The sequence below is a fragment of the Amia ocellicauda genome, chromosome 11 (genome assembly GCF_036373705.1).
Source record: "Amia ocellicauda isolate fAmiCal2 chromosome 11, fAmiCal2.hap1, whole genome shotgun sequence".
In the NCBI taxonomy this organism is placed as follows: Eukaryota; Metazoa; Chordata; class Actinopteri; order Amiiformes; family Amiidae; genus Amia; species Amia ocellicauda.
Window position 1 is genome coordinate 23,111,213 of NC_089860.1, and position 53,328 is coordinate 23,164,540.

Consider the following 53,328-nt stretch of genomic DNA (forward strand, 5'->3'; position numbering starts at 1 on the left):
ATGAAATAATATCATCTTTTCTCCTCTCTCTCCCTCTGCACTCATCTCCTCTGTGCAGGAGGTGGGCAGCGCTCCAGTGAGAGTGTGACATGGCTGATGGCCTTGTATGTTTTGTGTTTCTCCAGCAGGAGACTTTACCTCCGCAGACCCCCTGCTTTTAGATCAGTACGTGGCTGTCACGGACTACGAGAAACAGGAGAGCTCCGAGATCAGCTTACATGTGGGACAGGTGGTGGAGGTCATCGAGAAGAACGAGTCTGGTGAGGACGCGCTTCTGTCTACCACTCAGGGTGTCACGTGGGAGAATTGGTGGGGTTTGTCAGGGAAAATCTTCAGTGTAATGAAATTGTTTTAAAGCAAATCATAAGTTAATATAACTACAAGATGTTTTATTGTCCTAGCTTTACTTTTTAGTAACAGCAGGGTACATCGACCTGGGTAACTGTATTGTGGCGCTGAAAGTGGGTTTACTTGGAGGGGGAGGCAGAGAGCCGCAACTTCCAGTGCATTGCCGTGTCAGCCCTCGGCACATCCAACGCAACCTTTGGTGTTTTCATGAATTTCACGATGGACCACCCCTCGTTCGGTCTCCCTAACCCTGCTTTTGAAGGGATGGTTGCCCCTTTTCTCAGTGCTGTCTCTGCTCTGCCCAGGCTGGTGGTTTGTCAGCTCCGATGACGCACAGGGTTGGGTCCCAGCGACCTGTCTGGAAGCGCAGGACGACCCTGATGACTTCTCCCTTCCAGCTGAGGAAGGTAGGACTCCAGGCTGCCTGCCTGCACTTCACATGGCAGGATGTGTCCGGGTCACCTCATGTTGTCATGTATTTGTATTTGAGATGACAAACCTAAAATAATTATATTGACTACAAAACAAATGTTTTTAAATGTTATTAAATGCTTTAACATATAGTACTTATTTGTATATTAGTAAAAAAAATTCTATATAGGATTTGTTTGTCTGGTTTTGTCTGTTTTAAATGTTTCACTGTACATGATTCTCAGACTGCTGTAAAATCCAGAAGTTACTTGTTAGAAAGGAAGACAAGGTTGTAATATTCCTGTACCTTCCCTCATATCCTACAACACTCTCATGTAAGAAAAAAGTTTTTATTAATGAAACATAAATCTTACAATGGCACAAAAAAAATTGGCAGGGAGGGTACTAGGTGATGGATGATACATTATTTTCCATTTCTTTATGCGGATTATCGCCTTTTCCTGTCAGCAAATAATTAGATTCTGACTTCCTGTCTGCTTGCTTCCTGCTGCCCACTGTGCCGACAGTCTCTCGGAGATATTGGTCTTTACCGAGGCACGTGGGCCGCCGGCGGACGTTAGGGGATCTGTTCAGCACAGTCTATGGGCAAGGTGGAGAGTGTATTGTTACTGATTTATTGTGTGTCTGTATGCTGTGCTTGCAGTACCATGTGGCATGCAGTGATTGTTTGACTGTGACGCATGTAGGGCATGTTTTGTCATGAGATCAATGTCTTGGGCCATAATGGCAATACATTCAATCTTGAGCATCCAGATACTAACGCATGTTGTCAAGCATGAAGTCCTACCCCTGATGTATCAATTTTTTCAATTTGGTTAAGCGCCCTTTACAAGGTAGCCACAGAGCGCTTTCCAGATTGAAACAATTAATGCAAGGTGTGGAAATAAACCATTAGGCACATGAATAGGAAAATTATAGGATGACCGATTGTTACAGGAGAAAATAAATCTCTGGGGGTCCGTGGCTTAAGACCTCAGCCTAATGGTTGTCTTATGCTTACAAAAAAGTATATAATTTTAATGAAACAGTTCTGTGAAATCAGAATCAAAATATTCGTATATGATGTAAAGGAAGAAATAAGTAGCTTGTTTGTTTAATCTAAACATCCATTAGAAAGCTGATGCATTTCAATTTATATTGTACAAAGTAAGGTGTCTGCTTTCATTTGTGCGTACTAAAGGGTTTTCCCAACTTAACTGTTTAACTGTTTAGAAAGGTTTTTGTTAGTCAGCTGTTGCATGTTTGTTTCACAATTTCCAGCTCCACACAGCTCTGCCCAGATTCAAAATAATTATAATTACAAAACCCATTCCAAAATGGTAAATTAGGGAGGGGACACACACTGGCTAGAAACCAGTGATGGTAGATCGGAGGGACGGCACATGTTGTTAATCATCATATTGAGGAATTGAGACTCCCTCTTGCCAAACTCCACACCCATATATATTGAGGTGGAGGGGCCTGATCGCCTTTGGCAGTGTCGTTCCAGACGAGCTGAGAGACTATCCTCCAGTGCTGTTTGGGGATTTTGAGACCAACCTTCTCTTTATTTTCGGTTTCCATTGTCTAATAACCGCAATCAAGGGCCAAGAGAGTAATGGGATGTTTCTGCCACAAGATCAATGTACCGTACAGTATTTTGTATTTGTTGGATATTAGACTAATTATCAGGAAAGGGAAAGAAGGAGCAGTGGAAAGCTGACTGTTGAGAGAGAATAGACAACCACACCTCGTTGCCTCCTCACTCTAAATGTGGGTGGACAGTGATGGGATTTAAAGAATAAATAATTGATTTGAACTTCACTTCATCAAATTCCGTTTCGCGGGCTCCTAAAATAGGAGGACCATCTGAAAAAACAGTTGTACAACAAGTGGGAGAAGAGGCCCAGTTTGCCGAGTTGTACGTTTACCTTGTCAATCATTCGTTGCAGTTTATGTTCCACTGTGATTAATCTATGGAAATTAGAAGTCATCATACATGGAAATGAAGAAAAGTTAGGTCAGAAAATTTAAAGGAGCCATTCTTTACAAAAGCTGTCTATAGCTGGAGTCAGCTCAACTTGGTTCCTTTGATAAGTGTCTGGCTTTGTTAAAATCTTCCTCTTGTTTAAAACCTCTTGTTTTTCATGAAATGTATAGGGTAGGTCTTGGCAATATTTAACGTTTGATCTTAGTCATTTTTAAACACCATCTCCTGAAATACTCCTGTTATTTATTTAGGTTATTTTCATTATCCGTGCTTTTAGATTTTATTACATAATTACAATAAAGGTTCTGTTAATTGTTTACCTTAAGGTTTTAGATGTTGTTCTGAACATCCACCTTTTTCATAATTCAATTATTTTGTATTCTTTTACTGGAATGTTTAAACTATGATTATAAAAAAATAAATACTAAGGAAGCTTCTTATTCTTCTCCTTGGCTTTTTATATTTGTCTGCCCTCAGAGGAGAAGTACACAGTCATCTACCCCTACGCAGCCAGGGATAAAGATGAGATCAGTTTGGAGAGGGGCGGGACGGTCGAGGTCATCCAGAAGAACCTGGAGGGCTGGTGGAAAATCAGGTAAAACTCCTACAAAGTTGCCCTCTGCTTCTGAGCTCTGTTTTCTTAGCCTCCATGGAGCTTTCCCAATCTCCTGGCATCCACTGAATGTTAACATTGCAGGTACCAAGGACAGGAAGGCTGGGCCCCTGCGTCGTACCTGAAGAAGGCTGATATTTTGTCTCAGAAACTGGCTGCCGGGGCAGCGGGCCACTCCAGCTCCACAGATCTCGATGGCTTCTCCAAACAGCAGAACGCAGCCAAGGAGAGTCGCTTCTCGCCCTTCCCGGACACGAAGCGCAGTAAGTGCACCGCTTTCTGGAGCTAGTGCTCCCTCTGAGGTTTATTTTATTTTGTGTTATTGGGGGAGCTGGAATGAAAGGCAGATGCCATGTTCTTGTTTTCCCAGAGAGCGTTCACTTACTAAAATTGTTGCCATCTTGGTGTTTGGCAGCCCTATTGAGACTTCTTCTGAGGAAAGTTAAACAGGGTCCTTACAATGTGCCAAATAGCACTGCTTGGGCTGAACGTTCATAATAAGTTATGTCAGTAGTTCCTACTAGTGATTCTTTTTTTTCTCTCTTGTCTCAATGCAGAGTCTTCTGATATGAGGCAGAGGCCCCCCCCACGCCGAGACCTCACCATCGTAAGTTCATCCTAGTTGTATACCGACGTTTTTTGTCACCCTCAGTGAATTTCAGTAGATCAATCAGGCTTCTCATTGCCTTCATATCACCCACTGTGTCTTCGTCTTGCACTTGTTTGCCCCCTACTGTATATATCCCGAACTCCACCTTCAGAAAAATTAAAACGAAAGGCACCTCCTGACTTCTGTGCTTGTTTTTGTTTTCTCTCGTCTTATCTTGCACATTCTTTGCCATCCAATCCCAGCCCCGGGGACTGAACCTGCCCAAGCCACCTACTCCCCCTCAAGTGGAAGAGGAGTACTACACCATCGCCGATTTCCAGACCACCATCCCCGATGGCATCAGCTTCCAGGCTGGGATGAAAGTGGAGGTGAGAGAGTGTCACACAGGGAAGTGGACCTGCTGCTGCTACAACATGCATGTCCAAAAGAACATAGAGAAGCAATCAATCTTTTGTGCTGCTCCAGGGGTTTCACATTGCCCTGATCTTAGTGTTATTGTTATTATTATTAATAATTAAATCTACCAAAGAAAAAATATAGTGGTGATTTATTCCAACATTTTTAAAGAACCGCTTTCACAAGCTTCAGCTAAATTAACTACAGTGCCCATGAAGGGCATTCCATAGTGATCAGATAATAAGTTTGTTTTGTTTGTTTGCTCAGGTGATCGAGAAGAACTCCAGTGGTTGGTGGTACATTCAGATAGACGAGAAAGAAGGCTGGGCTCCAGTCACATTCATAGACAAATACAAGAAAACCAGCAGTGCATCCAGGCCAAACTTTTTGGCACCTCTGCCTCATGAAATGGCCCAGCTCAGGATGGAAGATGGTGCCACGGGCAGTTCGGGCCCGGAAGATGCCCCTCGGCCCCCCAGACCTCTGCCGGATGAGCCTCCCACGAGTAGCGACACTGCGGCTCGGCCCAAGCTGAAGGACTGGAAGGTGAAGGACGCAGGGAAGAACATCTCCTTTGACAATAAGGCCTTTGTCCCGAACTCCTTTTCAGGGCCTCTACCTCCTGAACCATCTTGCCCCTCCGCTGAAGAAAAGCCTGCTTTGCCACCGAGGAGAGAATCCATTAACAAGAGCTTAGAGACCGATACTTCAGAGAAACCAAGGCTCGACATGTCCAAAGGCCTGCCTCCAAAGCCGCCCGCCCCCGGGGTGATTCTGCCCCTCATCCCACCCAAGGCAGCTCCCTTCAAGCCAGACAAGAGCCCTGAGCCGAAAAAAGAGGAGAAGAACAAAGTTCTACACCTCCGGAACGAGATGGGCCTGGAGTGCGGACACAAGATCTCCGCCAAAGAGGTGAAAAAGTTCAACCTGAAGCCCATTGCTAAGCCTGGCAAGGTCAAGCCAGAGCCCAGCGAAGACAAACCTGAAGCTGCCAGTCAGGGGCTGTTTGTTAAGCCCAAACCTCTGGTTCGACCCAAACCCACCCCTGCACCCAGAGTCGAGGCCCAGAGTGAAAGCAAGGTCGACATCACCAATCTGAGGAGCCGGCTGCGCCCGTCCAAAGCAGGAGACAATGGTGTGGCAAACGAAGGATTTCAGCATGAGGCCCTGAACAATGGCAAGGGCAGCGAGGATCAGAGAGTGCCACCCAAGCAGCAAAATGGCCACGGCCAGTGTGAAGCAGAGAATGCGAAACCTCCCGCGTCTGCTCCGAAAGATTCCCCACTGAGGCCCGCTGTGCCACCGAGAAGACCTCCCCCTCCGAAAAAGGGCTCCGGTCCTTCCAGCCCAACAGAAACTAAAGCCCCGCTGAAGGAGCTGCCAGAGCATAAACCCCCCCCTCTACAGAACCGGCCCGTTCCCCCCAAACCCAAGGCTCTGGTGCCGCCGCCTGCCAAGGAGGAACCCAAACCCAAAGCAGCTCCAGGACCAAAGCCCTTCAACAAGATGGAGAAACCTGAGCCGCCCAAAGAGAAGCTGCCCCCTCTGATCAAGGACGGCGTGTCCAAGCAGGAGTTTTATATCGCCATCGCAGACTTCGAAGGGGACGACCAGACCGCGGGGTTTAAAGAGGGGGCCGTGTTTGAGGTGCTGGAGAAGAACAGCAGTGGCTGGTGGTTTTGTAAGGATGTTAACAACGGTCCGATGCCAGAGGGCTGGATCCCTTCCAATTATTTGGCGAAGAAACAATAGATATCGAACACAAGGCTATTTTACTTTATATTTAATTAGCTTTTTTAATTTAAAGGTGGTACCTTAATAGTGGCATTTTATTACATTCCATTTGTTTCAAGTTTGCAGGAAACCGCATGTGTTAGCAAAAGTGCAAAGAAACAGCCCTATAAGCAGGCTTTATTGGATCCTGTTTTCTGTAAATAAGTGTTACTTAGAACTGGAGAAGTTATTCCAGTTGCCGTATACAACCCGTGGTCCTATCAAAACAATTAAAGCTCTTGTTTTTCACCTTTTGTGCCATACATTACTCAAGGCTATTACGTAATTTTTTAATATGTAGTAACAAGCTAAATTAGATATATATACGTATATATACGTCTGTCGTCTCATGTCGTCCAAGCTATCTCCTCTCAGATTAACGTTCAAATGCTCTGAGCTCAAATATATGCATAGAAGCAAAGTTATCCACATAAGTGTATACTAGTTTTAAATAATACCAAATGGTGGGTAGAGATTTGACAGCCGAGTGGAACACAAAGCTGTAAAGCAAGGCAATGAGAGGGACTTTACAACCGGCACTGCCAACTCAGTGCAGAGGCTGTGCAATAGAGCAGTATTTTTCAACCAGTGTGCCACGGCACATTGGTGTCCCATCGGGCAGGCATGCCACAGTATTTTTGGACACGCGAAAGTCACACGTAAGAAAAACTAAATTAATAATATAATAAACGTTATGCAAGAATTTTAACGTTTGTACCAGAAACAAATGAGTTTGTGTTGAAGACAAGCTGAGGTTTCTCACTGAAATGTGGGTTTTATTTTCAAGGGGAGAGTGGGCAGGAGGGGCTGGTGTGCCACGCAAAATTGTATTAAGTAGGTGTGCCTTGAGCTGTCAGGGGTTGGGAAACGCTGCACCATTGTGCACTTTTCAATGCATCTGTCAACAGTTCAGGGTTCATTCACTGTGACCTTCTCTTAAGATGTGAAGTATGCTATTAAACAGTATACTGTATTTAGCTGTAACAACAAGTTGTTTAACTGCTATTTTGCAAGGCTAGTTTGCAGTGAGACCTCTTTAAAATAACTAAACAAAAACCTCTTTTAACTCTATGGATAATTACATGCATACTTGATTTTTTTTTCTTCCATTCTTCAGTTATATAGCCTCCTTCCCTTTGATCAGTCACGTGTTGATATTAATGAGAAAATTGCTGTTTAACAAATCTACCCTGCTCTAATCGTCATCTTCTGTGTGATAGAAAATAGAAACAGGATATTTTTGCATTTGGTTTATTAATTGCATCCCAGTGCCATCTGTGTTAGCTGCAATTAAAGATAATCCCCCACATTATATTGTAGATATGTGTCTTAACCATCTATGTGTATAACACTAAAAAGTCAGTAAGTACACTGTTTGTTAACAAGGTGCTTTAATCTTCTTTGTATGATGCAATATTTTAATGTTTCTATTTGTTTCGGGTTTTTGTAACACTAATATTGCTTGACTGGTTTCAAGCATTCGATTTAGTAAACACTTCGTTTATTTTTCTTTTTTATTTACATTTTTTCTTTAAAATAACTAATTTAGTTGTTTTCTTTAGATTCGTTCATCCTATTACCTCAAGTTGAGCCGTAATATTGGGAAGGAAGGTATTCATTTTGCAGAAAAATAGACCGGTAAAAGCCTCTGTTTAAAGAAAGACAAGGAGACAATGGTATTAGATGTTATAGACGCTGTAATATGACATTCACTGACAAGGCCAGGAGCCCAGTGGCTGATGAGTTTCACGAGTATTCAAACACATGGTTTCCACTGGCTGCTTCTGCTCACAAAGGAACAGTTCTCTTTCAGCGGCTCGATCATTTCATTGCATTGCAAGTGCTTCGTTGTCTTTGAAAATGCTGTACTGAATATCCACCCTGTACACCAGCTGGGTTCGCCACAGAGATTTGTTCAGGAGTTCCTAATTGGTATTATGTAGTAAAATCCAGCTTTTTCCTTTGATTTTACTGCAAAAAAATAAAAAAAGAAAATATTTCAGATCATATTTTAGGACTTAAAACAACCCTTCTTTTTAGGGTCTCTTTATCTGGTATGAAATCAATCAAAAATCAATAATGGGGAGACTTTTTTTTCCCTTTTAGTATGATTGTTAACTGCTTAAACCAAAATAAGTGCTGGTTTACCAGCTGATTTCAAAGAAAAGTTACTGCATTCAAAAGATGATGATGATGATGATAATACATCTTCATTTAGCATGTTATAGGTGTAACCACTATCTGATTGGATATAGTACTCCACACTGTGTAACAGAGGCTCTAATTAAATCTTGAATCTGCTGAAACCTCAATGGCTCTCTGAATGCAGAGGCCCGTGGCACTGGATTTCCAATGCAAGATGCATTTCTATAAGGTTTTACCATTTCATGTCATGTTTCAAGCTGGACAGTCCTGTATTTTCTGTTTTGAAGTCACTGAATGGAATTAAGTCCACGATTTGCTGGTATTTTAGGGCATTCGAAATGGATTGGTAAAAGGTCTGTGGAAATGAATGCAACTGCTTTTACTTCTAGAAAACGGCTGTAATGGATAACTAGTGAATGGTAGGGATGTGAGCCAGGAAAATAACAAATTCTATCTTCTAATGTTGTGTAGAAAAAGCTTACGTGATGCTACAGAGTTTTTGGTTTGCTACAAGAGAAGAAGCACGGATCATAGCTGGGATCTCCAGTTCCGTACTGAGCCTACAGTCACCTGAATACTCTCACAGGTCGTCAGCGCCACGTACACACTGGTTTAGACCAAAGAGCTACGCAATTGAAATCGTACTCGCTTTTTAGTATTTATTTGAATGAATAAATACACAAGTTCAAAGTGTATGTTGTGGCGAGATGAGATGCTGATAACTGAGCTTATTCCTTAGTTATGCAAAAGATGCTGCATACTTTTCGGAGATGCTGTATATCAAACTCGCTACAGGATGTCTTCGTGTAAATGAGCATATATATGCAAATCTGTGTAATGCAATAGAAGTAATTATATGTTTGTCGGAATACCTCCTGCTCTGCAGTTAGAGCAAAGTACAGATAATAAGACGGTTACATTTTTAGCATTGTTAGATTCCCAATGAAACAGTACAGTGTGTCCTATTATAATGAATGTTTCACTTTATTCAGTGAATTAATTACACATTCCTAGTTACTTTGCCTTCACACAAATGCCTTACTAGAAAAGCCATTTATCTCAAATGATTGAATTTTAAGTGCTGTGCCTTCAAAGCATTGTGTGCTAATAATTGAAGCTGGTTTTGTTTTGTGATTTTATTCCCCCTCCCCCCTGATGTGTAGTACTGTAACTGAAGTCATTTATTGTTCAGACTATGATTTCACCTTACACCTGCTCTTTTTTGTGGCTATTTTTTTTGTTTTGTTTTGTTTTATACAAATTTAATAAACATTTCTCATAGCTCAAACTTGTCTTTGTCTGTAATTGGTGGCGTCACATCTGCCAAGAAGCAGCATCGAATAAATGCATGTGTAGGTTTTGGGATACTTTCCGGTTTTCATTTCAGTAGGACTCGGGGTGATGGTTTTAAACACTGCCGTCTAATAAAAGCATTTGTATTGAAATTCAGGACGGGTGCTGCTGGTAGGAGTAGAACTGAATATTTGCAAAACTGGATAATAAAACTTCAGACCAGAGTGTTTGCTTATTTGTTTGATGTAGAGATTTTGGTATATAAAAGTTATATGCTACAGTATGTATGAGGCCCCCTTGTGGCCTTCTATAGTAATACAATCTCCCTTTTAGGGCATAAATTACAACTACTAGAAAGATGTATGGAGCATTTAAAGGGTCAAAATTATTTTTAAATTCTTAAATTGATTAGTCAATTCATTAAATAAATCCTCAATTAATAAATTAATTCTGTAATATATTTTGCTGTTTGCAAAGTGGTCTTTCAATTTCATTAGACCGAACTTTAAGGGCTGTCAATCTATTGAGGGGGTGAGTTTTAACCTTCATGAGGCACCAGTTTTTACCCAAATCACTTGTAGGAGGTGCTGTAATATACATCTATTTATATACATATCTAAACATACATGTATACATACCCATACATACATATATACATTGATTCTCAAACTTAAATATGCATATATGGTACTTTTTGCACTTATGTTGTAAGTCGCCCTGGATAAGGGCGTCTGCCAAGAAATAAAAATAATAATAATAATAATAATATACATATATATAACACAAATACATTTATACACTTACATAGATAAATATATACATATTTAAACGTGTGTGTGTGTATATGTGTGTGTGTATATATATAAATTGCAGTGGTCTCAATTTTTTCCAGAGCTGTGTGTGTGTGTGTAATATATATATATATATATATATATATATATATATATATATATACACACACACACACACATACAGCTCTGGAAAAAATTAAGAGACCACTGCAAGTTTTTCTTAAATCAGCATCTCTACATGTATGGCAACCATTCCATTCCATTCATATATTTATTTGGAATTTGGGAGAAATGTTGTCAGTAGTTTATAGAATAAAACAGAAATGTTCAATTTACCCAAACACATACCTATACATAGTAAAACCAGAGAAACTGATCATTTTGCAGTGGTCTCTTAATTTTTGTGCCAGTGCTGTATACAAACACACACACACATATATATAAATACACACACAGTGGCAAGAAAAAATATGTGAACCCTTTGAAATTAACTGGATTTCTACATAAATTGGTCATAAAATATTATCTGATCTTCATCTAAGTCACAACAATAGACAAACACAGTTTGCTTAAAATAATAACACAAATCATTGTATTTTTCTTGTCTATATTGAATACATCATTTAAACATTCACATTGCAGGGTGGAGTTAGTATGTGAACCCCTAAGCTAATGACTTCTCCAAAAGCTAATTGGAGTCAGGAGTCAGCTAACCTGGAGTCCGATCAATGAAACGAGATTGGAGGTGTTGGTTAGAGCTCCCTGCCCTATAAACAACACTCACACATATTGAGTTTGCTACTCTCAAGAAACACTGCCTGATATGAACCATGCCTCGAACAAAAGGGATCTTAAGGAAGGGATCAGGAAAGCAAAGAGGGAAATAGAAAGAAACATAGCTCTTAGAGCTAAAACCAATGCAAAGAGCTTTTTTCAGCTTTTTTTGACAGCAAGAGGTCAATAAAGGAGGAAGTGAAACAGATAAACGGCAAAAATTGAAGTATCTTGGAAAACTAACAAGATGTGGCAAATGTTCTAAATGAGTATTTCACAGGTTTTTACAAAAGAAAAAATAGATGACATGCCACAGGTTAACAATCAGTCCAGTCAAACCCTAAGAGAGATCGGGATAAATGAGGAGGAGGTACTAAAGGGACTAGCAGAATTAAAATCAAACAAATCACCTGGGCCAGATGGTACATTTCCAACAGAACTTAAAGAAATGAGGGAAATTATTTATAGGCCGCTAACTCAATTATTCCAGATGACACTTAGAACAGGGGATGTGCCCACTGACTGGAAGACAGCAAATGTCATACCAATCCACAAGAAAGGGGACAAAACTGAGACAGGAAATTACAGACCAATCAGTCTCACCTGTAAAATGTTGGGAAAAAAATATTAGACAGAAATAGAGGAGCATCTTAATGGAAACCTTATTCTTGGAGATAGTCAACATGGGTTTAGACGAGGCAGATCATGTCTTACTAATTTATTAGAGTTCTTTCTGTAGATCACATGAAAGCATATGATATGATATACTTAGATTTTCAAAAAGCTTTTGATAAGGTTCCACACCAAAGACTGATCCTCAAATTGAATTTCAATGCGGACAAGTGCAGGGTATTACATGCAGGTAACAAAAATGTCCACTATAATTACACTATGGGAGGAACAGAACTGGATGAAGTATCGCATGTGGACTCCTCACTTTCCCCATTCAAACAATGTGGGGAAGCAATAAAAAAAGGCAAACAGAGTGTTAGGGTATATTGTCAAAAGTGTAGCATTGAGAACAAGGGCAGTGATGTTCAGACTGTACAATGCACTAGTTAGAGCTCATCTGGATACTGTGTGCAGTTCTGGGCTCCACACTTCAAGAAAGATATCGCTGCTCTAGAGGCAGTTCAGAGGAGAGCAACCAGACTTATTCCAGGTCTGAAGGGAATGTCTTACTGAGAGACTGAGGAACTGAACCTTTTCACCCTGGAACAGAGGTGACTACATGGGGACTTGATCCAAGTCTTCAAAATCATGAAAGGCATCGACCACATCAAACCAGAGGAGCTTTTCCAGATCAGCAGGGACACGCGCACCCGGAGACACAAATGGAAATTGGGCTTCAAGGCATTCAAGACAGAGAACAGGAGACACTTCTTCACACAGAGAGTCGTCACAATCTAGAACAAACTCCACAGCGATGTGGTTGAAGCTGAACATTTGCGAACACTTAAAAATAGACTGAATAGGGTCTGTGGATCACGATAGATGCCAAACAAGCATGATGGGTCGAATGGCCTCCTCTCGTTTGTAAACTTTCTTATGTTCTTATGTTCTTATGACCTAAGATTAAGAATTGTTGACTTGCATAAAGCTGGAAAGGTTACAGAAGTATCTCTAAAAGCCTTGATGTTCATCAGTCCATGGTAAGACAAATTGTCTATAAATGGAGAAAGTTCAGCACTGTTGCTACTCTCCCTAGGAGTGGCCATCCTGGAAAGATGACTGCAAGAGCACAGCGCAGAATGAATGCTCAGTGAGGTTAAGAAGAATCCTAGAGTGTTAGCTGAAGACTTACAGAAATCTCTGGAACATGCTAACATCTCTGTTGACGGGTCTACGATACGTAAAACACTAAACAAGAATGGAGTTCATGGGAGGACACCACGGAGGAAGCCACTGCTGTCCAAAAAAACCATTGCTGCACATCTGAAGTTTGCAAAAGAGCACCTGGATGTTCCACAGCACTACTGGCAAAATATTCTGTGGTCAGATGAAACTAAAGTTGAGTTGTTTTTAAGGAACACACAACACTATGTGGAGGAAAAAAGGCACAGCACACCAACATCAAAACCTCTTCCCAACTGTGAAGTATGGTGGAGGGGTCATCATGGTTTGGGGCTGCTTTGCTGCCTCAGGGCCTGGACAGGTTGCTATCATTGAAGGAAAAATGAATTCCCAAGTTTATCAAGACATTTTTCAGGAGAATGTAAGGCCATCTGTCCGCCAGTTGTAGTTCAACAGAAGTTAGGTGATGCAACAGGACAACAACCCTAAGCACAGAAGTAAATCAACAACAATAGTTTCAACAGAAGAAAATACACCTTCTGGAGTGGCCCAGTCAGAGTCCTGACCTCAACCCGATTGAGATGCTGTGGCATGACCTCAAGAGAGCGATTCACACCAGACAGCCCAAGAATATTGCTGAACTGAAACAGTTTTGTAAAGAGGAATGGTCCAAAATCTGCAAATACAGGAAACGTTTGGTTGAGGTTATTGCTGCCAAAAGAGGGTCAACCAGTTTTTAAATCCAAGGATTCACATACCTTTTCCACCTTGCACTGTGAATGTTTACACTGTGTGTTTAATCAAGACATGAAAACATATAATTGTTTGTGTGTTATTATTTTAAGCAGACTGTGTTTATCTATTGTTGTGACTCAGATCACATTTTATGAGCAATTTATGCAAAAAGCCAGGTAATTCCAAAGGGTTCACATACTATTTCTTACCACTGTACAAATGCATATACAGTATACAAACATATACATACATAAATATACACAGTACTGTGCAAACGTTTGAGGCAGGAATGGAAAAATGCTGTAAAATAAGAATGCTTTCAAAAATAGACATGTTAATAGATTATATTTATCAATTAGTGAACAGAAGAAAAATCTACATCAAATCCATATTTGGTGTGACCACCCTTTGCCTTCAAACGGCATCAATTCTTCTAGGTACACTTGCACACAGTCAGGGATTTTGTAGGCATATAGTCATGTGTATGATTAAACAATTATACCAAACAAGTGCTAATGATCATCAATTCAATATGTAAGTTGAAACACAATCATTAACTGAAACAGAAACAGCTGTGTAGGAGGAATAAAACTGGGTGAGGAACAGCCAAACTCAGCTAACAAGGTGAGGCTGCTGAAGACAGTTTACTGTCAAAAGTCTTACACCATGGCAAGACTGAGAACAGCAACAAGACACAAGGTGGTTATACTGCATCAGCAAGGTCTCTCCCAGACAGACATTTCAAGGCAGACAGGGGTTTCCAGATGTGCTGTCCAAGCTCTTTTGAAGAAGCAGAAAGAAACGGGCTACGTTGAGGACTGTAGACGCAGCGGTCGGCCAAGGAAACTTACTGCAGCAGATGAAAGACACATCATGCTTACTTCCCTTCCCAATTGGAAGATGTCCAGCAGTGCCATCTGCTCAGAATTGGCAGAAAACAGTGGGACCCTGTACACCCAACTACTGTCCGGAGAAGCCTGGTCAGAAGTGGCCTTCATGGTTGACAAAAAGCCATACCTGCGACGTGGCAACAAGGCCAAGTAACTCAACTGTGCACGAAAACACAGGAACTGGGGTGCAGAAAAATGGCAGCAGGTGCTCTGGACTGATGAGTCAAAATTTATTTATCTATTAACGTCTAATTTTGAAAGCATTCTTACTTTACAGCACTTTCACACCTGCCTAAAACTTTTGCACAGTATTGTATGTATGTATATATACATATACACTCTCCTAAAGGATTATTAGGAACACCATACTAATACTGTGTTTGACCCCCTTTCGCCTTCAGAACTGCCTTAATTCTACGTGGCATTGATTCAACAAGGTGCTGAAAGCATTCTTTAGAAATGTTGGCCCATATTGATAGGATAGCATCTTGCAGTTGATGGAGATTTGTGGGATGCACATCCAGGGCACGAAGCTCCCGTTCCACCACATCCCAAAGATGCTCTATTGGGTTGAGATCTGGTGACTGTGGGGGCCAGTTTAGTACAGTGAACTCATTGTCATGTTCAAGAAACCAATTTGAAATGATTCGACCTTTGTGACATGGTGCATTATCCTGCTGGAAGTAGCCATCAGAGGATGGGTACATGGTGGTCATAAAGGGATGGACATGGTCAGAAACAATGCTCAGGTAGGCCGTGGCATTTAAACGATGCCCAATTGGCACTAAGGGGCCTAAAGTGTGCCAAGAAAACATCCCCCACACCATTACACCACCACCACCAGCCTGCACAGTGGTAACAAGGCATGATGGATCCATGTTCTCATTCTGTTTACGCCAAATTCTGACTATACCTTCTGAATGTCTCAACAGAAATCGAGACTCATCAGACCAGGCAACATTTTTCCAGGCTTCAACTGTCCAATTTTGGTGAGCTTGTGCAAATTGTAGCCTCTTTTTTCCTATTTGTAGTGGAGATGAGTGGTACCCGGTGGGGTCTTCTGCTGTTGTAGCCCATCCGCCTCAAGGTTGTACGTGTTGTGGCTTCACAAATGCTTTGCTGCATACCTCGGTTGTAACGAGTGGTTATTTCAGTCAAAGTTGCTCTTCTATCAGCTTGAATCAGTCGGCCCATTCTCCTCTGACCTCTAGCATCAACAAGGCATTTTCGCCCACAGGACTGCCGCATACTGGATGTTTTTCCCTTTTCACACCATTCTTTGTAAACCCTAGAAATGGTTGTGCGTGAAAATCCCAGTAACTGAGCAGATTGTGAAATACTCAGACCGGCCCGTCTGGCACCAACAACCATGCCACGCTCAAAATTGCTTAAATCACCTTTCTTTCCCATTCAGACATTCAGTTTGGAGTTCAGGAGATTGTCTTGACCAGGACCACACCCCTAAATGCATTGAAGCAACTGCCATGTGATTGGTTGGTTAGATAATTGCATTAATGAGAAATTGAACAGGTGTTCCTAATAATCCTTTAGGTGAGTGTATATATATATATATATAAACTTGTATATGTATCAGTATATATTTATATATGTATGTACACTATGTATGTCAAAGGATTTAGAACACCTCAATATTTCCATTTTGTTTTGTAATTTATGCAGTTTAATGTCTCAATGGTCTGAAATTAAAGCATAGAACAAATCATCAAAAAAATCATGGAATAGTTTTTGTTTTCCTCTTGCTGTGTTGTATATGTATGTATTTAATGATTGACTAATTAATTTAAGAATTAAATATTTAATTTTGACCCCGATAATGCTCCATAAAGATGAAAGGTGTGTGTGATGCATGTGATTTAAGAAAGAAAATGTACAAGCTTTATTATAAATGTCATGGGTGCAACTGCAAAAACTCTGGTGTAGCCAGCATTTTTTTTCAAGAAAAATTGAAATAATTGTTTCAAGCTGGTTCAGAGTTGGCAAAAGCAAAATAAATTAATGGTGTAATGAATAAACAAACTTGAAGGCACGCTTTTTAACACATGCCATACATGACTTCACTTCTGGAAGCACAACTCAAAATACACTTTGAAATACCATGTTTTATTTGTCTTTTGTGGTGCCCATAAATCAGACATCGCTTCGTATGTGATGTGCGTTTCCCCACTCTTAGAGTGGAGATCAGCAAAAGGAAGCTTTTCAAGCACATGTGAACCTACTTTGTTTTCAATAAGCTATTTCATGCAATGTACATCTAATACTTTGCGTGTCAATATATTTAATTGGCCTCAGTCACTCCAGAAGAGTTTATATCCTGTGTGTCAATGAACATTACAAAGCTTTTTGCTACCCCTCAGTCTTTTCTATTCCCAAGATTGAAATTTCATGCATTCAAGGAAAATGTGGCAAATAAAGCAGAAAATCCATTACAAAAATCAGAGGGGGGATTCAGAACCTATTTATTAAAACATTTACCATGTTTGACATTTTAATTCGGATTTGTACTTAATGTACTTAAAACACAGTGGTTCCTTTTGGTGATCTTGGTAATATGTTTCAAGTCAAATACTAAAAACATCATAAAAGAAAATACACATTGCAGTCAATATGATTTTACATTAAAAACAAAAAAATGTATTTCTTAATATAAGCATTTAATGTGTGTGTATATATATACATACATACATACACACACATATATGCTATTTCAGATTACAACTATATTTCCAAAGCTATAATGGTTATTTAAAAATATTTCTCTTTAAAGCAAAGTATATACAAAAACAGTACTCTGTAAAGCCAAGGTCTTTCAAACTGTTTGGAGGGTTCAATGTTTAAACTCAGTTCACTCATGAAGAAGTAGAAGAGTATTATTAATATAGCTTTTTAGACACGGTCCATCATGGAAGAAAGAAGAAACTAAACAAAACAATAGAAATATAGAAGTTTAATAAAGAAGGCTTATTTGGTGAGGATATAATTTTCTATCAAAAAACAAATAAATATTGCACTTGCAACTTAATGGTGCCTTAAATGTTAAACTAAAAGTTGCATGTTTCAGAATAAACGTTATATACATTTTAAATAATCGTAAAAAAAAAATAGGTTGTGTATATTTTCATATTTAAAGTTTTTAATAAACTATGTCCTTCTAGCCTGCTGACACTCAACAGTTTTTACACTTTGGCTCTTTGGTTTTGGACACCGCAGTCCTCGAGGAAGTCTCGCTCACGGCCGCGCTCATCCAGTGTTCTGTAACTCTACAGTAATACCGCCAGGATTGCATGGCTGAAAATGAGAATAATCTGCTCTGACAACATTTTCAACACAGCAAGAGGAAAGACCATTTCAGCTTCGTCTCCCCAAAAATATATTCTATATATTAACATATTACCCCAATTCACATTGTTAACAGACAAAGGAAAGGAACAATACTAATGTCCCCTGACACTGAAATAAGTTAAATGTAAAAACTGTCATCTCTAAAATAAAAATTAAAGGAAAAATAAAAAAATAAATAAGAGAAAATAAGCTTTTCCGACAGGTTTGCAGTAGTAAAAGGGCATCCGACTTATGTTGTTACTTGTCTTTCATTCATCACGTTGTAAACAAAAACGTACACTTGTTCTTGCATATAAGCCACAGGTCAGAATACAAATCTTGATCAATTGCAAAACCTTTTTGGAGCCAGCCAACATAAGTGATCAAAAATAAAGTTCAAGCTTAAATCAACCAAAATCCCACATTAACACTGAAAGACTGAGGAGAACTTATTTTTGTGTTCGTTTTTTTAAGACCTGAATATTTACAGTGTTGAAACAGTGCCACGCCAGCATTATAAAAGTGACAAAGTGTGTGACTTCTCAATAGAAGGTGGGGTGCTATTTCTGGGCGAGTTAAAATAATAAGGTGTTGGCTTGGCTTCAAATGTTTTCCTTTTGACTTACATACTGTAGCATACATTTGTAATGGGTGACGAAAATAGTCTAAACTATGTACATTATCCCTGGATTTGCACTTCATTAATCTGTCAAATCAGTGGCAGCAATGCGGAAAAATAAAGTTTCTCCTCCACTCTGATACAATTAAAGAGGTTTCAAACGACGGGGAGAAACAAGAAAAGCAAAGGGAAGTAGAAAAGCAATGACTATTAATGGCACATTCGAAAGGCAGAAGGAGAAATTTAAAACACTGGCTGCTAAAGCTCATGGGGGGCAAAACAAACAAAAAAAACATGGACCAAGAACATGCAAAAATGAGCTCAACAAAAATCTTTGAAGAATATTTACCAGACCAAAGGCGGCATTTTGCATAGTTCCACATCAGTATGAATGCAAAATAAATTAAAAAATATATAAATCAAGACAATAATATTTAAAAGAGATAACTGTGTTTTGAGGGCATGTACATCGTTGATTGACGTCTAGTAAGACGGGTGTGGGTGCTCAGTCTTGCAGTGTCTAGTTCTGCGGTTTGATTCCACCACATTGGCCCTGAGTTTACTACGAAGGCACCCATTGGCCTCCACTTGCACCCCGTTAAGTTGTCGAGGAGTCCGAGTACGGGAAGAACTTGGCCACTTTGTTGGGTGAACTGGGGCTTTGATACTCAGAGTCCTCACTCAACTTGAAGAACATCTGCTGGTCTTTCTTTCTCTGGTTGAGCTCGTCCTCCAGGGCCTAGGGAGGAGAAAACAGGACAAAAAAAATTATATATATATATATATATATATATATATATTTGATCAAGACTGGTCGGTTCCCCTTCTTTGAAAAAGAGGATTTCGATGGCTGCAGAGTGAGCGCGGGTATGAAGAGGTTTATACAAGAGCAAACCAACCAATGATCCTAACAAGAATTCAGTCATCTCAGACACTCCTCGTTACGCTGGAATGTGTAAAATGTTGCTGTTCCAGTTTGTCTGGTGTTAAAGAGACATGAGCAATAACACATAAAGCACCGTCATCCCAACACTGCAGTTTATAGATGACTATATATACATATTTTTAGTATTTATTAAAATACACTCACCTAAAGGATTATTAGGAACACCATACTAATACTGTGTTTGACCCCCTTTCGCCTTCAGAACTGCCTTAATTCTACGTGGCATTGATTCAACAAGGTGCTGAAAGCATTCTTTAGAAATGTTGGCCCATATTGATAGGATAGCATCTTGCAGTTGATGGAGATTTGTGGGATGCACATCCAGGGCACGAAGCTCCCGTTCCACCACATCCCAAAGATGCTCTATTGGGTTGAGATCTGGTGACTGTGGGGGCCAGGTTAGTACAGTGAACTCATTGTCATGTTCAAGAAACCAATTTGAAATGATTCGACCTTTGTGACATGGTGCATTATCCTGCTGGAAGTAGCCATCAGAGGATGGGTACATGGTGGTCATAAAGGGATGGACATGGTCAGAAACAATGCTCAGGTAGGCCGTGGCATTTAAACGATGCCCAATTGGCACTAAGGGGCCTAAAGTGTGCCAAGAAAACATCCCCCACACCATTACACCACCACCACCAGCCTGCACAGTGGTAACAAGGCATGATGGATCCATGTTCTCATTCTGTTTACGCCAAATTCTGACTCTACCATCTGAATGTCTCAACAGAAATCGAGACTCATCAGACCAGGCAACATTTTTCCAGTCTTCAGCTGTCCAATTTTGGTGAGCTTGTGCAAATTGTAGCCTCTTTTTCCTATTTGTAGTGGAGATGAGTGGTACCCGGTGGGGTCTTCTGCTGTTGTAGCCCATCCACCTCAAGGTTGTACGTGTTGTGGCTTCACAAATGCTTTGCTGCATACCTCGGTTGTAACGAGTGGTTATTTCAGTCAAAGTTGCTCTTCTATCAGCTTGAATCAGTCGGCCCATTCTCCTCTGACCTGTAGCATGAACAAGGCATTTTCGCCCACAGGACTGCCGCATACTGGATGTTTTTCCCTTTTCACACCATTCTTTGTAAACCCTAGAAATGGTTGTGTGTGAAAATCCCAGTAACTGAGCAGATTGTGAAATACTCAGACCGGCCCGTGTGGCACCAACAACCATGCCACGCTCAAAATTGCTTAAATCACCTTTCTTTCCCATTCAGACATTCAGTTTGGAGTTCAGGAGATTGTCTTGACCAGTACCACACCCCTAAATGCATTGAAGCAACTGCCATGTGATTGGTTGGTTAGATAATTGCATTAATGAGAAATTGAACAGGTGTTCCTAATAATCCTTTAGGTGAGTGTATATACATAACTATGTCAAATGTTACTTTTAAGTCATATTCAGAATTAACAGGATGTGAAGGAAATCAGTTTTTGTTCAACGTATTTATTTTTGTGTGATGTCCTATATCCTGTCCAATATATGGAGGCTGTACGGAGGCTGTGGGTGAAGCCCGTTTATAGCACACCTGCTTCCTTGGCCTGAGCAGCTCTCTCCAGTCCTTCAGCTGCTGGTTGTGGTCCTCGTCCAACGCCTTGAGCCTCTGTGTCTCGTTCTCAATCAGCAGGTGGCACTTCTCATTCTGTGAGAACAAGCACGCCAAGTCTCAGCACGGAAAGACAGACTGTGGATTCATTCTTGACACGATCAAACTGACCCCGTCTCTCGGAGTACATTTTCACATTTGTGAATTCCTGTAATTGGGGTCTTATTACCCAATAGTTCCCAATAGTTACCCAAAGTTCTTTAAGTAATGCAAGAGAGGGTAGGCACAATATTTAGAAAACAGTGCTGTGGCCGCCTCACCTGCAGCTGCTGCAGCTCGCGGATGTTGCTCTCGCACTGCCCCACCATCTCCCTCATCTGGTTGTCGTGTTTCTGCTGCTGGTGGATCTTCTCCGCCTTCTGCCGCTTCTCCTCCTGCAGCGCAAACTGCAACACCAGAGAGCACCATGACACATCTCGTACAAGGCAGACAGCTCACAGGACACGTGAAAATAGTAGTGTGCTTCAAAGTAGCTCTGGAGCCCGACACAGCTTTATTCACTGATGCGTAGCTACCTCTGATATGGAGTGGGACACACTACACCTGCTTTTAGAAATATGGGTGGTAATCCATCACAACTACAGAAAGAAAAAGAAGGCTATGAATCTATAACACCTGCACTGTATTCAACATGAGAGTGATGACAGCAGAGGAACACCGCAGGTTGTTTTTTCTCCTGCTGTGAGGAAATACCTGTTTGATCTTCTCCCGGTCCTCGGACGCACTCCCCGAGGAGTTGATCCTCAGGCTCTTCTTGAACATCACCATGCGCGTCTTCCCCTCGCTGCGCTGGATCTTGGGCAGCCGGGCTTTCTCCTGCTGCTGCCGGGCCTTCAGGTGCTCGATCATGCGCTGGTTGTAGTGCTGCATCTGCTCCAGCTCCTGCAACATACACAGTATGGTTAAACACAGGTCCGCATGCAAACATTGTCATAGCTAAGTCTGTATGGAGGCTTAGTGAAATAAATTTAGTCTGATTAGCTTATATATTCATTTAGTTTCTCAGTATGTACAAGAGTGCTACACAATGCCAAGTTGTTAAAGTTTGTTTTTGATTTCTTTATGTGTTTTCCCAAAAGTTTGAAAGACTGAAAGGTCAGAAAAACAAACCAGAGCAATATTCAATTAGCTAAATTAATTGCTGCTTTTGCCGAGTTTGAGAAATCCTGGCAAGACAAGACAGCTGTGATACCAAGACGTTAGTTAATTAAATACATAAATTAAGTTCTTACTTTCTCATGCTTCTTGAGCAGCTGATGTCGCTGCAAGAAGTACTGATCTTTGAGCTGCTGCTTCCACAGCTGGTGTTTTTCATGCAAGTTATGTTCCTCTAAATCCCAGATTGTGGCTTCCCTCTCTGCGGGGGGAGAACAATACACAGTTAAAGGACTGGTTTCAGACTTGCCATCCTGCGATGGAGATGCCAGCATCTGAAAATGGAAATCCTAGCATCTGCTGAGCAAAGCACGAAAAACCCCTCCCAAGCCTAACCATGCCACCGCATGCACATGCACAGGAGAAAAGCAATCAACTATCCAACAACAATAATGCTTAGAAAGAAATGTTAATTAAGGCTAATTAGTTAACTGTTATAATACTGTACCTAAAACTTAAAGTTTAATATATATATATTTTAAACAGTTGTTTTTATTTTATTTTATTTTAACTTGGCCCGTATCACCCCAGCAGAGCCTCAAAATCCTAGTTGCTGCAGCCAAACCGTAGCAGTTGGCATCCGTGCTGGAATAAGGCAGGATGATTAAAGAGAATGGCTTTATATGCTGCGTGTGTAGCAGTGTGCATGTGTTAAGGCTGTAAGAGAACCGACCTCTCATCAGATTATGCTTCTTGCTGAGGCACTCCCGTTCCATTTCAGAGATCTCATGCTTGTTCTCAGAGATGATCCTCTTCAGAGTCTGATCGAGGTCAGCCTTCTGGGTGCCCAGAAACTTCTGTTCCTGTAAAGCAGACGATACAAAAATACAGATCGTGAAAGAACGAAAATAAAAAAATGAATACAAAAAAATACAAAACTGCGACACACACCCTTTGAACTTGTTATCTTGGAGAAAAACGGTTGCCAGGCTTCTGGGATTTAATTAATGAATGCTCTTTTGATGATGAATGGAAATCCGTCACCACCTTACTCATCAGTTTCTGTGCTTCATTAGGTGGATTCATTTGTTCTTGGAAATGCATTTCATGATTGGTTAGGTTTATATTTAGACTTTAGAAGTGTGTGTGTGTGACGTGTGTTCAGTAACATTCTGCAATGCCCTGCTGTCAACACTTCCCCATAAAGGGCTCACCTCAGTTTGTTTCGTCTGTTGATAGTCATTCATCCGCTGTTTCATGCTTTCCTTCCGCTGACTTCTGGGCAGTTTCTCAATTGAGTGTTTAACCTTTAAAAATAAATTAGTAGAGAATAAGGGTACTGTATAATTAGCCGTTGTATTTTCCTTCTTCTTCTAGGACATACACAGCGTCTCAAGGGAGTTTGTGAATGGATGTTTGTGAAACCTCCTCACCTCCTTCTTCTTCTGCTTCTGCTGCTCTTGAAACTTGCTGTACTCACGCTCCTGCTCGGTGCGGATCCTCTTGGTCTCGTCCCGCAGGCGCAGGGCGTGGTCCTGCTCCATTTTCTCAATCATTTGCTTCTGATTTTTCTCCAGAGTCTCCAGCTCCGTGTCATAGTACTTCTTCTTAGCCTACAAGGAGAGGAGGAAGGAGGTTCAAATCTCAGTGGGGAAGAGCACATGAAGGAATGTTAAAGGGAGAGACACTGGATACACTGAGGAGTGGAGTGGACCGGCCTTACGTTCATTTCCTGGTCAAAGCGCCGTTGCATCTGCTCTTTCTGCGTGTCCAGCTTGCTGTTGAGCAGGGCCTGGGCCCGGTGCTCCTCCTTCTGCATCAGCCGAAGCTCACGCAGCTCCTGACGCCTGCACCACAATTTCAAAAAATAACATTTTAACAAATACAAAACATTTGCACCAGCAGCGAATGTGTTGTAGTTTAAAATGTAATCATTCAAGTGCTGGCATGAGCAAAAACTCCACTGAACAGTTTTCCTTCCCTGCAGACTATTATGAACATTATTATTGGAGGTGCAGTGGAAAGCAGAGACTCCTATGGCAACATACAGTCATTCTAAAGCAGTGGCAGACTAATGTGCAAAGGTGTTTCCAGAAGATACGAGATATGAATGACCCAGTCAGTGCTACTGAAATGGTTTTAAATGCAGTCTAGCTTGTAGTGCTAAAGTATCGCCACACGATGGCAGCAAACAAGAGAGTCTTTACATGGAAACAGGATACTGTCAAAAATTTAATGTCTCCCATGGAGCTCAAACACATGCTATTTTAGTGCCGTGTTAACATGGATTTAAACACAATCCCCTCTGATTTCACAATTTTCTCAAGGGATAAGGAAACCTGTTCAGGAGGTTTATAAACCATAGCTGGGATATGGCCACAGATTTGAAATAAATGGAAATTGTGTAGTTTGTTTAACATGTTTGCCTTGTTCAGATAAAGACAGCAATGTTGGGGGGTGTGGGGGGGGAAGCAATTGTACTTTTTTTTTATTATCATTACAAATAATAATTATAGTAATATATATATTTTTTTATATACTGAAAAGATAATTGAGTCTGAGTAAGTGCAATTTTCATGGAGCATGCAGTTGAACAGCTCTGAGAGCCGTTAGGCAAGGCGTGCTACCTTTGTTGTTCCAAGCAGTGACATGTGGCTCTTACAAAAACATTAAAAAATACAACATTTAAGGAAATTCCCAGGACTTGCCTCAGGAATCTCATCTCCTCATCTTTCTTTTCATCATCCCCTATGATCTTGGACGTGGTCACGCTGACCTCCACACCATCGACAACAAACTTCCGGGTGCGTTTCAGGGTCTTGCTGGAGAACCTGGAGTTCTGCGTTTGACAGATAACACACAGACTGTAACAGAGATGCTATTCTCAGGATGCGCCAGACACACAGCTCTGCGAACCGGAAACGGCAGAGGCGGCCGGAATAACGCCGCCAGGGCTTTCCAACTAGTGTGCGGCTCCACAGGGAAGCCCTGGAAGGAAGTGAAACTATCCAAGAGCATTCAAGAGCTTTCCCACCAGAGACCACCTCACGATTGTTTTAATTACAGCAAGACAGACCAAGGCCTGGCTTGTGAACTGACTTTTACTGAGTTTACTGAGAACTGAGTTTACTGAAAGGGACAGTTAGGACAGCTACAGTGAAAAAATTTGACTTTTGCACAAATGTCAAATTAGAAAACATCAAATACATTTTTTTTTTTTAAATAAACACCATTGTAAGACCTGTGGCAGCTGAATAAACATCCTTGCCCCATAGTGCCGACTAAAAAAGAACTGTAAGTAAATATTTCCTTTCTTTTTTTCACCCCAATGTGCAGCGCTTCCACAGTTATTTGTACAGTTAAAATGCAAGTGACAAATGATAAACCGATGAGTGAATAAGACAATGCAGAAACCAGGCACACATTAACCTTGTCCTTTAGTGCACCAAACATGATTCTGCTTCTAATGAATTTCTGAAGACTACTTGCTACATCTGTAAGCCAATAATTTACACTTACAAGAATGAAAGATGCTGAGAAATTGTGGTTTCATGACTCCTATAGAGATGGCATTACATTTAGCCTCCGTCATTAAAACAGTGTTACTACATTTTTAGTTACCTGCATTTCACACCAGCATCAACTACTTCAGAGGAATAACTAAAACAAGTCTTCAATCATTTTAACTGTTTTGTGGATTTTAACAGAGATGTCAATATTTCCACTTGCGAATGAGAATGATTCGATCAGCACGCATCGTCAAAAGGCAGCGGGTGAAACCGTGGTTCAGATAATACAATAAACTGTTTAGAACACATTCATTAAATCATACGATACATAAGAAAAGATGAAAACCAGAGTTAAGCGTAATGCATTCTGGAACAAATGGCAGATAGAGGAATGCAGTTGAACACAATACAGAGAATACCAATGACAGCAGTCTACTAACCGCTAGAACCAGCGCACCACAATGGGGGCATAGAAAAGCATCAACAATGCTGAATAGGGAATAAGACAATGAACCATTGGAACAAGTGAGCAGAGAATTCAGAATTGATACAAAATGACAATTCTCAATGTAATAAGGACACAGCTCACATTCACATTACAGCAGGAGTTCACCTCACATTGTGTACTGTAACTAACCCTGCAGTACATTATTTGCGGGATGAAGTAAGGGAAAAACAGCAGCTTTTCATAAGGCTTCAAGACAGGCCTTTTTGTTGAAGGCTTATATCCAGATTCAGCTGAGAATATTCCCCCAGCCTCTGCATTTTCCATTTCGCAAGGCTGTGGCAAGGCCTGTGCCCTCGTCCCTGACCTGGGAGGGGTCACTTACTATAAATAACAGTTTCCTTTTTTCTTCCTTTATCTTTGACAGTTACAACCAACTTATGAGAGGAACCTTTGTCCACTCTGCCCCTGCCAACATTGTCAAAAGGATAATTTAAAAGGCTTACCTTTATGGAGATGGAGCCAGTCTCTTTGTTCACAGAGATGTCTCCTGAGGACAGGTTCAAGCTCAGGTCCACACTGTCAGTGGCGGACACGCTGCCCGAGTCCGAGTAGCGTTTTGACGTTCTCTGATTGGCCGGTGGCACCAGTCCCCCGCTCTCTGCCCCCATGGAACTCCGCTTGGCCTGGTTCTGCCTCATGTTTCCATTAAGTTCTAGAAGCGGTCGGAGGACGGGGGCCGCGGCGGCAGGGCTCTCTGCCTTGTCTTGCTTCTCCGGCTGCTGCTCGCCATTCTGGGGCGATACCGGGGTCTGTGGGAGATCGGTCTCTGGCGTGGCCACGGGCTTCTCCTCCTCGGATGTCGGGGTACTCTTGCCGTCTTCAGCCCCCGAATCGGAGCCGTTGGTCTTCATGGACTTCTCACTCTCTGTCTTGTCCGAGTCACAGATGCCTATCCCTTCATCAGACAGTTTGTCACCCAGTTTGGGGGAGTGGTCTTTGGGTAGACACTCTGTTGGAGTCTTACTGCTGTCGCTCTTGGAGGGGGTTTCTGCCACAGGCTGCTCCCCTTCAAAGCTTGCCTGGCTGGTTTCAGATGGGTCCTTACCTGGGGGCTGAAGAGTTTTAAGGTTACGGAGTTGGTAAATATTAATAATTGGTCTCGGATTAACATTGTGGTATCATACAATAGCCCTACACAAGAAGATTGCCTCCAAACCAATACTTTTCAATGGAGCAGATAATATGAAGGGAAACGCTTTTATTTACATACAATTTGTATATGAAGGGAATAAAACGTAGAGTAATTGTGCGTGTTTACAGTGAAACACATTAAGCTAAATGAAAAGCACAAAAACACTCAGCAAGGAGGAGACTGGTTTCAGTTTATATTTTCAACCTTGACCTTTGGAAGGAATCCAATAGTGGTACCTTAAACCACTGTTTTTTAAACAAAAAGGATTATCCAGGAGATAAAGAAGTAGTATTTAGTCACATATTATACTGTAACTGTGTCCCGAGTGCCCTGTTAACTACAGTCATGAATAAGCTACATCTGAACGCAGAAAGAACGTCATGAGCCACTCTGACCTTTCTTGAATGGCCTTTTCGCTGAAAGAGAAACACAAATGGTATATACGGCTATTAATACCACATGCATTGGAAAACAGCCAAGACAGGAAATAAAAATTAGCATTCATTCTGAAATGCTGCTTCAAGGAGCATTGTTTACAGCAACTGTTTCACCTCACTTTTTCATCACTATATAATTATGGAGCAGACAAGATGTTTGTCTGAAATATGCACGGTCTTTCCTTCACAATGTTGACAAAATTGAAAGTGCAGTTCCTGCAACTGTGACCAAAGGATGAAGCGAAGGTGGTTGGAGGTCTGTATTTTTCCATCAGCAGAGGAACAAAAACAAAAGCAGCTGAACTCAGCCCGTCAGTCCCAGTTGTGGCCACAGGTTTGGCAGATGTAGACCCGCTCAAATCCACTCTGTGAGTGTGATATAATCCCAATGCAAATACTGCACACTGGTAGGAAGAGGGCATATGGGACATTATAATTGTAGACATTTGGTACACCCTCTTTCCCCTGTGCCATAACAAATCAATCAGGAAGGCATGTGGCAGAGGGATGTCCACTTCATGCATGGCATACTTAGGAAGCGACCAACAGAATTAGCATACAGTACAATAACCATCCTGTTAAAGCATGATCACTGTAATAATAATTATTTCGATTCCTTATCAGATGTATATCTATATACACACATTAATGATGTCTTGCCAGTCAATTCCCACCTAAGAACATATCTGAAGCAGCAGCTGACCTAGTCCACCCACTGGCCAGATCTGCAAACCTGTTTCAGGTGGTTAAAAAACAATCTCTCCTCAGTGCAGCTGCGTTTGCTTCACGTCCTGTGTTATATCAGCACCCACTTAGTGATGAATGCCCACAGCATGCACACACCATTTGCAAACATTATAAAAAAACTAAAACATAAAACACACACACAGGACTCTGCTCGGCATTACCACTATATTACCAACACCTTGTGTGCTGGCCACAGCTCTCACGTGTTTGATGTAGCTTTAAAAACTAAACAACAATAGTCTACAATTCTTTAAAACAACCAGTATTATTATTATTCAGAGCTCTTTTTTATGCCATTTTGTTCTGCACATCACGGTCATAGATATTGTCCTTGTCTCTACCACTAATTTTCAATCAATGCGTTGTTTTCAATAGCAGGCACTGGTAATTGGGGGGGGGATATATCCAGACAGCCTGACATATATAACTTCTCTAAGAAATCCATTGTTGGGATGTTTTTTTACTTGACAAACTCCAACTACGGGTTAATCTCATCTTAATGATGGAACACGTTTCTGCAGCAAAAGGGGACTAGACTTACAGATGCAGGTTCTGATGAGTCGTCGAATTCTCCTTCCTCTCTATTGTCTTCTATTTCCTCCATGACCTCGGCCTTCGCCTCGGCAACCAGTTCCCGAAGTGGCCGGTTGGTCTTCATCTTGCTCACAAAGGGGTGCTGGGAAAGGCAAGGGAGCAGAGGGAAAAACCACACATGCAAACAGTTAAGCAGACCTCAGACAAAGACATCCTGACAACTACACAAAGTCTGTCCTAACAGAATGACAGACACATTAACCCCTTGGAGCCGTTTATGATCTTCTGACTGAATATTTTAGTGGTCTGGTTTAGCACAATACCTTTCGCAGTACACTACAGCCTTAGAAATAATTAATAATTATACATAGTTACAAAGAAAGAATACTCCGAGTGCAATAAGTCAAACCCTAATTATTTTTCAGGATCTTAATGAACTTGGCAGATAATTATTCTCCATGAATAATGCTTAAACAATATGAAATTAGATCCACTGCTTACCAAGGTGAACTAAAGGTACTTTGTATAATCACAGAGTCATGTTTTATTCAAACATTTTATTCAGCCATTTCTTATTGCCCCAGGTTAATTTAATCATCAATGCTCCTCAGCTAAGATTAAAAATGGCTCCATTCAGGATGAAAATAAAACAACTGAGGTACTTTAAACGCCTTGGTAAGCAAAAATAATCTTATAAATTTGTTTACAACTTTGTGAAAAACTGTACTCATACCTAGCCAATGAAACATTTCTAGATAGAATAAAAAGACTGTTTATATGGAGAGTTTGCTATAAATAAAAAAAGTGTTAACTGAATCTCACACTAAAGCTTGAAGGTGGTCTACTATATATGTTTTAAGCAAACACTGCTGCAAGAGCTGAATCAAAGGGTTCGCTGTCGAACATCGTCCCAATTCCCAATCTCTCCTGAGCCTGTGCTGTGTATTACAGCTTCCTTCAGGAAATCCTGCTGGAATCAACACAGCCCCCTCAGTCAGAGTTTTTTTTATGCATGCTGCCTGTATGATCTCAAAAGGTTTACTATCGCAACAGGCAATTAAACACCTTGGATCACATCCAATTCACTAACATAAACTACCAGCTCAGCAGCAACTTTCAATTTTATAGTTTATTCTTTGAAATAGGGACTAAACCCATTACTGAAATCTATACAAATCTCTCACTTTTTTTTTTTTGCTTAACCTACATCTGTTTGCCTCTAACAAAACAGGAAAGGCAGTGACAAAATGCATGAAAATCACATGCATCATCATTGGTTTCCTCATTCTTGTTAAGTAAATAAGGGCTGCGCCTTGTTTCTGTTTCCATAGCTTCTCTTCCTTTCTAGGAAACTGGAATAATTTTAAGCCAAGCACTGAACAGTTAAACGAACAAACTGCATCTGCTACTGGAAAATAAAAGACTGGTTTGATTAAGGCAACATCCTGAAGATAATGGTTATTTCCCCCCCAAAAAACGAAAAATCCAGATGTTCTACAGTTATTTTTCAGTACAGAATCTGAAATACTCACTGGTCTGTATGGGAAACAGTTTCACCTGATAATCAAAGACATACGGCTGAAATCGGATGTTTCACAGCAGTTGAACAAAGTGTATGTTAGTTTCAACAAGTTATAGAAAAAATACGACTTAACTAGAAGATTAACAAAGAGGAAGAATAGAAATTACCTCAAGAAGTTGTACTGCAGTTGGCCGAGACTCAGGATTCTTATCCAGTGACCTCTTAAGGAAATCCTTGAACTCCGCTGACCTTTATTATAGAATAGCAGGGCGATTTTCAAAGAAGGCCAAACATTATGCATTGTATGAGGACTTCATTACACATTGTACCGCTTTAAACAGGCCTACATAACAGAGTAACATCAACTCAAAAGGAAACATTTTTGAAAATCCTTTTTTTTTTCATCATCAGCAATATTATATCTGACATAAGCAACTCACATTCCAGTACAAGCAGTTCACATTCTGGGCACTTCAGCTGCAGCCAATATTGATACAGCTTGTTATTTAAACAAAGGCATGCAATAAAACTGATACAGCAGCTTCACAATGCCATGCATGGCACTGTTTTTATTTGGATTTTATTATTATTATTATCTTAGCAAAAACACGTATATCACATTATTTTTACATATAATTACCCATTCATACAGCTGTGTTTTTACTGGAGCAATCTAGGTACAGTACCTTGCTCAAGGGTACAACAGCAGTATCCCCCAACCATGACCCTCTCCTTCAGAGTCCTAACCACTACTCCGCACAGCTGACCAACAAAAAATGTATTGCCAACAGTAACCATTCAATGATTCCTGGACCCTGTGTCTGAAAAGTACCAATGCCTTATTGCCTTTTTGTGTGCATTCATCAGAGCCAGCAGGACTCACCACTTGCTGGGCTGCTCCAGGGTGGGAGGCTCAGACTTGGCAATCTTCAGCAGCACTCTCATCGGGTTCAGCTCGTGGTGAGGCGGCTCTATCTGCGCCATCTCGATCAGCGTGATCCCCAAGGACCAGATGTCCGCCTTGTAATCGTAAGGAGCGTCCTTCATGGTCTCGCACATCACCACTTCGGGAGCCATCCTTCAGGGAGACGGGGGAAAGAGGAAAAAAATATATATCTATAACCAGTCCATAATCCTTTTTTTCTTTTTTTTCTTTTTTATACGCCAAAAGGGCCTCAGCCAGGGAAACAAAAACATCCTATTCTGGGTATTTCTGAAGAAATGAGACCGTTGAGGTCTTCAGAGATTACACACGATACTGAGGGGGGGCGGTGTGCCGGATTCAGTGATGACACATAACTCTGTGCCTGTGTGGCAGACATTCAGGACACTGAACCTCAAGGAAGACATTCAATCCACACTAGCCAGACATATGAGGAACAGATGATCTGAATACACATATTATCTGATACCTTACATAGAATTACAAGGCTGTGGGAATCACATTTTTCAGAACAATAAGGACTCTTACCCGAGCAGTATCTGTGTTATCCTCCTACACCCCCATACACTAATGTAAAGACACATATTATATATACACAATGCCTAGATTGGGTCTACACACCCTTACAACATTTTCACCTTTTGTTGCATTATAGCATGGAATTAAAATGCATTAAAACAGTTTGTTTTGGGGTTTCTCCCATTTATCCTCACAACATCCAAGTGAAAAAAATATTCTAGGAATTTGCAGAAAATGTATTACAAATAAAAACTTAAATAGCGTGGCTGGATAAGCGTTTGACGCAAACCCAACACAGCGCATCACACGCAGCACAAAGGACACCATCCCTACTATGAAACATTGTGGTGGTGGCAGGATCATGTTATGGGGATGTTTATCATCATCAGGGACTGGGGCACTTCTCAGGATAGAATTGAAAATTAATGGAGCAATGTACAGAAAAGTCCTTGAGGAAAACCTGCTGCCCTCTGCAAGAAAACTGAAACTGGGACAGAATTTCACCTTTCAGCAGGATAATGACCCGCAGCACACAGCCAAAGCTACGCTGGAGTGGCTAAGGAACAAAATGGTAAATGTCCTTGAGTGGCCAAGTCAGAGCTCCAACCTAAATCCAATCAGAAATATGTGGCATGACTTGAAGATTGTTGTCCATCAACGCTTGCCAAGGAACTTGACAGTTTTGTAAAGAAGAATCATCTAATATTTCCAAATCTAAGTGTACAAAGAGGTAATAGAGTAGGATAATAGAGACCTATTCGAACAGACTCACAGCTGTAACTGATGCCAGATTATACACTTTTAGATGGCACGCTTTAATTCATTCCCTCAATAATTTTGCTAATCCAGTATGTAAACTGTGCTCTTTAGGACAAGATTTGGCATTATACATCTATGAAGTGTTTTACAGACAGTAGGTTAAAGTGCTGTTTGGTATGGCTTTAGCTTCATTTGGTTAATGATTAATCTGCATAGTGGTTGTTCAAAAGCTTGGTTGTAATTAAAAGAGCCTCAGTTTGATGCTCCCTCTCACAGTTCAAGACATTGCTGTTTTGTTAGGAGTGATTACACAACATCTTTAGGACAATGTGTCACCGTGCAGTCAAGTGTGAATAGGGGTCCAGAATATAAATAGATATACAAATATTTAGTGTCCTAAAACTTAATTTCTTGTGACTGCTTTGGACATCATAAATATGACCAACTGACCTACCATAATCAACCAGCAAATAAAGCTCACATTTTTTTCACATTTTACTCACCAGTATGGTGTCCCGATAAAAGAATCTCTCCTTTGCAGGGTTTTGGAGTTTTTTGCTGATACGCCGAAATCCGCTGCCAAGATAAGGACAGATTGGAATAGTTAACTTTTAACCAACAATACTCGGGGCAAAGGGACATACCACAGTACAGGGCTCTGTTCTGGAATGACAAATAATCATAAAGGTAATCCCTACGTGTGTGTGTGTGTGATAACTACAATAAAATGAATTAGTGGTGAAAGGAGATGCATTTTTCCAGTGACTCTTGCCTTGATCAATATCTTCTCACTTGGCTGAATGACAAATCTTGTAGCCAAAGTATAAGTATTTTATGAGCATCTTTATTATGATGATTTTCTTCATGGAAAACAGACATTCAACTATGCTTCCCAACAAAGCAAATGCTAAGGCATGACAAAATACATAACCATGTCTATCTTGTTGTTGCCCTAGAGATCCAGAACAGGCAGTCTCAATGTTTGAAGACCAATCTGATTGGCCATCCATGAATGCCGGACAATGATACAAAGCCATTACATACTCTGCATTTAATATACATAATACAGTATACAAATTATAATTCCAAATACATTCAGCCAACCTATATCCGACACCACCTGGCTACAACAACCTGTTCAATTTTTGCTTTTAACAAGTTTTTAATGCTGGACATTGAATGGACAGTGTCAGATCTCAGAGGAGGAAAAAAAAGAGGGATCATGTGGAATTATAAATAATAATAAAAAAAGTTTGCAAATGCATGGCACATGATAGTGACCCAAGCTCGGCAAGAAAACCCTGAGAATGGACATTTCAAACAGCCTTAAAAAGTTCAAGGGTAAGTTTCTGGGGCTCTTGGGAAAAGAGCTATTTTTCACCAAACCTAATCCCAGTCTCTACCACCCACTCAGGCTGACATTATGAAAAGCTATTGTGCCCTGTTTTGGAAGTCGGCATTAAAAATCTGAATGTGTTCGAGAAAACATAGCTGTGTACCACATTACCAAGCATTTCTGCACACATGGCAAGTGAAAGCTCAACACAAACATGCAGGGGTTTTACTTCTTTATAAACAATCTTGCGTTTCCTAATCAGAGTGGCTTGACATAGGTGCATAGGCTTGGACAATCTGGAGTTAATGTCTCTTTGGTAGCTGGATAACTATTCTATACACAGCTGCACCATAAAAATATCATGGTGCTCTCAGGTGACTCAGTTTAAACACACTCAGTCCTGCACATCAATGAATTGGATGAAACAGACCTTTAGTTCATAAATAGATTGGTCTTTTGTTATTGTTCCAGCCTGAAGTGGCACTCACCCAGCTTGATGTCTCCCTCTAGGGTAAGCAAGATGTTCCCTGCCTTCAGGTCCCTGTGGATGATCTTCATGCTATGGAGGTAGTCCAGGGCTTCCAAAATCTGGCGACAGATTACCTGGATTTGAGGTTCTGTCAGCCCCCTGTCCAGCTCTGTGGGCAGAACCATGTTTTAAGTAACCAAACAAACAAGAAAGATAACTCAGACTGAGCCCAGGGGTCATCTTCACTCAACACTAGTTTCAACTGGGTTGTCCTGCCCCAAAAACCAGATGAACCAGAAGAACGACCTGTTGCTGATAGCCAGCCTGTTCAATGTGGAATAGGGCTGATAATCACAGGTTCAGGCTAATAAATAGGGCCCTAATAACAAAATCTAGGATACGTTTTTTGTATTTAAACAAATAGGCAAGAATTACAAAAGGTTACATTTGCACAGCTGTGTGGAAAAGGAGATTTTCGCTAATTTAATGCAGCTATGTCTCCCAAAACCAGTTATCACATGAAGATATGGAGTTAAATTTATACTCTAAAACTATACCCCATGCCCTCTTGTCTGAATGGCTTTTTATTCTCTGAGCAACACAGCCCCCTAGGCGTCTCTGGACAATTATCATAATTTCATGACATATTACATAATTTCGTACTGTAATTGTTTTCTTTAGAAATGGCATTGTTTACCAACACCTTCTACAGGTTAGTGGCAGGCAAACAGTGGGGGAAAGAGGGACCAGCATTACAGGAAACTACTGGAACAATCCAATGGGACGAGCAGGTACCGAGGGTATGACAATAGCATTACCGTAGTCAAAGGCAAACACTTGCTATATATTTTAAAAGTAAAGCAGAGCACACATTTCTTCTTACCAAGCATGGTGGCATCTACTGCTCCTCCAGGGCAGAATTCAATCATAATCTATGGAAACAAAACAGAGATCATGTTGTCAGATATTGTAAGAATTCTAAGGCAAGAAAGTGAATATTAAGTTTCTAGAATAATACAATTCAAAACAACTTAAAAACTGGAGAACAGGATTTATCCCCCCATATTCTTTGAGTATCTTGCCCCACAGACAGAGTCCATGTTTCTCCCTTTCCTAAGCAGATATGGTGGCAGACACCATTATTTCAGGAAGGAAACAACGAGGCTGTTTGGCTCCGAAAAATGTAAACATTTGTGCGAGAGCAGGACAAGGAAGAGCAATCCATGGAAATGAAATCCTACAGGAGTTGAGTTCAAAACCACTGCATAAACCCTACTATCCTGTTTTTAATAAAGCTACCAAACCAAGATAAAAACAACCTCCCATTTGTTGTTCTTGGTGGATGAAAAAGAAAAAAGAAAAAAACATTCTAAAAGAACGAGAGTTCACTTGCTTTGCCAATGTCTGTAAAAGGGCAGTGCTGCACCTGACCTATCTCACAGGGGCAAAGCACACACATACCATGAGACTCAAGTTTCCATTACAGTCAGCTTCTTGCGATCAGTTCTACAGTCTCAGAAAGACTTCCTATAGTGCGAAGCTGCAAAACCAGCACAGAATTAATTTTTGAATTTGAAAAGCTGAATCGGGGAGCCATCAAGACTTAGCAGTCGAATGTCAAAGAAGCCCCAAGATCTGCTTAAAAGAATCATTTAAAAAAACAGAATGTACATTTCACACATGGGAGTTACTACAAATGGTAGCTCCCTTTGATAATAATAGTTCAGCTGATAATAATAATAATAATAATGATGATATTAATCATTATAATAAGGACTAGACACAGCTATGAAATGTTCTCAACATCTGCTATCAATACAATGCCATGCAATGGATGACGAATTGCTGTAAATCTGTAAGATACCATTGTGTCATACAGCATTTTAAGATTCTATATGCTGCACAAAGCATAACCGAAATACCTCAGTGAAGATGAAACCCAATATGCTGGAAACCAAAATCCCAGCAAAAAATATATATTTTGTAATGACCTGTTCAGTCTGATTTTGGTTCATTGCCAAACATGATCGTATGCTGTCGGTTGCTCCCCACCCCTGCCTGCTTTTTTTTTTTTTTATAACTTCAGTCAAATTAAAACCAATTAAAACGCAATTATAAAATCACTTCAGTCCAAACACAACAGAAAAAAAGTGCATGTGAAAAACCTGTCTTGGTTAATTAATTCAAACATTTCAAGAATTTCTGAACACAGAATGTGGAATAAAGTATTCACAAAGACTGTAGTACAAAGACTTGCTATGTACCATAGGAAATCGCTATTAATATTCAGTCAACAGAATCACTGATCATTTGTGTGCTAACCAATGCTAAGCAAACAAAGATCACATGAGTAATTTGCTTTTACAAGATAGGAAAACCGTAGGCTTATAAACCTGCAAAGATAAGGGGAGTTTTTACTTTGATAGGCAAGTGATTTCCCAGGGTGAGCTGAAGGGGGGGGGCATTAAGGTTATGAAGGATGTGAGGAAAAACAGAAATCTCTGCAGCTTGAAATGCCTCATCCATTTTAAAATGAACTCAGGGTTATTTTACAAGAATGGAAATTATGTAATGGTTTGTTTTTCTATTAAGAAAAAAGTGTCATGTTTATCTTCCTGTACGGAGGATGAAGTCACATTAATTTACATGAGAGCTTTCTCTTGCACAGTTGCTTACTAATAACACCACAGTCATGTCATGGGAAGAACCATGATCGCATGCAGTGACTGAAGCACTGGTTGCTAGACTTTTGGCATCTGTTTATTTATTTGTTTTGCTTTCTTTGAACATTACAAATGCTGTGGCCTTACAGTAGTTTTAGAGGGATCAGTTCCATTCAGAAAATGTAGTACTGCGGGCCCAGAAAGATACGTACCTGTAGGATGCACAGTACACATGCACTAAAAACTTAGCCACTACCTGGTATAAGGAAATTACCAAAAAACAAAGGTAAAGAAATTACAGTTCTCTAGAGGAAACACATTAATTATCATTATAATTTAAGCAGACAAGACTTTTAAAAAATAGCTATTCACAAAAATATTTGACAAATTGACATTGTAGATAATAACTGATGACTGTATATTATATTTGATGGATTTGAGTTTATATTATGGTTGTTTAGTTCACCCTAGTTCACCCTTAGCAAAAAGAAAAAGGATATGCCTCCATTTTAAAATGTAAAATGAACATTAATTAATTCATTAATTCATTCATTAATTAATGAACAAATTAATTATCACAAAGACTGACAAGGCATGAATCTTAGATAGGCAAACAAATTAAAGAACTTCTGGAACTGAAATGCTTGTTAACAAGACTTTACACTGGAGACGCACCATGGAAAAACCTGCTGTCGTCCAATCGGTCTCATGATAAAACAATGGGATTAAACAACTTGCCACTTTTAAAAAACAAAAGGCCCTGATATTTCCAATTGAAAAGGTATAAAAAGGTATTCATCACACCTTGAATAGCCCATATGTTCTGACACTGAGCCAAAAAGCCCTTTTGTCCCTAGACAAAGATGTATGTTAATTATAGATTAACTTGTTCAAATATTTCAAATTTCTGACTCTCCACACTGACATTTAGAAAGTTACAAGTTGTCTGTGTAGAAGTTATTAGGGAAAATAACTAACCACATATCATAGACATGTATATAAACTGGTTGATTAAACCAGAAAAGCCATTGGTTGACTGCTGTATCCTGCTGCAAGCTGTGAACACAGTTTATGGTCACGATGTATTTTTGTCATCTGCTGGGTTACTGCACAGGTTGTGCAAGTCTTGTGTGCAGCAGATCCGGAAGTGCAAAGCAGAAAATGTCTTGGTGAATTTGCAGAAGCAATGTACTGCAACCTAAAGGTTATTAAAATATATATTAAAAAAAAAAAAACTATGATCCATACTGACAGCTAATATAAATAATTAAAGTGGAAAATACTCACTTCTGTACTACTTTTAATATTTTAGCACCAGCTAATAACAACAATCTATATAAGATCAGACATTATCCTGGATAAGAACAGAATGTGTTTCTCCACCTTTGATAAAACCCGTCTGTTTCCCAAGATTTCCCAAGTGTCAAGCTGTAGTTCTTGGAGGACCTGATGGTCTTACATGTCTTTCCCATCAGCATCTAAACATTCATTAATATATTTAAATGCCACAAAGACATTTCCTGGAAATGCATCAAGCACCTTACTGTATGGCTTTAGGCATCATGTTCTGCTTGCATGCAACTCCCTACTTATACAGCATATACTTTACAAGTCCTTGAAAATCAGCTGTACTGCACTGTTTCCACCTGGAACACCACAGTACCGCAGATTACAGACCGAATCAAAACTTTTAACGCCAACACAAAATACACTTGCTATACTAGACAGCTTCTTTTAGTTACTGACTTTTAATGTGAAATTAATTGGCATGTGGGTGGAAGTTTTGATTTTTGCAAGAGATTTTGTTGCAAACCCTCTATACGTTTCCCTAGACACAATATACTGATTTACTGGTTACTATAATTAACCACCAAGTGAGGACACCTGTGACTTAAATTGATCAGCGTGTTATGGATAAGCACTAATAGTCAGATAACTTCAAATCTTGAATAATTAATTCACACTGTGCTTCTATTGTCACCCCACTTCACTCAATAGGACAGTTTCATTTTTACATTAACTAATAACAGACAATAAATATAGATGTGCATAATTTTGCTTAGCATTTAGTAATCTTGTTTTTTATACAATTTCAAACATATCTGTAGCTGTTAATGGTTAGTTATTACCCATAAGAAGTTAATGAATGAATGTAGACTTTTATAAGTGAGAAGAATGTTTAAAGCAGAGCTAATAGTAAGTAGCAAAAAAAACTGTTAAATGTAAAATAAAGTGTGGCCCTGTCACCTAGCAACAGCTGGCTGAATTCACAAAGTGTAAACCCTGTCTTCTGTTATCAGGAACACTAGATAATATAACCTTGAAGGAAACCTGGTACACAGTTCACAGCTGAGAAGACATCCAAATTACAGCAATAAGGAAAGAAAACAAAAATAATTTAAAATGGACACTCATAATAAAGTACTTTTTCATCATGGTGGCAGACAGTAAGGTTTGTTTACATTTTGAGTTTATTCATTGATGTTATATCAAAAGTCTGGTGCAGAAGCACAGGTGTCAAAGGCTGGTTGGGTGGAGAAATGCTCTTTACTTGTAGTAAGGATATAATAATAATAATAATAATAATAATAATAATAATAATAATAATAATAATAATAATAATACTATAAAAGTTCAAACATAACCATGTGGGTGATTTGTATTCCTCTTACATAAGACACAGGTCTGAGTTGGGGGGTATCATCTAGGGACTGACCGTCGGTGAGGAGCTCGATGTTTCCACAGACTACACATCAGGAATCACGAGGAAAAGGCAAACTGTACTGGGAGAGCTTACAGACGTTACAGAAACATTTATCCTGCTCTGATGTGCAACACAACCATAATTACGCCAAAAGGTCTGCAATATGAGGAAAGCGGGCAGGTACCCACCGGTGTGTGAAGCTGGGCTGGCAACAACAGGATCACAAACTTAGCCAGAATTACCGAGACTCGCTAGCGACTAATGTTAAAATGCGAGTCCGTTGAACTGAATATCACTTTCTTGTAAGAACAAAAGACCTCTTCATGCTATGTGTGGGTTCAGGAATTCTCCACCCCTGCTGGTGTCTGTAAGAGGATTTCTGTGAGAGGCAGTTGTACTCTCCTACATTAGTTACACACTGGCACAAACATGGGTGAGACGTACTCTGCGCTCTACCGCTGTACTGAGGTTTGGCTTGCTTTCAGTTTCTATGGTTACACCCTGCCATCACAGACACTTTAAATTCTGTTGATTCTAATGGTATTATTGTATCCTATAAGGTTAACAGTTAGTGGAAGGATCATGGGCATTAGCAGGTGGAAACACTCAAAAGCAAAGTATAAGCTTCTTTAAAGTCGCACAAGAAAAAAAGTGACAGTTTTTTCTACCCTACAAGAAAATAGAGGAAGGGCAAATGCCATTACATTCTATAGGAGGTTGAGAAATAATGCCATATTATTCTACAGCCAACTTTCTATTATAAGTTGGCTAGAGGAAATTAAGAAACCATGTAGCGTTCAACTCTCATTCTGAGATGAAGCTATAAAACAAGGTCAACAGCAGTGCTGCGCCGCCACGGAACGAAGCCAAACAAATTTCTCAGGCTGCTGTATCTGAAGGGTGTACTTGCATCGAGCACAAGGAAGGCTTCAGGAGAACGACTGCACTGTGAAATCTGTAGGTTTATTTATACGAGTTGCCAATGAGGGGGAGAAAGGAAAATAAAATCATAAGAACTTACGTGCAGCTCCTGGAACGAGCAAATGTACCTTTCATACGCTGGAATTTAACGAATGCCTGGCAAGACCTTTTAAAGCTTTCTGTATTAGTTCCACCAGTAGAATCTAATTAACCAATTGCATTGCCATGTTGGTGGCTCAATTTAAAATATTTTTTTGAAGTGCAAAAGTAAAACTACAGTGGACCCTTTCAGGACACTCAGGACAGTCCTTTTAAAATATACAAATTCAAAAACACCATCTTCTTCGCTGACCACGGCTACATAAGACATTTGTGATATAATTTCTACACTTTGAAGTGAAAATGTAGGCATAACACAAAAAAAGAAAAGGGGCTCAGGTTCATGACCTTTTAAGAGCGGCTCCTGCTTTGTGAAGACCTATACAGTTGAATTCTGCTGTTCAGATCTCAACCACAGAAGGGGAAAAAAAAAAAAATAATAAAATGCTGTGAACTTTACATATACTGTTCAAACTTCTCGAACAAGAATGGCCTGTTTAAAGTTCTCAGGCTGTAAAATCAGCGAGGCAGTGAGACGTGCTGTGTGCAGATCTCTTACCCACAGTTTGTTCTCATGGTAGAAGGCGTCCAGCAGCTTGACAATGTAACGATGATTGCAGGACGCGAGAATGTCAATCTCCACCATGTAGTCTTCCAGTTCTTCTTCGCTCTTTGTTTCGATCACCTTCGCGGCGGCCAGGACACCAGTCTCCTTGTTTTTTGCCTACAAAGCAAAAGACATTACACAACATTTAAATGTGTGCTTCAATGCGATACCAAAGCTAAGCCATGTTAGGTTTTGTCGTCAAAATTTGCATTGTATGCATCTCTTGTGAGAATCTTTCAGAGGCCTCCAACCGTGCATCAAAAATAGGTTGCAGGCTGTTTGCCAATGCCAACACAACTGAACTGAAGTGGATAATATAGCTTATTCTGGCGAATGATGGGTAGGCCTACCCTTTTACTAACTGAAGTCATCTGAAACCTCAATTCAGTTTTAATTCAATTTTAACATGATGTAACGGTCCAGAGTGCCTGCATGTATGTAATGTATCCAAGATTATTCAGTGCAAGTTACTAGAATTCATTACGGTTTTTAATTTTTTTATCCACGTGCATCCCTTCCATCACATCTTTAGCCCATTCAGCAAATTAAACTGGAGATACCGGACTGTAACTCTTTAAGCCCCATAACCATATCTGTGTATAATTCAATAAATGTTTGATCGATTCTTTTTTATTTTCTTCTTCTTCTCAGAAGAGGTACTCTCATCTAAATTGCTCAAGGTGTGCTTAAATGAAAGCAAATGGTTTTGGAGTCATAACTGAAGCCTGTACTTCTGACATGACTGTGATTAAATTTAACACTTACTTATGGGAACTTTAAGGAGAAATGGAAATAACAGTAAGATTTGAAAAAGGCTACCTCTTAAATTAAGCTATATTTGTTTTCTCCCTATAGAACACATAGAAGTCATTCAGAACTACAATCTTGTCCATATGAGAAAGGGCACAGTTTTGTTGTCAGGGTCATAAAGGTGGGGATTCATTTGTGGTTAGTGCATTTAGTTAACCAGGAAATTAGTTTTAACAGCCTGTTTTAACCCTGTTACAACATCACTTCTGTTTTTATGAACAAAGAACTGGTAAAAGAGAAACAAAAAGAGTGGTTCAAAAGAATACAGCCAAAATAATGTCTTAAATACGACTATTTTACTTTCAGAAACTGGTGTAATATAGGGCTACTAATGGAACAACATTGTTTATCATTTGATATAAATACAAAAATATATAAAACTATTTACAGTGTTAGATTTCAATGTGCAAAGGGTCAGCAAATTACAAGATGACCAAAAATCTACCCTACAAAAATTGTGAAATACGTATGTATTAAAGATGCAAACATAAGCAACTCATTAGTTTCCTGCTGAGCCAAACTTTACAAACAACAGAAAGGGAAGCTACATGCCCAGCTAGTAACCTTCATCACTTCTTGCAATAAAAATAGTTTTCTGTAAGGTTAACAAAAACAGTGAAAGAAGTGAGGAAATTGCAACAAGAACCATAAACATCTATAGGTCTATGTGATGCTATTCATGTAGAACATTTTATTGCTGAAGTGAGAGTGGTTTGGTAGTTATGGCAGACCATGCAACAGGATATTGCAATCTGACCAATTCATTTAAAAATGGATCTAAAATGTTTCTGGTAAAGAATGACTTATGTAAAGTATTCCAGGAGACAACATGGCCTATGGACCAATACCTATCAATTACTGAAAATATCCCAGTATGCAGTATAGCTCATAGCTCCCCCCCAGTATGAAGCAATCACTGAACATAAAAACATTAAAATAATGTTTTATGTTATGAATGTATCATTTAAAAATGAAGAAAAACATCTAGGAAGGGGATCCGAGTAATTCTGAGTAATTTACAGCCAATTAAAGCCACTCTGCTCTCCAGATTTGCTGGAATGTGTGGTAGAGGGCTCACTACTATAGAGTGCTTTATCAGCCGATAACAATCACACCCTGCGAGGAAAGAATTTAAATATCACCAGGCACATGCACTGTGACAGTATCGGATACTAAAGCATCTGATTTCATGTCATTTAGACTGCAAGAGTAGATTGCAGGAAATTGCTTCTCTGGGTGTTTGAAAGAAACCAAAATACTTCAGCTTCCCCTGTGGACTGACCCCACCCAGCTGTTTCTAACCCCACACATGATACATACTGCAGCACTATATGCTCAATGAGAACCCTGCCAGGGTACTGAAGCATAGACTCAGACAAATTATTTTCACTCCCACACAATTTAGACAGCAGTGCCTGAATGCCTTTATTAGATTATTAGACCTGCGGTACTGTCAAATGGTTTATATTTGATAGATTTCACAATATACTGCAGGTTGGAGGCAGCACGTTAAGCTCGATTAACCTCAGTAGGGTGCGTCTTGGCTTTAGAAGTGTGGCTTTTGGGCATTCAAACTTCTCATGCATGGCAGGCAGGGGATGGGGCCTCTCTGAAAATCAGTGAAGGATGATACAGCAGCAGGGTGGTACTTTCTTCCAGACCAATATTCTGGTCCTTTTTGAGAGTTAATGGAGTTTTAAGTCATGCTTGAGACCTGCGCTACACACAAACAAGAGCGTGATAACTGATGGAAAACAGAAAAGTCTAGAGCAGCAAAACCGAACTGTGAACAGGTCACTGTGTTGACGCATTTTATGAACTCAGAGGAGCTGTCTGGGGATTTCCAGCTCCTAGCTGACTTCAAAAAGCCTCGTTATCACACTAGAGATCTAAAGAGCACACTCTGTACTGACAATGTAATAAACCACCTAAGGACCAAGCTTTTCCCAGTAAGATGCTCTGCTGAGACCATACTGATTTATATATTTATCTGCATTTTAGTAATCACAGCACAGAAGTTGTGTGTAGACAGGCCTTAGAGGCATTCACATTTACTCCTTTGTTCTCTACCACCATTCAAGGGAGTTAAGTTTTATCTAAAGTAGCTTCTATATGAAATAACTAACCACTAAAGGTGGTTGCTAAAATGCCCAGGAACCTCAAACCTTAAAGGTTTGCACTGCTTCTTCTTGTATGAATAATCTTTCTAACCTGAGTTGAAAAGCAAAGTCACAATACTCTTAGGTACATTATACCCAGGTATGTTTCCAAAATTATATAAGTGGCATTTTACAAAGCAATATTATACTTCATTGGTTATACATTTTAACATTAAGTAAATTCCTATTGGGCAATCAGCTGAGCCTACCGAGTAATGAAGTGCAGCAAACCATAGCTGAGACAGGAGGTTTTACTTCCAAATGAGGCAACAGGGCACAGGCAAGGGATCGGCTTAGGTGGAAATTGAAAACAAAATGTCTCCACACTGCAAGCCCATCCTGTGCAGGCAGAAGCACAACAAAACTGAAAAACTGATCTGTTTATGTACACGTGTTGCCATGCGGGAACACCTTCATGCAGGCTCAGATATGATGTATGATGGTGGTGGTGATGGTGTTGATGATGGTTGTGGTGGTGGTGGCAGGAGCGGGGGGCAGTCAGCTAACGCCTTAGTCAAATAACACAAAGGTTAAAGCAGCTGTAAAGCATATCAGTTTATCTTGCTGTCTCTCAGCTCCATTAGTCCATAAATCTCTTTTTGCCAAGGCTGCCGAATACTTAAGATACTTAATTGAATATGTGCACTATAAATACACTCAGAGAGTCACTTACTGTACACTAACAGGATTACCACACCTGCTGGAAAGACCAACTTCAGTGCTTTAACCTTTGCTTGGAAAGTGGTTTCCACGGACAATTACCTTCCTCTTCAATCCACACAGTGAAACGCAAGTCTTCCGATGCCTCTAGATAGTGTGTCAAACATTTTCCCAAACATATTGCCATTTCATATTCTACCTGCAAAACGTTCTACATGATCAACTGCATTTCTTTTTCCCCGGTAAATTTGCACAAAATTGGAGTAACATTTAAAGAAGCAAAACAAAACCAGGTAACAATTAACTTGAGCAACAGGGGTGCCATGCTAAAAACATATGTTAACTGCAGGAAAGTTTTCTGTATAGTGAGGTAGATCGGGCACAAAGACTCATTTTTAAAGTGTACAGTTTTAGCCAAAAATTTACATATGCTTTTTCTGGTAACAAACAACAACAAACAAACAACAAACAAATAGTTTTGTAAATATTACAAATTTTACTGCCAATCTCTTGTTTTGTGAGAGTACATGTTCTCATTTCTTCTTTAATCACAGTGTAATGGCAGGTTTCACAGTGCTGTAATGCTCGATCAGTACGGTATACACTTCAGTGGGAAGTGCACTTGCTCACAATATACAGGAAAACATAACTGGACTGAGTCTTTCATGGCTGTGCTGTACATTACTTGAGCAGTAAAACTAAGAGACGTTTAAAGAGCTGTTTTTGTTTGCCATAAAAACTTCCATCAAATTGAAGTAGCCTATGGGATGCTAGGCTGCTGTATAGCACTATATGTGAAGGAGGTAAAGGATTGTAAATGTAAACAAATGTAGCTTCAACTGAGGCAAATTAAAGATAAACAGTATACACAACCAGATTTATATTTTAAAAACAACAAGAACATCCTAATTTGCCTTTGAGGAATATGCAGTGTTCTCCTTTGTGTCGTTTAAGGTCTCAGAAAGCTTCAGCTTTTTCCAAGGTCAGCTTTAAGAAGTGGGTACGGATGCTGGTAAATGTGTTCATTAATTATAGTGCTCTATCTGCTGAGCGATCTCTCTTCCAAGAAAATACCCTTGATAGCATCAAGGCAGGAGCTTGGACTTGCTGAAATATCAAATCCTACTGTTGATTTCTATTTCATATAAACACAATTTAAAATACAAGGAAGTAAGTGTAGCTATTTGTTTATGTGTTTATCAGCTTAATCACCTGGTTATATTTCAGGACACATGATCTGCTTCATTCAAATCTAGGTGACAATTTTCACCCACTGAATGGTAGACTATTTTCTGTCCGTATGATGCATTATCTTCTATGGCTTGTATTGCACATATACACTCACCTAAAGGATTATTAGGAACACCATACTAATACTGTGTTTGACCCCCTTTCGCCTTCAGAACTGCCTTAATTCTACGTGGCATTGATTCAACAAGGTGCTGAAAGCATTCTTTAGAAATGTTGGCCCATATTGATAGGATAGCATCTTGCAGTTGATGGAGATTTGTGGGATGCACATCCAGGGCACGAAGCTCCCGTTCCACCACATCCCAAAGATGCTCTATTGGGTTGAGATCTGGTGACTGTGGGGGCCAGTTTAGTACAGTGAACTCATTGTCATGTTCAAGAAACCAATTTGAAATGATTCGACCTTTGTGACATGGTGCATTATCCTGCTGGAAGTAGTCATCAGAGGATGGGTACATGGTGGTCATAAAGGGATGGACATGGTCAGAAACAATGCTAAGGTAGGCCGTGGCATTTAAACCATGCCCAATTGGCACTAAGGGGCCTAAAGTGTGCCAAGAAAACATCCCCCACACCATTACACCACCACCACCAGCCTGCACAGTGGTAACAAGGCATGATGGATCCATGTTCTCATTCTGTTTACGCCAAGTTCTGACTCTACCATCTGAATGTCTCAACAGAAATCGAGACTCATCAGACCAGGCAACATTTTTCCAGTCTTCAACTGTCCAATTTTGGTGAGCTTGTGCAAATTGTAGCCTCTTTTTCCTATTTGTAGTGGAGATGAGTGGTACCCGGTGGGGTCTTCTGCTGTTGTAGCCCATCCGCCTCAAGGTTGTACGTGTTGTAGCTTCACAAATGCTTTGCTGCATACCTCGGTTGTAACGAGTGGTTATTTCAGTCAAAGTTGCTCTTCTATCAGCTTGAATCAGTCGGCCCATTCTCCTCTGACCTCTAGCATCAACAAGGCATTTTCGCCCACAGGACTGCCGCATACTGGATGTTTTTCCCTTTTCACACCATTCTTTGTAAACCCTAGAAATGGTTGTGCGTGAAAATCCCAGTAACTGAGCAGATTGTGAAATACTCAGACCGGCCCGTCTGGCACCAACAACCATGCCACGCTCAAAATTGCTTAAATCACCTTTCTTTCCCATTCAGACATTCAGTTTGGAGTTCAGGAGATTGTCTTGACCAGGACCACACCCCTAAATGCATTGAAGCAACTGCCATGTGATTGGTTGGTTAGATAATTGCATTAATGAGAAATTGAACAGGTGTTCCTAATAATCCTTTAGGTGAGTGTATATTACTGTCATGACTGGGAACCTCCCTTGCAGAAACTCTAGCCTAATTGCTTTTATGATGACTCTTGTAAAAATCTGCTGTCTTCAAAACGCTGCGGACACGTGCTCCAAATCGCCAACCCCCCAGGACCATACCGACAGAGACGCATTCCTGGCAGGAAACGGCACATTTAGGCTCTTGCCTTTAAAGCCAGAGACTCTTAACTAAACAGGTTTCCCTAAAACAGAGTTCATCATGCAGAGTCACTGAAGGCCTTGTGGGGTTTGTATCCTGCCCACACCCACTGCAAAGAGAAATTTATCTCCAGACAGTAACGCATCTGTGTGGCAGAGATTAGAAAAAGTTCAAATTTGTTTCTGGAACATCTGATTGTTTTTTGCCAACAGTAAATAGAAAGAGTACAAATAAGTGAATTAATCTTTACGCAGGTTCACAAAACTTATTTATTAAAAACACTATATATATACACACACACACATACTCACAAACAACATTTGTTTATAAAGCATTTGCAACTCTGTAGTAGTCTAGGGGTTTGGTGCAAATGAAAGCAATCAGTTTTGAAATGGTGTTGAAATGTAGGAATCTACAAAAAATCTCCGTTCTTGTAAAAGCAAGCAGACTTGCCTAAGTCCACATTAACACAAACACACCTAGCAGATATTTAGGAATAACATTGGTGGTTATGGAGCCGATGGTGGAGCCGATGTATTCATATATCAATATTTATCAATGTTCTATCATTTTACTATTATTTCTAAATAGACCTGTGCATCAATATTTAAATGAATATTCAAAAACTTCCTCCCGCTAATACCACGCTTGCTGCACTCTCTTCTCACTCGACTCCTGTGCTACACATGCGATTGAGCTGGTTTCCCCTCTATCACCACCTTTCACTTTTTACTGATCCTGTGTGGGCTGCTCGAGACTTCAGGCTATCAAGGTAAACAATATGAGTTTCAGTAGTGAAACCACTTAGTATTATAAAAAGAATATATACTTTAGTTCAATATCATGATATTAATATTAAACAAATAAATAAACAGCAATTGACCCAGCATACATTTTTGGAAGACGCAGGCCTTGGGCTGTGTTTGGAAGCACACATGATACCTTAAAAATGAAATCGAGCTTCTTCAGTGTTACCACAGACATCCAGACACCAAGATATACTGTTCCCTGGTGTACTTTAAATACCACTGCGTGTCACTATTCGTCTGTATCGTCACGTGACAAATCATTTGCAAAGGGTACTGTAACTGGGAACTACACTTAAAGAAGTTAGATTGCGTCAATAAACAAGCTTTACAATTCTGTCCTGTCACAGATCGAAAGATATAGTACAGTATATCATCATGCTGCAAGAACCACACAATTGCACTCAATTCATATGCCAAAGATAAACAGTAAGAGGCTTTGAAACTTATCTAGACTTTTCAAATGTATTCAAGTTTTAATTCTTAAACCATCAGAAAGACATACAACTGAATGCTATTTTGCAGTATAGAAGAAAGCATCACTTTAAAACAGATGGAAAGAGAATGGACTGAGAGTAAGTGTAGTTCCCTATGCAATCTAGTACAGATGTACAGGGGAGCAGAGAAATGCCTATTAATGGCATCACTACATGCTACATGAGTGTCAAAGTAAAAACAGATGCAGTCCACATGAGAATGCAGATACCATTCAAGTGAATCCTCTACAGTAGAATAATTGAATACACCTTGCAAGGAACACCAATAAAGGCCTTTACACTGCAGTAGTGCATATTGCAACACTGGAGTATTTAAAAGTCATATTGTCTTTGCTTTGTAGGAAATCTATCACAAACAGAATATGCAATGAGCAGTGGTGAGCAGTTTGAGAAAACACAACAAAACTGACTATGCAGTGTTTAAAGACAACAGTGTCAACAGATGCATATTATCATCTCAGGAAACCACTTGCCTCCAGCCTCTTTGAGAACACAGCAGAAGCCATCTTTGCTTTCTTAACATGCAAATACTTCTAAACCCCGTTTTAAGCACTCTGACTCTAAAGTCATTAGGACACATACTACGCTGGAGTGGGGGATGTTAACACCAGCGTTCTCAGATATTGAACTAATGGTCTCCTGCAAAATGACTTGAGGGTTTTCCTGCACATACCTCACTCAACACCCACACCCCAGATTCTCAGATAACACTGTGTCGCCTGTTATACGTTGTGAAAGACCATTCTACAGGAGAAGCTTCCACTCCATTACACCCCATGCTGCATTATTCTGAATGTGGTCAATACAATGACATTTTACCACATTGATGGCTGGCAGAGGCTAGTTCCTCCACTGGGTCAGTCTAGGTGGGGCACCTTCACTTCCCCTTCTACAATGACTCTTAGTCATTAGGTTTTACTGTACTATACTGAGCACAACTGAAGTATATTAATTGAAGATCTGGCAGCCAAAAGCTCACAGTAGCTAGAGTAATAGAATTCCCCTAAATCACTTGCCCACATGCCCCGTAATTTACCTTGAGGCAAAAATCTGAAACCTGTCCCCAAATGTCTCCTACTATTCTTCTATAGATGCACACACATAATGAAACCAAATCAACTTAAATGTATTATTTCACTTCAGAAGTCTGTAAAAGTTGCCAGGAAACCATGAAACCAAATCATCTGCAGCGAAGGCCACAGCACAACCGCTGCACCAGTCTGCTGTGTGCATTGCTGCCGCCTCCTACTTTAAGAGAAGAGAATGTGTTCAATCTATGAACAATCAGGGTGTAGACCTCAGAAGAAATGCATGACAGAACCAAGTCAGCGGTGACTCAACATTCACAACATTTCTAGCATCTTCCTTGTGCAATGCAAAACATGCGAGAAGGTTTTGTGGATCACTATAAAGGTCTCCAAGTCTTTTTAACTCCTGTTCTTTTAAGTCGAAAGGTCCAAATGGGTCACCATAACCAGCACAGACTCGCATCCCATGTCAATAGTGTTCAGCACGGGTGAACAGAGGGCATTCATAGTCCCACAGGTGTCTGTCATGGCATCACTACTAAAAACAACCTCTATAACTGAGAGGTTGTCACAATCAGTAAAGATTTAGCTGTACAACAAATACTATATTATACATGTCTTTGGGTGAGCATAAAGTTTAATTCAACATAAACAAGAAATAAGCCTTGTATTAGCGTGCAATAAACAGCTAACACTTCCTCCTAGAAACAGATCACCCACCACACAGAAATATGTCACCCTTCTCTTCTTTTAATTTTCTTTTTTTGGGTAGGGGGAACTATTGTTGATGATTTAGACGCTTTTTAAATCTTAAATCTGGTGGGGTGACAGGGGGGACATCCAGGATAAACACCACAAACATTTATAATAAGCAGAATTAAAATATGTCACAATGGCAATGGGTTGAAATCAGGTGTAGCAGCTGCAAAATAAATATATTATTTACACATACGCATATATATAATTTATATAGTGTATATTATACATATATATTATATACACATAATATATATGATACACCTGAGGTCAATATACCCTGTACCCCTGGGCTTTCAATGTGGTTTGTATATTAACAAAGTTAATATTAACAAAAGTTCCTCGAACACAATGACATTTAATTAACACCTACAGACGCGCCAGTCACATACAGTTAGCACACACTAAATAAATGCATATATAAAATACATAAACCATCACCTCTATAAATAATATTTCATGCCCATTTTGTTAACAGCAAAAACAGTAAGCAATCACTAATAAGTGCCACAGCAAAGCTCTTCTCACTTGACAATCACCTTACCTTGTAAACTTTCCCAAAAGCCCCGTCCCCCAGCTCCCCCACAATGTCCCAGAGATCATTGGGGTTCAGGTCCCGATGCACATGCTCGTACTGCTTCAACTTCTTCTTGTCAAAAGTGGACATGCGTAATATTTTACTAAATTTCGCAAAAGCCATGGCGTTAGTCTGTCTGTCTGTCTGTCTGGTTGGAGAACTGGAAAAAGAAACTATATAAAAAAATAAAATAAAAACACCAAAATGGAGAAAACAAAACAACTGTGGTTACTGGAGAAGTTCAGATCGCTGCTCCTGCTGACATTATCTACCCGAAACGGGGGGCGGCGTTGCGCGGATGACACGACATGCTCCCCGAAGTGAAAACAAGCAGCTGCTTTTCAAGTTTATGTTGCAGTTGTTGTTATGATGGCCGCACCCCAAGGCAAGGTTCAAGATGTACTGTCACTTCACGTTGCCCATGGTCATCCTATATCCTTGTGCTGCTGTACTCCACTGAAGTTTCCTACACTTCAAATCGCCGTTTCTGACAGTAGTCGCTCTCTATCCCCACGCAACCCGTCCGCTCTGCCCACCTGCTGGAGCGCAACTAACCCAGCGCATGTTTACTCGCAAGGCCCGCCCAACTGGCGACCTTGTGACCCCGCAGCTATCCCGGAAGTGTAGTTCTCTTCCTGGAGTTCTAGCCTGTCGCCGAAGCCCCCAGAACTACATTTCCCGTCGTTCACTGCGGTAGATGGGCTTTGCTGAAACATTGCTCTCGCTCTCTTGATTAAAGTAGGAATTCTCTGCAGAGAAAGAGCAGCACCAACAAGGAAAACGACAACTATAACAACAACAACAATAATACTAGTTATATGGAGAATAAAACTGTTTATGAAATTATGAATGCCATGGTTACACAGGGAATTGGCCTTCTTTTATAGATCATAATAGTTACAAATGTATAATAATAATAAAGGATAGACGGGATTCACACTGTCTCTAGCAACAATTTTGATATATATGGATACAAGTATCCCCCCCCCACCCCAACACTGATGAACGGCCCGTCCCTGGTCATGCCCATCATTGTGGAATTGCGCGGATGCTGTTGCCATAGAGACCGACACTCTTCGCTGCCATTGGTCAATCCCGACCTGCGATCTCCAGCAACAGTTCTATCGCTGGTATACAGTACATGTATGCAAAAATAAAAAATGAAATGAATGCTGAATGAGATGAAGACAAATAGTTGCTTTTCTTGGTAACGACCATGAAACATCTTACAGGATAGTTGTTTCTCAGTCGCTGTACTTTGTTGTTACGTAGCCTAGATATATTTTTTTCCCTCTGTGAAAAGAGATCAAGACGTGTTGGTGGCTATTCATGACTTAATTGTGTGTGTGTGTGGGGGGTCGTGAATAGGGAATAAGAAAGCTTCACAGAGGTCGAAACGGGCTTCCCCGCAGAGTAATACTGATAATGGTACGAGTCTGCCACCGGGTGGTAATTTACTGCACAGCAGGATGATGATTATCCCTTATCTAATTTCGAAGCATGTGGTCTGACTACCGCAGATGCAGATTTATGTATCACCATAAATATATATAATGGAATCACGGTTTACACTATTAATATTCAGCTTTCATTCATCAACGGGTTCAATTAATTCGTGGCGTTCTTTAACTGCACAGAGATTAAATGTATACATTAAACGTTAAGGTACTCAAAATACGTTTCGTTGTGTGCAAAAGTGGAATATATATCCACATATTCATAGA

General features: G+C 40.2%; 2 protein-coding genes across 4 annotated transcripts in view; one reads left to right on the top strand and one right to left on the bottom strand.

The window, feature by feature from the left end:
- sh3pxd2b (SH3 and PX domains 2B) overlaps window positions 1-9,574 on the top strand; it is a 47,441-nt gene extending 37,867 nt beyond the window's left edge. For 2 of the 3 annotated variants that reach the window (XM_066717006.1, XM_066717007.1), the window contains 7 exons: window positions 126-260; window positions 654-755; window positions 3,227-3,344; window positions 3,447-3,625; window positions 3,920-3,969; window positions 4,215-4,340; window positions 4,636-9,574. In XM_066717006.1, the coding sequence (XP_066573103.1) occupies window positions 126-260; window positions 654-755; window positions 3,227-3,344; window positions 3,447-3,625; window positions 3,920-3,969; window positions 4,215-4,340; window positions 4,636-6,120 (2,195 nt within the window). In that variant the 3' untranslated portion in view covers window positions 6,121-9,574. The remainder of the gene's footprint in view (window positions 1-125; window positions 261-653; window positions 756-3,226; window positions 3,345-3,446; window positions 3,626-3,919; window positions 3,970-4,214; window positions 4,341-4,635) is intronic. The other variant, XM_066717008.1, reaches the window with a different exon arrangement.
- A 7,449-nt stretch (window positions 9,575-17,023) lies between these two features.
- On the bottom strand, window positions 17,024-52,161 carry stk10 (serine/threonine kinase 10). The gene is made up of 19 exons (XM_066717009.1): window positions 51,572-52,161; window positions 41,528-41,692; window positions 35,465-35,513; window positions 34,601-34,750; window positions 33,280-33,352; window positions 31,439-31,633; window positions 30,723-30,804; window positions 29,041-29,175; window positions 26,627-27,235; window positions 24,875-25,005; window positions 23,890-24,013; window positions 23,600-23,779; window positions 23,381-23,473; window positions 22,900-23,029; window positions 22,304-22,428; window positions 21,765-21,953; window positions 21,332-21,457; window positions 20,994-21,107; window positions 17,024-19,260 (listed from the first exon to the last, which is right to left on the bottom strand). The coding sequence occupies exons 1-19, from the start codon at window positions 51,725-51,727 to the stop codon at window positions 19,120-19,122; spliced, it is 2,967 nt and encodes a 988-aa protein (XP_066573106.1). The 5' UTR covers window positions 51,728-52,161; the 3' UTR covers window positions 17,024-19,119.
- Between the last annotated feature and the right edge of the window lie 1,167 nt (window positions 52,162-53,328).

Bases quoted from the DNA above. Each gene is read 5' to 3' on its own strand.
- stk10 (XM_066717009.1), bottom strand. From the start codon at position 51,727: ATGGCTTTTGCGAAATTTAGTAAAATATTACGCATGTCCACTTTTGAC. The intron at 33,353-34,600 runs GTGAGTGCCACT...TTATCTTGGCAG, and splicing joins AGAGGGAGACATCAAGCTGG to CGGATTTCGGCGTATCAGCA. The intron at 21,458-21,764 runs GTATTTCCTCAC...CTGGTGTTGCAG, and splicing joins ACCGGGAGAAGATCAAACAG to TTTGCGCTGCAGGAGGAGAA.